This window comes from Staurois parvus, unplaced genomic scaffold (assembly GCF_062004578.1).
Source record: "Staurois parvus isolate SC_StPar_1 unplaced genomic scaffold, SC_StPar_1.0 ptg000267l, whole genome shotgun sequence".
Taxonomy (NCBI): domain Eukaryota; kingdom Metazoa; phylum Chordata; class Amphibia; order Anura; family Ranidae; genus Staurois; species Staurois parvus.
In genome coordinates this window covers 3,303,612-3,375,700 of record NW_028318063.1, presented here as the reverse complement: position 1 = coordinate 3,375,700, position 72,089 = coordinate 3,303,612, and the positions used below count along the sequence as shown (strand labels likewise).

The 72,089-nt window shown below is 42.0% G+C and overlaps 1 protein-coding gene and 1 pseudogene across 1 annotated transcript in view; one reads left to right on the top strand and one right to left on the bottom strand.

The window, feature by feature from the left end:
- THBS1 (thrombospondin 1) overlaps positions 1 to 9,909 on the top strand; it is a 15,694-nt gene extending 5,785 nt beyond the window's left edge. The window contains exons 9-22 of the mRNA XM_089681491.1: positions 790 to 966; positions 1,234 to 1,407; positions 1,497 to 1,624; positions 1,730 to 1,882; positions 2,462 to 2,680; positions 2,787 to 2,894; positions 3,702 to 3,861; positions 4,558 to 4,676; positions 5,466 to 5,700; positions 5,834 to 6,061; positions 6,452 to 6,723; positions 6,860 to 6,957; positions 7,059 to 7,198; positions 8,166 to 9,909. Coding sequence (XP_089537617.1) covers positions 790 to 966; positions 1,234 to 1,407; positions 1,497 to 1,624; positions 1,730 to 1,882; positions 2,462 to 2,680; positions 2,787 to 2,894; positions 3,702 to 3,861; positions 4,558 to 4,676; positions 5,466 to 5,700; positions 5,834 to 6,061; positions 6,452 to 6,723; positions 6,860 to 6,957; positions 7,059 to 7,198; positions 8,166 to 8,173 — 2,219 coding nt within the window. The 3' untranslated portion in view covers positions 8,174 to 9,909. The remainder of the gene's footprint in view (positions 1 to 789; positions 967 to 1,233; positions 1,408 to 1,496; positions 1,625 to 1,729; positions 1,883 to 2,461; positions 2,681 to 2,786; positions 2,895 to 3,701; positions 3,862 to 4,557; positions 4,677 to 5,465; positions 5,701 to 5,833; positions 6,062 to 6,451; positions 6,724 to 6,859; positions 6,958 to 7,058; positions 7,199 to 8,165) is intronic.
- A 21,865-nt stretch (positions 9,910 to 31,774) lies between these two features.
- Positions 31,775 to 32,673, bottom strand: LOC149459253 (tyrosine-protein phosphatase non-receptor type 11 pseudogene; annotated as a pseudogene).
- Positions 32,674 to 72,089: the final 39,416 nt, after the last annotated feature.

Below are 72,089 nucleotides of genomic sequence, written 5' to 3'. Positions count from 1 at the left end.
TGTAGCGGTAAAATGAGTATCCCGTGAAAATATGTATCCCCTGAAGCAACTGCGCATGTGCTGGTTTCAGGCCGAAGAAGCCGATCGCCAACTTTAGCACAGAGCTGCCACAGTTAACCCCTTACAGGCTGCAAACTGCTGAAGCTGATCCCGCGGCTCACTATGGGTTGCAAGATCAGTTAACCCCGTATAGGTTCAACTGCGCATGAACCCCGTATAGGTTCATGCGCAGTTGCTTCAGGGGATACATATCTTCACGGGATACTCATTTTACCGCTACACCAGGGGCAGCTGTCACTGCCGGGATCACCCCAATAACTGGCCAGGACCTTCACAAAGCCCAGAAGGTCCGCTGGCATCCTGCTCCTGTACCCCCGCACCCCCCTAGGGACACCACTGGGTAGAAGCGTGCCTATAGTTGCTCTGATGCCAGTTATAGCTTATTAGAAATATTTTACAATCTGGGGAACAGCATGTATTCTGATTTCTTCCCAAGATGTCCCCCATTAGGCAAATCTGAGTTTCTTTTTTCAAGTGTTTCAGTTATTGATTTAAACTTCTTATATTCTCTTAGGTCTACAAATATCAATAGTCACCTATAACACTTTTAATAATTAGGGTTCATATCTAAGTTTAAAATCCATCTTATAAATTTAGTACCACAGCTGATAGGATTTATTGGTAAACATATTCAGAGTTTAGATACTTTTACTCTTAGTGATATACAATGTAACATAATAATCATTGTTTTTAACTTAACTAGAAATACATAGTGTCTTTTCTTTTCAGTTAAACAAGATGGTGGATGGAGTCACTGGTCTCCATGGTCCTCATGTTCCGTCACTTGTGGAAGTGGAATGATGACTAGAATCCGACTTTGCAACTCACCTGTTCCACAGCTGAATGGCAAGCATTGTGTGGGTGAAGGAAGAGAAAATAAGCCATGCCAAAAAGATCCTTGTCCAAGTGCGTACCATTTTTTACACTGACTTTATTTACCCTGTGATCTTTTTAGGCAAATATGCACCATGATTCAAATGCCACACTGAGCATATTTGAGGGAAACAAAGAAATAAGTTGTATCAAGTTTCCAGAGTTTGAGAAATGAAATTCTTCCAAAGGTCACATCAGTGAAAAGTTTCTCTCGACAGATCTTTCTTTGTTTATACCATGAATAGTAATTGTGGACAGTATGGAGGAATAATTAATTCTGTAATCTGATATTTTTTCTAGTTAATGGCCAGTGGGGACCTTGGTCACCCTGGGACATATGCAGTTTGACATGTGGAGGTGGTTTTCAGAAACGAGAGCGTCTTTGCAACAATCCCAAGCCCCAGTTTGGTGGTAAAGACTGCCTTGGAGAGAATGCTGATAGCCGCCTTTGCAATAAGCAAGACTGTCCCATTGGTAAGTCATTAAAACACACAGATAATTAGACGTTTCCTGTTTGCCCTTATCCATCAGGCTGATTTTCATGTTGATTAATCCCAATTTAGATGGATGCTTATCAAATCCTTGTTTTGCTCGAGTTACTTGCACAAGCTTCGATGATGGCTCTTGGCAGTGTGGTGCTTGCCCTACAGGGTATAGAGGAAATGGCATTGAATGTACAGATGTAGATGAGGTGAGTTGCAAACGTTGAACATAATTTTATTAACCATCCAGTGTGATAAACCAATAAAGTATAAGAACCGAAACATTTTAATTGTGTCATTATTTTTCTTTATAGTGCAAGGAGGTTCCCAATGCTTGCTTTAGCCTTAATGGAGTGCACAGATGTGAGAATACAGAGCCTGGATACAATTGTCTTCCTTGTCCTCCACGATACACTGGCACACAACCATTTGGCAAGAGCATTGAGGAAGCCAAAGCAAACAAACAGGTAACTTTTTTATTTCCACCTCAGTGTTGTATTTCTAACATCACACACAATCTAGCTACGTGAATAGAATATTCTATAAAGAAGTATAGTTTATAGGTCCATTTTAGCATAGTTATTCTTTCATAAAATAAGCATTTCCCCAGATGTTTTATTTTTCATAATGATGTACAGTAATTTACCTGATTCTGGAAGAGTTTCTAAAAGAGATGGAGAAAGAGAAAAACAAAAAGGAGAGTGTAGTAGTTTAATGATTCTGTGCATATATATCAGGGTTCATTCATAAGGCAAATGTATAAGGTTATTATAGATTTATAAAAAGTAGAAATAAAAGTTTTAATAAATATGATCAATATAGATTGTTAAAAATATATTAGCTGTTTAAATATGCTCAGATAATAATAGCAGATTATTATAAGATCTAGTATATGATATAAAAAGTGATAATACACATAAAGGGAAAATACACAATATGATACAGCATAACACAAAATGATCATAATGTAGTGTATTATAATGCATCTGTTCTGATATAAAATATAAAACATCTTTTACTGACTCTTGATCTCTTCATTAAACCAGGTCTGCAACCCTCGGAACCCATGTCTTGATGGAACACATAACTGTAACAAGAATGCAAAATGCATCTATCTTGGCCTTTACACTGATCCCATGTTCCGTTGTGAATGCAAACCAGGATATGCTGGAAACGGCATAATCTGCGGTGAAGACACAGACTTGGATGGATGGCCTAATGATAACCTTACATGTGTTGCCAATGCTACCTATCATTGCAAAAAAGTAAGATGATTAGACTAGTTTTGTGCAGAAAACAGAAAGTATACAGAGAGCCTCACAATGCTTTCAGTTATGTACACATATTAAAATGCAGACATCTCTTTTGTAGGATAACTGCCCCAACCTTCCCAACTCAGGCCAAGAAGACTATGATAAAGATGGAATCGGAGATGCCTGTGATAGCGATGATGATAATGATGGAATCCCCGATGATAGGGTAAGAAAACAAAGGCTATATTCATGTTTTTCAGAACTGCTAAGCTTTGGATTTCTCTGCTTCTTGTTGAGTTAAACAAAACAGCAGGAATGTAAACACTGCTTCTCTTTTCAAGCAGAAAATATCATAAGGTTGTGAAATTTGCCCAGTAAATTGTGAAATCTTTTGGCTAGGTTAATACTATGAAGTGTTTTGCTAAGAGTGGACTTTGAAAGTGAAATTGACCCTGAGCTTCCTGCAAACAGCAGGATAACAAAGTTTGCAACAGACAGATGTTACCTTCCTAAAATCCCATGCACACATTCTGGCATTTAAGTGACATTTTTCAACAAGACCTACTAAACTTCAGAGGTGTTGCTAAAAATATCACATGTCATTAAACATGAAAACCTGTATGCCTATGAAAACTAATACATACCCAGACTGAGCTAGATAGGGAGACTTAGCTGACTTAGTTACTTGACAGTCAAAAAGGAACATTTTTTTTTCTAGCAAAACTATTTTGTAGTTTGAGTTCAGCTATGTTTCAGAAGTGCCTTCAAGCATTGTTTGTTCAAAGAGGGAGAAGCCATCTGAGATTATTTAGAAATCTTATGTGGATACCACCTAGGGGCTTCGAGGCAGACCTAAAAAACACTGACAGATTATGTTTCGTATTTGGCTGGAGGATACTTTTAATCCGCTGTGCAGATAAAAATCCTGTTGCTAGAGAAACATTGTACTTGCCTGTCATTCCTCTTACCCTGTTATAACAAAAATATTGAGATATGAGATGCAGTACTTGTAACACATTACTTTCTTTTTCAGGACAATTGTGCATTTGTATACAACCCTGCACAGTATGACTATGACCGTGATGATGTGGGTGATCGCTGTGACAACTGCCCATACAACCATAATCCAGACCAGGCTGATACTGATGCCAATGGGGAAGGAGATGCCTGTTCTGTGGATATTGATGGAGATGGTTAGTTTTTTTTTTTTTTTAACTGTTTCTTGATTAATCTGTAGCAATGTCAATTTGTAAGTTCATATGGTGTCACAGCAAAGCATAGCCTTTTACCACCTGATATTACAGGACCTAAGCCCAATTTTACACAAGACAAGTGCAGGTAAAACAGGGAGCATCTGCCCTGAAAGTATACACACCAAACATACATAGGCAAGCTACTGCAGTTTTGACATGCTTTCATTCTCTATCCAGAAATACATCACCTTCATCTTGCTCTTAATGCAGAACAACTGCCTTTCAGACTAACACTCTGCAATGAACATTAATTAACATTAATCTTCTGTCTCAGGAATAAAATATACAAATATATCATAAATTCAAAATGGAAGTATAGAAACAGTGGGGGTTATTTTCTAAAGCTGGACAGTTCAAAGTCTGGTGCACCTCTGCATTGAAATCAATCAGCTTCCAGGTTTTATTGCCAAAGCTTAACTGAACAAGCTGAAATTAGAAGCTGATTGGCTACCATGCACAGCTGCACCAGATTCTGAGTGCACCAGTTTTAGTAAATCTACCCCACCGTGTTCAATCTATATTTTGAGCTTATGTTCCCAATCTACTATATATTTCGAAACCAAGCCTCTAAATCTTGCGTTGAGTCCATTTAAAACATTGTGCCTAATTTCTTTTGTCTGTGTCATTTTACTACAGGCATTCTCAATGAAGTAGACAATTGCCCTTATGTATACAATGTAGACCAGAGGGATACAGATAAAGACGGCATTGGAGACCAGTGTGACAACTGTCCCTTGGAGCACAATCCAGATCAGGTAAGAACTATGTTTTGTATGAACTGTGGACTTGTCTACTGCAATTATCCAAGTTCTAGCTGTCTTTTTCAAGTGCAGATTAGAAAATGCCAGTTAAAATTTGATGTATTTCCATGTGGAGGCACTTTAACAAATAATCTTCAGAGTTTTACATTCTGAACTTCTGGTTTACTCTTGATAGCACACTTATGAACTCCCTGTACCATGCATCAATTTCTTAGCTGACCTTAGGCATCGCTAGTATAGATTTCCCAGTCTGTGCCACTGTGCTCATCATGGATTAGTTATGTTTGTAAAATCTCTCCACTTTAATCTTACTTTATTGCTTAGTTTTAATCTGAACACACATATACATTCCAGTGCTTCACACAGACTGGATTTTCTGTTTTCAGTAGATCATTTCCCACCAAAACATAACTACATAATCTCTGCAACAACTTTATTGTTTTTACACCACTAGCTTTAGTAATTGTGCTCCCAAGACCAAGAGGATTTCTTGTACTAAGACATTGCTTGGCAGTGTACCACTTTATGGACTTACTAGGTACCAGCAAGAAATCAGCACGAGTTTTCTTAATTCCCTTTTCCTTTCATTCACTTAAGTCTAAAAAGCTTGGGTACCCAATTCTGCTTTAATACATAATCATAAGTTTAGCTGTACACGTCAGTGACTGTGTGTTATTTTCTAAGCAGATATTTGTGGGAACATACAAAATTACTTATGCTCCATGTCACCACAAACACATCAAACAGTAGGTTAACATTTTTTTGTTGTTAATTCTATTCCAGACTGACTCTGACTCCGATCTCATTGGTGATAAATGTGACAGCAATGAAGACATAGATGAGGATGGTCATCAGAATAACCTGGACAACTGTCCTTACATCCCCAATGCCAATCAGGCTGACCATGATAAGGATGGCAAGGGTGATGCTTGTGATCATGATGACGACAATGATGGCATTCCAGATGAAAAAGATAATTGCAGACTGGTGCCTAATCCTGATCAGATTGATACTAATGGTAAGATGAAAATTGAAGGATTTTATGAATTTCATGAAGGTGCAGCCAACGCATCTGACAGATTTTATTTCATGTTTGATATCAGTCGTACTTTAAAAAAAATACATGAGACTAATCTTTCTCAACTTTGTAGGTGATGGACGTGGTGATGCCTGCCAGTTTGACTTTGATAATGACCAAATTCCAGACTCTGAGGATGTTTGCCCCGAGAATTATGCAATCAGCACAACTGACTTTCGCAAATTCCAAATGGTGCCTTTGGATCCAAAAGGAACATCACAGATTGATCCCAACTGGGTGGTCAGGCACCAGGGAAAAGAGCTGGTACAGACTGTCAACTGTGACCCTGGCATCGCTGTTGGTAAGATTCCATTAAAGAGAAAGTATAACATATTTTAAATGAGCACAGGTTTTGAGTTCTTACAGTAGTCTATAACAAAGTAATTTTTGATGTGACTAGTGGTCACTGAAGGCACTGCAAAGCAGGAAGCAGAGCCTGGGTATGCACCGAGCAACAATAACTGCCCCCATGCACATACATATTTACAAATTATATAAAAAAGCACGGTATTGAAAACTCTAGTATAAAATGACATTTAAAGCAAACATTTGACTATTTACATTTATATCCCCAAAAAAATTTTTAAACTTAAAACAGTAATACTGTAGATTTTTACATTTATGTGATTTAAAAACAGAGTAAAAGACCATTTATTTTTTTTATGCCATTTATTTTTTATTTTCTTTTAAGGTTTTGATGAGTTTAGTTCAGTGGATTTCAGTGGAACCTTCTTTGTCAACACTGAGAGGGATGATGACTATGCTGGCTTTGTGTTTGGCTACCAATCAAGCAGCAGATTTTATGTGGTTATGTGGAAACAAATTACCCAGACCTACTGGGACACAACGCCTACTAAAGCTCAGGGATACTCTGGTCTCTCTATAAAAGTTGTCAACTCAACAACTGGGCCTGGAGAACACTTACGGAATGCTTTGTGGCACACAGGCAATACTGCAGGACAGGTAGGTGGTTCTCTGTATCATTTACCAGAAACATCTGATTAGTTAGTAAGCACCATACAGATGACAATGTTTCTGTAAGATAAAATGTTACCTCACCCAATATTAAATGGCTTTCATGCTAATGTGCTTTTTGTAGGTTCGTACTTTGTGGCATGACCCTCGTCATACAGGATGGAAAGATTTTACTGCTTACAGGTGGCATTTAATCCACAGACCAAAGACTGGATTCATTCGGTAAGAAAGAAAACGTTATCCTGTTGTTGCCATGTTTGGATACCAAAATTAAAAGAAATATTAGACTATGTTGATAATTTAATGCCATCTCTCTTTTTTAGTGTTGTAATGTACGAAGGGAAAAAAATAATGGCTGATTCAGGACCTATTTATGATAAGACATATGCTGGAGGAAGATTAGGACTGTTTGTATTCTCACAAGAGATGGTCTTCTTTTCGGATCTTAAATATGAGTGCAGAGGTGAGTAGCTCAATAGTTTTGTATGTATTATCAGGGCATTGTGATGTGATTTAATAGATTGTATGCAGTTTTCTCAATGCAAGTATGACATAGTCCCCAATCACTTATAAATAGTTTACCTAAAGAGGATATGTTTAATCTAAGAGCAAACTGATAGAAAAAAAGGCATCATCCATTGACTTGTTTTCAAGATGGAAGACCCAGGACTATCTGTAGTAAATCACTTTGCCTGAGCAAACCTATGTCCAGTAAAGTGTTGGGTCACATAGGATGCCTATATGTCCATTCGCTCCATGCCAAAGACTCACTAACAGTGAAGCAAGGATGATTATAGCCCTGTGCTATAATTTTGAAAACAAGTCATTAATAGCAGCCCCTTGCTGAGGATAGAAACATGGAGGCTGTCAATGCTGACCTGTTTTTTGAAGTTGCATACATCAGAGCCATTATCCTGGTCTTGTCTTCACTACATACAGAGGCACTAACTGGGAAAAAAAGCGTGTACATATCAGGTGACTTGTTGGGTGAGATTCAGGCCAGTGACTTACCAACAATGTATAAGGGTAACAGCCCCATAGCATGAATTTTCAAAAAAAGATAGTGGGAGCTCTCTTACATTTATCCTGACAGGCCCCTTTCTTTTGTAAGAGAGTAGTAAAGCACAACTATAGATCTCAAATAAAGTTCATGTCTCCCTGGAATTCTGCAGATCAGTTTGGTTATAGGTAAAGGTATTTATAGGTAGCTGTTTAACAAAAGAACCATATCTCCTCTTTTATGATAAGCACCACTTGTTCACATTAAGATTATCATAGTGCTAGCCACAGCCATGTTTGCATAGCTAAAATGTACACAGGACAGGGGTACATTTAAAGGATAAAAGTCTTCTGATTGCAATGAAAGTAATGACTGTTTGGGAATGCTTTAGGACACAGTATAATAATATTATCTTTCCTCTTTCCTTTAGACTCATAAACCTGGATCATATGCATTCAGTGAATGTTAAGGAAACCTCATAGCACTTTTGGAAATGTTAGATGTGTACCATTTCTCGGATGCTTTCTTCCATCCATTTTCTTATTTTCCGTTGAAGCAAAAATAAATCCACTCCAAGGACTTGTAACTAAGGAAGCGACTGTAACTTATGAAAATGATTGACTAATTATGAAATCTTGGAATTGATTGCAATTTTATGGTAGCCACAAATCTGCCATAATGAAACAGACATTCATAAACAAGTGCCTCATTGGAGATGATTTACAGAAAGGAAATAAAAAATAGACATGATCGCATATGGTACTGCCCTTAAAAATACAACAGGAATAATGTTGGAACTCTGAGTGCTATGTATTGGAAATTGAAAAAAAAACTATTGCAAATAGTGCACATAAGTGTGTTTTACAGGAATGGTTGCTTCACTGCAAAAGTAGAGAGATATGTTAATTTAAAAAAAATAAATATCTCTTTTGGAGAGACAACTTTCTGCTATTCAGAATGGAGTCACCAGAGTATAAATAGGTAGACTACAGATGTAGATATGACTGCCATAAAACTTATCGGCGCGTGAGTGTATTTTTTAAGTGGATGGCTGTTAGTAACATTGCAGCGTGGATGTTAGTGTCGGACTGTAAGTGTGTATGTACATATAGTATGTGTGTGTGTGTGTGCATCATATGAACTGTGTATTCAAGTTATGCACTTCTTCTTCATTTGCAAAAAAAAATGCAATTACTCTAACTTGGTACAGCACAGTTCAGGCATACACCGTATGTTACATTGTGTGAATTGTGTAAGAAAGACAAGGAGACAAATAGGAAAGATAGTGGAAACAAAATCTATACAGGTAAACATTTTGAAAAAGACAAAAAAAAAGTCTTCTTACTGGAAAATGAAAAAGACAGGTAGGTCAGATCTAGTTATTGTTGTTTAGTTTTTAAATACAGTTCAAGCTGCACTATTGAAACGTTTCTTCAGGCAAGACTGCATAGCATGTTGATCTTGCTAAGGAACCGGAGGGAGAGCAAGGCAAGAGGGGTGGAGAGTTAGGTACAGCACACTCTCTGTACTAAATGTAAACCATATGTCTCCATATAGCCATATAACACCCTAATTACGCTATGGCAGGTAGACAGTCTTTCTCCGCTTAAGTACAAAATAATTAAGAGTAAACCAGCAGATTTAAAACTTCAAGTACAATATTACCTCATTGTGTGATTGAGATTCAGAAAATGTTTTTGATTTAAGAGCAGAAAATTGGAGAGATATTTAACAAGTATAGAAAAAAAAAATCTACTGTAGTGTTAATCAGTTCTGTATATAGTTACAGTGACTGAGTACCCCCAGGAAAGTATTTTAAACTTGTTTTTAATAAAGAGTTTTGTGATATTTTTTCTATATTTTAGTAATTACAGTGCTTTTTTGTATAAATGATTTTTATGTGTATTGCTGATTAGTGTTATGGGTATTTTGTAGATATGCTATTTAAATAATTTATCAGGAACTGCTTCCTGTAGTGTCTTTGCTCCTATTTGTATAAACGATTTTGCACTTGAAAAGAGCTTTGCAATATCTGTCTCAATTTTGTAATATCAATGTATACTTTTGTGATACAGAAAGAGAAAACTATGCCTTTTGTATACATTTTTAAATGTGTTTTTGTAAATTATACAGCAATTGTTGTCATTAAATATATAATAAAATATAAAATGTAATTTGTCTTTTCCTTTAGGTAACATTAGTTGGTATTTTGTGGTGTTATTCCTGGTCAGTTGTCAGGGAGCAGGATACACTATATAAATATATGAAATGAAATAGATTTTTCCCACACATTAATATTTTTAAAGAGGTATGCCATTTTTGGTTAATAAAAGGATATCTACTTAAAAGGAGAGTAATGCCTGGTGACAGTCCTCTTCTGCAGGATTTCATCTGAAATTAGTCATTTTTGTTCAGCTGATAATTAAGCCCCTTATTCAAAAATTTTCAGAAGTCAACTAAGGGGTTGTTCCCTTCAGATGTACTGTAAATCTTCCTACTTCCAACAGAGTTTTGAAGAATTACTTATCATTGTTTTATTCTAGCTCTGTGGATCGTTAATGGCTTGTTAATGTAAAGAAGTATTCACTTCTACAAAAAAATCAGTTTAGAATAACATAGCTGTTGATGTCTTTCACCCAAATACTGGTAACTAAAAAGGGCCATAAAATGGACATTTCACAAATATTTAACAACCCTCTATAGTGATGTTCAACCCTAAAGTGATTTTTTTCTCTTTTAAATTAAAATAAAAAAGATACACATTGTTCAAAATAAATTAAAGGAACACTTTGAAAACACATCAGACCTCCAATGGGGAAAAATATCATGCTGGATATCTATACTGATATGGACTGGGTAATGTGTTAGGAATGGAAGGATGCCCCATCGTTTGATGGAAATGAAAATGATCAACCTAAACTGGACTGAATTCAAAGTCACCCCGAAAATCAAAGGGAAAAAATGATGCAGTTCATTTTTCTGAAATTTCATTGCAGCAACTCAAAATGGTACTCAGTAGTTTGTGTGGCCCCCACATGCTTGTATACATGTCTGACAACATTGAGGCATTCTCCTAATAAGACGACGGATGGTGTCCTGGGGTATTTCCTCCCAAATATGGACCAGGACATCACTGAGCTCCTGGACAGTCTGAGGTGCAACCTGGCGGTGTCGGATGGACTGCAACATATCCCTGATGTGTTCTATTGGATTTCAGTCAGGTGAGTGTGGGGGCCATTCAATGGTATCAATTTCTTCATCTTCCAGGAACTGCCTGCATACTCTCAAAAACATGAGGCCGGGCATTGTAGTGCACCAAGAGGAACTCAGGATTCACTGCACCAGCGTATGGTCTGATAATGGGTCCAAGGATTTAATCCTGATACCTAATGGCAGTCAGGGTGCCATTGTCTAGCCTGTAGAGGTATATGTGTCCCTCCATGGATATGCCTCCCCAGACCATCACTGGCCCACCACCAAAACAGTAATGCTGAACGATGTTACAGGCAGCATAACGTTCTCCACGCCTTCTCCAGACCCTTTCACGTCTGTCACATGTGCTCAGGGTGGACCTGCTTTCATCTGTGAAAAGCACAGGGCACCAGTGGCAAACCTGCCAATTCTGGTGTTCAGTGGCAAATGCCAATCGAGCTGTATGGTGCTGGGCATAGAACACAGGGCCCACTAGAGGATGTCGGGCCCTCAGGCCACCCTCATGAAGTCTGTTTCTGATTGTTTGGTTAGAGATATTCACACCAGTGGCCTGCTGGAGGTCATTTTGTATGGCTCTGGTAGTGCTCACCCTGTTCCTCCTTGCACAAAGGACCAGATACGGGTCCTGCTGATGGGTTAAGGACCTTCTGCAGCCCTGTCCAGCTCTCCTAGCGTTATTGTCTGTCCCCTGGAATCTCCTCCATGCTTTTGAGACTGTGCTGGGAAACACAGCAAATCTTCTTGCAATGGCACGGCCTGTGCCATCCTGGAGGAGTTGGACTGCCTATACAACCTCTGTAGGGTCAAGGTATCGCCTCATGCTACCAATAGTGACACTGACCCTAGAAAAATGCAAAACTAGTGAAAAACAGAAAAGATGAGTTGGGAAAAAAATGTCAGTGGCCTCCACCTGTAAAACCATTCCTGTTTTGGGGGTTGTCTCATTGTTGCCCATCTAGTGCACCTGTTGTTAATCAGTTTCAGCTGCTTCTGGTGTTATTAAAATTAACAACCCCCTCTGCTACTTTTCTGACCAGATCAATATCCCAGGAGTTTAATTGACTTGATGCTATACTCCGATTAAAAAATGTTCCTTTAATTTTTTTGAGTAGTGTACTTAACTGCTCTGTGCAATTATATTGTACAGAGCAGTCTCTTACCCCCTCTTTGGCAGTTCCCCCACCAGTACTTTCTGCCCCTTTTTTCTTCCAGGTGCCTCCTTAGCAAGCCAGATGCTAAAGGGGGCAATAGTGCACATGTGCTCCCAAGCCAAGCTGTGTTTGTCCGTAGACACAACGCCTATAAGCCATACCCTGCTTCCTCTTCACAGGAGTTTGACTGACAGCAGCAATAGCCTATGGCTTCCATTTCTCTCAGTGTTTCCTGTGAGATCAGGAAGTGAGGGGAGCAATGCTGCAACCAGTACATTGCTGGAGATGTGAGAAGAGTCAGGTAAGTGTTTAGGGATGGAGGTGGGTAGGATTGATAGTTACAAGTTTTTTTACCCTAATGCAGAGAATACATTAAAAAAACATTTTGACTTTCAAACCACTTTAATTCTGTTTTTGGAGAAAATAAAAGATTGACATTTAGAGTAGAGCTTGCTAAAGTTACCTTCACTCTATGTGATGTTGGACCTGTTAATTTTTACTGACAGGAGATCCATCTATTCTGCTATACAGAGAACAGTAACATCATGCCACATGGGTTTGTTAAAATATACACGAGACTAAGTGAAGAGTAGAATTACATTTTATCCATAAATAATAAACTAATCCAAAACATATTTGTGCTCCTTAAACGTTACGTTCTTTTTAATTAAAGAATTTATCATTCTTTTCTTAAAAAGTATTTCTACTTTTTCTGTTAAATTTGAGAAAACCCCAATATTTTTTTTTATTGTTCATATTTACACGGCATACCCAATAAAAAAAAATTCTTACCTTTTAGATGTTTCTGAGGAGATGTTGTGATTGTTTACTTCCCAGAGTACAATAGCTCATCATGATTTGTCCTGATAGGTGGGATGGGGTTGGCTAGGTCCAGTTCCCATTCACATACAATGGAGAAACCCAGCTTCTAAACCTTTAGCCCCGGTTCACACTACAAACCGCATTTCTTTGCAGTCCACATGCGATTCAATGCAGTGTGATTTGAGCCCATTCATTTTGAACGGGCTCAATTTGCACCAAAGAGGTGCATGCACCACCCCACAACTGTGTTGCATGGTCATTTTGTGCCATGCAATCCAGTGCAGGCAAAAGCACTGTGTTTGCGACCTGCATTTGAGCTGTCATTAGGATTGCACTGACACCAGCTGTGGATCGTAAGGACAGTGCAATTGGCATGCGGTGCTGGAAATGCACACAGATCATGTCATTTCCTGCATCATATTAGTGTGAGCCTAGGTTTAACCGTTTGCTAAGACAGATTGCAGTTTATTTACTAAAGCTGGAGAGTACAAAATCAGGTCCACTTCTGCATAGAAACCAATCAGCTACTAGGTTTTATTGTCAAAGCTTTATTGAACAAGCTGAGGTTAAAAGTTGATTGGCTGCTATGCACAGCTGCACCAGATTGTGAGTGAACCAGTTTTAGTAAATCTCCCCCACAGTGTTCAAATCTAGTACAATTGACGAGATGATATCTGCACTGCAAAGTACGAATGGGGTTAATTATGGTAAACCCAGCTTCCCAGATCCCCTCATAATCAAAGAGAGCGAAATAGATTCTTTTCTTTGCTGGAAGTTCCAAAAGAGAACATCTAAAATAAGGAAAGCTTCTATTTGTATTTTTTTTAAGTTATGCTATGTGAATAAGGACATGAACCAAATATAAAGAAGCATTATCCTGATTTGGCTGCAAAAGTGAAAAAAACTCCTAGGTATACAGATTTACTTTCTATTTGTATGTGGTCACTTTGATGGCCTCTCTGCGGCAGAACGCCTAGACCAGATGACTAGAGATTCAGAAAACTGTTAACCTATTCTGTTTGAAGTTTGGTAATAATAATAATAAGTGTATGAACCCAGAATGGGTAAAATGTAAGTACACAGCATTCCGGTTTATCAGCAAAAATGCACAGATAGGAACCACAATGAGGACCCTTGACAGGCAGGGTAGCAAACTAGAACCCAGTATACACAGAAGTGTGTTGTAGAGAGCAGCTTGATGTAAAGGTGACTGTATGCCAACCCTAAAACCTAGACAGAAATGCTTTCACTCCGGTCCTGCTTCAATTCCATACTGGATTCCAGGCAGATACAGTATATGTGTAGTCCATATATGTATTTACTGAAAAATGAATGAAATGACTTGACCTCTGATGATATTAAACTCTGAACCAAAATCTAAGATTAAAGCAGGGTATACACAAATCGAAATTTGCACGGTTCAACAGGACTTGGCAAACTCTGGGGCATGTATACTCCTCTCTGTTCAACAGAAGGTGGTCATTAGACTGGCTTCTGTCAAACGGTCCTGCCGGAAAACCAGAGTTCAATTGGCGCGTGCAGCCAATGGCTGCAACACTGATCTGTGTATTCTGATAGGAGGGGAGAGTCAGAAGCTCAGGACCTGGCTCTGTTGTCTAATAGGAGTTCCCGGATCACAAAACATATATGTATATCAGCTGTATCTTAAGTTTTTTTTTTCTAGCTTTAAAGTAGAGGTAAACCTTAAAGTGTTTATAAAGCCCTAAGGTTTTTTATCATAATGCATTCCCCCCAGCCCCCCCCCCTTTTCTTACTTGAACCCAATATGATCGGGCGATGTGCACCAGAGCAGCAGCTCTAGCTGCTGTCTCCTTCCTCATTGGGCAGATTATCAATCAAATGCTGTGACACGAGAGCAGGGGGGGGCTGTGTCAATGGATGCAGATAGGGCGGCTTGGAAGTGAGCCCGCATGGGTGTCCCCCATAGAAAGCGGCTTTCCATGGGGGGACACCCATCAAAGAGGAAGGGCCAGGAGCGCCAGTGGGGGACCCTAGAAGAGTAGGATCGGGGCTGCTCTGTGCAAAAGAATTGCACAGAGAAGGTAAGTATAGACGTTTGTTATGTTAATAAAAAAAATTAACGTTTAATATCACTTTAACTATGTTCTGGTGATTGGTTGCTCCGATCTCCTACTACATCTCCATCAGTGACACATGGAGGAGCAGTTGAGCCCTGCACAGTAGGCCGAGTTTTGCTGTTTTAGTATCCACAAGACTGTGAAGGACAATTCCTTAATCAGAATCACTTGTGAAAACAGTATCAAAGGCCTTAAATAACAGGATTTGAGAGAAAACAGCATGGCTACATGTAAAACTATAGTATAATACTTTATATACTTTTTTTGCAATGTAATAAGGACCAAATGAAAAGTATTATAAATAATAATTTTCTTGATTTGTAAGATTGTATTCTGATCTGTTTTATTCAGAATATGATTATGGTTAAAGAGGTAACCAAGTCAACCCAGCAGTGCAAGAATGACCCTAGATCAAATTGATTTGTGTGCCAGGCATTTTATTTAATTTTTTTAGTTTAAAAATCTAGAAGGCCTGATATATATATTTAACTGATTTAAATATCTTTCTTGCCATAGGCAATACTTAAAAAATTTGAAAAATCTGAGAAAGTAATCCATCTGCTGGATTAATATTTTTTTTTTACTTAGCGAAAATGTAAATTGACAGCTGTTTCATTGTAGTTTTTGCCTTCCAGAACAATAGTTATAATTTAATACAACTGGTTAATCTGACGAACTATGTAGCAAACGTTCTAAAAAAGATACCAGTTGCTTGGCTGTCTGTGGTTTCACTAATTGTAGTTACTAATTCTGAATTAGCATGCACATCAAGAAAGTCAGAAATTAAATATATACAAAAAGCTAGCTTTTAGCTAGGATTCTAGTAGTTTAAGCAGTGGAGGTAGGCAATACACTACAGGCAGATAAAAAAGAAACTAGGATGTACATGCCAGTTCACTGAGGCTCCAACCATGCACCATCCATCCCAGAGTCTTTCACATGCCTGGGAAAAATTGCCGAGATGGAGGAGCTCATTCTTATAGTGAAAGATTCTCCTTACAAGTTCACGGCAACATGGGCCTGTTGGCTTCACTTTCTGAAGATGGATATCGTCCAACAAAGAAAGTCTCCCCAGTGACACAGACATCAACCAATGCTACTGCTACCTAAACAAACCTGTTCCCTTGCAATTTCTCACTGTGTGTTAGGTTTACACCCCTCTGTATTTATATGGAACTGCCCATATTGTCTAGCACAAGGTCGGTGAGGTTGCTCCATAGCAAAGAGGTCCTTTTTCGTTAGTTCCACTTCCACTCCCTACCTCACCACCCAACTTCTCCCTTAATGTGCTCTTATCCCCCCACCCCTTTTATCCCTCTTGGCCTGGAAGAGCCTGCCTCCCAGGAGAGTTTACAGTTAGGAGGATCCTGCAGACTAGTGGTTCTCAACCTGTGGAACCTCAGGACCCATTTGTCCTTGGTCATTAAGGTACGGACCAAAAACTATTTAATTTCCGAAACATAACTTATTCCACAAAAAATGTATGCAGTATTCTATCATGTATATGCACTTTTTAAACAGTAAACAAATGGCTTTCTTCCAAAATGGATAGTGCAGTAATCACAGCACTAGTGAAAATTAAAGTCCCGGTCGTCTCAACATTTATATCAGTGTGGCTGGTGGTTTTTATTTAACCATTAGCCACCTGGCCTATAGCCGTTTGGCGGCGGCAAAAATGCTTTACCTTTCTGGGTGCACGCCATTTGGCGTGCTCCCGCACATGCGCAGTTCGCGCGGTTGCAGAGCTGGGCAGCGGCGCGATCTGTCACCGACCGTGTACCTCGGACACGACAGATGACAGATCTGAGTACCGGCCCCCGTTGCCGGTACCATGTGACCTGCTGTGACCAATCACAGCAGGTCACATGACAGTTGTATACAATGGATGGCTTCATTCATGCCATCCATTGTATACTAGTGCCTAGCTGTGAATGGTCACAGCAGGTCACATGCACATGTCATGTGATTAGCTGTGGCTAAATCACAGCTAAGCACAAAAAAAAAAAACCTGAATGAATCGATTTCATTCAGGTAAATGATTGCTTATAGCAAAGTAATTCTTTGCTATAAGCAAATTGTGTAAAAAAAAAAAAAATAAAATACTGATGACTTCCCCAAAGTAGTACAATGTTACTATGGTAACATAGTACTACTTTGGTCATAGTTAAATATAAAAAAAAACCTTAAAAAAAATTTAAAAAAATGTAATACAAAATTAAAAATAATAAACAAATTAAAAAATATATATATATATTTTTTTTTTCATACTGTCATCAGTCAGTGTCCCTGATCACCGCCATGCCAGTTATATGATGACGCTGTACTGCACTGGTGATAGTATGTAAAAAAAAAATAGTGAAAATAATTTTTTTAATTGTTTAATTTTCCGAAAAATTATGACAAAAAAATACAACTTCAAAAAACTCGCCATGCCTCTTATAAAGTACGTCGGACTGTCTACTTTGCAAAAAAGGGTCATTTGGGGGATATCTGTACTGTTCTGACATTCTTGGACCTCTGGCTCTGGCTGTCAGTACTTCAGGATTGATCAATTTTCAGATCTATCCCATAGTTTGTGAACTCTATAACTTTCCTACAAACTAAAAAATACATCCTAATTTGGGTTATTTTCACCAAAGACATGTAGCAGAATACATCTCGGCCTAAATTTATGAAAAACATTTATTTACAAACTTTTATAACAGAAACAAAGAAAAACGTGTTTTCTTTCAAAATTTTCGGTCTTTTTTTGTTAATTTAGCAAAAAATAAAAACCCCAGCAGTGATTAAATACCACCAAAAGAAAGCTCTAGTTGTGTGAAGAAAATGATAAAATTTTAGTTTGGGTACAATGTTGTATGACCGCGCAATTGTCATTCAAAGTGTGAGAGCGCTGAAACGTGAAAAATGGCCTGGGCAGGAAGGTGTAAAATTGCCCGGTATTGAAATGGTTAACTATGTTGTCACTGCACCAGATGTTTTATTAAGGCATTAGAGTGGCCTGGGGAGGCACTTGCCCTTTGGCCCAGTTTGCCTCTGGTTGCGACCCATTACTTGAGAAACATGGTTATATATCGTAGTATATGTTTAATATACGGACTCCACACTTGAGCCCTTGAGTACTCGAGACAACACTCCCTTCTCCTTCCAGGAGCGAGATACCTTCAGCCTTTTCTATAACACTACACTGTTTCCCCATTATGTGTGTCTCTCTCTCTTCTTCGGTTTTCTGTGAATCCATGCTGTTGCTCAAAATATTATATAGTAAAAACTCTTTATGTGGTCTTTTATTAAACTCTCAAGTATCTTCCGGACGATAGAAGCTAAAGTAACCAGTCTGTAGTTACTGGTTAAAGACTTTTTTAAATATAGGCACCCTGTTGACCTTAAATCAATCCAGTGGTACCATGCCAGTCACTAAGCATCCAAAAAGTTGAAATAATGGCTTAGATAAAACAGCTCAACTCTTTAAGGACCTTTGCATATAAGCCATCTGATCCAGGTGTAAGCCTTGTCACACAGTATATATACAAAATATGTGATATATGTATTAGAAAGGGATATTTGATGTTATATAACACTCTTACAGAAAGACTTTGTGAATCTTTCATTTGTAAGTCAACTTAATCCTGTAGGAGTTAAACCAATGAATACCTGTAGGTGAGATTATGCTTGAAAGGTCATTGTATTCAACATGAATTTGTTTAAAGGGTGAATTTCAAGTGCTGTCTATTTATTCCTTTACAGTACAGTACCATGAACTGAGATCCTAGTGATAAGATCTTTGGGAAGGTCCACCTGAAATCTAGATCTGTGATATTCAGGTGGGTACTAGGCATTGCACAGCTATAAGAATCCAAACCATGTGATGCCGATAGGTTAATTGGCTCCTGTCTAAATTGGCCCTAGTATGTTTATGTATGAATGTGAGTTAGGTACCTTAGATTGTAAGTTCCTTGAGAGCAGGGACTGATGTGAATGTACAATATATATGTAAAGTGTTGTGTAAATTGATAGCGCTATATAAGTACCTGTAATAAATAAATAAATAAATATGTTAAGGGTTAAATTTGGGTTGTGCACTTGTTCATCAGGTAATATATTCTGTATTGTATACTGTATACTGTTCCTCCTTAAAATATTCAAGACAGAAAACATTTACAGGATAAATACAGTTCAGCTTATCTTTCCTCATAACTAAGCTCCTTCATGCCATTTGTCAGTTTGGTTGCTCTTCTCTGCACTTATTCCAGTTCCACAACATCCTGTTTTTTAACTGACTTCTGACCAAACTGTTCATTGTCTTAAAAGTTGCTCTTTTGGCCATACTTCTGTAAATCACAGGAATGTTGTCGGCTGACATAAAAGAGTCAGTCCCAGCTCTGCAAGAATCCTGACAATAATGTCAAGATCCACCCAGATGCCTGACCGGCAGCTGGCTCAGCCTCTCAGCATGCCACTGAGAGCCTTAGCCAGTCGCTCCCGCCTCCTCCATAGCCCGGCACTCCAGTGAGCACTGAAAGAGCAGAGAGCCAGTGGCTAACAGTCACAGTTCTGTGCTCAAAGTAGACCCAAGAATCTTTCATCACTCAGTTCTCAGTGTTAGAGCCAGTGGGGGACAGCTGCAGCTCGGATCAATGCTGTAGCCATCTAGCAGAAAATTGAAACCAGTGAGTAAAACCCCACTGGAAAAGAAGTCCTCAGGAGAACATACTGCGGTTTTAAAACATATTATTTATAGGCATAATAATAACATGGTACAGGAGGCTATATCACCCTCCACCTTTCACATTTCACAAATATGAAATGTGTAGGGTGATGTAGCCTCCTGTACCGTGTTATTATTATGCCAATAAATATTATGTTTTAAAGCCACAGCATGTTCTTCTGAGGACTTCTTTTCCAGTGGGGTCTTATTATTATTATTATACAAGATTTATATAGCGCCAACAGTTTGCTCAGCGCTTTACGATATAACGGAAGACAATATAGCAACAATACAGTTCAAAACAAGAGGGTTTCATTTTTCTGCCATATTGTTTTGGTCCTGAGGACACCATCCTTGGACTTGGGTGAGTCAGCATACTCATTGTATATATTTATTTGTAATTTAACTTGCAGGGGATACCATTTTAGTTTTTGATGTCGCCATCTAGACGAGTATGCATGTGTCTTTTTTATCCCCAGACTTCTCTCTGAAGTCCCTGGCTATTTTATTGAAGTTCTTCCTTAAGGTAGGCTCACACCAAATGTTAACTCTTTGTATATATTCAGTGTGCCCAAAAGCATATATAATTGAAGCATTTTTTTTCCAATTATTCTACTGTGAGACTCATCTGTAGCACAGCAATCATGACTGATTTTATGGGTAAATGGAGAATTAGGTTTTATATAACTATGTTCCTTTAAGCGCCTCCCACTTATAACATAAATACGTCACACCCTCTATTCACCACAGCCAATTATGGGCACTGCATTTCTATTCACCTTGAGAGTACCCAGAGGTTCCCCTAGGTCTTTTACAATCCTAGCAATGCTCATGGCCAGCCGTATCACTTCTAGAAGAAAATCTGAAGAGGAACCGTTACAGAAAACAGGTATGTTTTCACCCTGTAACTGCTCCTCCATAACACTGTTACACTAATGGCAGTGAAATGGTTAATTGTGATCTTCTTCTCATGCTGTGGAAACTATTTCTTTAATTAGTAATTGTGACGGTCGCGCGTCAGACCCCTGACCTTCTCACCAAACTCGTGACCGAAGGACTAGCCAATCTGAAACCGCGATGTCACGTACGTAACAATGCCACACCCAGCTGCACCTTGCACAATGATTTTCCAGCTAACGGACCACAAATCAATCTACTGGAAGCCTGAATGCGATTGTTACTGGGTCAGGTTAATTACGCAATTAACCCCTCACAGTGCCACCACCTCCTTTTTGTACAGAGAAAAAGGAAACTCGGCAATATCAGCAATAACACTATGATGGTTGAGATAATCGTCTGTATAGCACTGTCACCGCAGACAGGTTATACAGAGGGTTAAACAAACACAGTAGCGCTCTTTTAGAGGCAGGAATTCGTAAGTTGCATTAACGAGCTGTAGAAACAGTTCAACACTTTCAGAAAGAAAGATTTATTACTAAAAGTTCAAAAGGGTGCAATAAAAATATTTACAGAAAAAAGATGTAACCAATATACAGAGTACAGAGAACAACAGCACAGCAAAGAGGTAACAGAAAGAAGGTTAAAGTACTTGGCAATCAGCCTTGGGTTAATGTCAGGATCCATCGCGGCGCGCGATTCGCACTAGCGTGCGGGCACTAGGTCCTGGGCGACGCTGTCCCCACGGTTACCGACCCGGCCTTTCTGACCACGCTTCTGCTCAGCCATCCATCCGTCCTGCACGGACCCATCCGCCTCTTCACGTCAGGCTCTTCTCCAGAATATACCTCTGGCGGATCCCTCTACTACGGGTTGGTGTACTCAGGGGCCGCGACCTGGTCTCTGTCTGCTCCAAGTCCATCCCCACCATCAGGGGCCCTGGTGAACAAGCAGACCGGGACTTAGACTCCGCGCTCTGGAGAATCCTATTCCGTGGGTTGCTAGAGGTACCGCCAGGCGGTGCATTACAGAACCATACAGCCATGACTGAGCCTGGAAGAGGACCATCCCTACTGGAGGATATTTGTCAACACCTGGCGGCGCTTACCCAAGCCGTCAAAACATTACAGGATGGGTACACACATCTTGAGAACTGCCTCCAAACATTAGCCTCACCAGCCGCCACATCCCAGAACCCGGTTACTCCTTCTGCGCCAGAGCAGTGGTCTCATTACCCCCTCCGGAACGCCGCATACCATTACCAGATCATTTCAACGGGGTTTGAGGGAAGTTCCGGGCCTTTCGTAACGTGTGCCAGCTCTACTTCAGTCTGCAACCGCAAACTTTCTCCTCCGAGGCTGTGAAGGTGGGGTTCATCATCTCGTTACTACAAGATGAGCCCCAGGGCTGGGCCCACCGATTATTGGAGACCCACGACCCTCATCTGGAGACCGTAACGGATTTCTTTGATGCAATGGCCATTGTATATGATGATCCGCAGCGGGCAGCTTCAGCTGAAACGGCCTTGTATTCGCTCAGACAGGGTCGCCGGGCAGCGGAGGAGTATGCGTCAGAGTTCAGACCTTGGATGGGAGACACACAATGGTACGATGCTGCTCTACGCCACCAATTCCGCATGGGCTTGTCCGAGCCCCTTAAGGACGAGTTAGCCAGAATGGGACTACCTGACTCTTTAGAGAATCTCATCGCTCTGGCCATACAGATTGACCGCAGACTGCGGGAACGCAGATTGGAGAGGTCCAGCCAGGGTCAGAAACCGACATGGGTACTCCCTTGTGCTCCGTTCCAGTCTGTACCAGAGGGAAGCCGGAATTAGGAGTCTGACGATGTACCAGAACCCATGCAATTCGGATTGGCACGTCCATCACTGTCAGCCGAGGAACGCCAGAGATGACGGGTGAACAACCTTTGTCTCTATTGCGGGGAAGCAGGTCATGTGGTGCATTCGTGTCCAGCGAAAATAAGTAAGTGTACTGCTCTTTTTTCCACTGTGTCCTCTAACCAGTTTAACCATTCAAACTACTTAGCCATACCCGTTTCTTTCCCGCTCCCAGGAAGAACCGTGTCAGCGACAGCAATTGTTGATTCTGGGGCATGTAGTTGTTTCGTGGACATAGACTTTGCAACCAAACAGAAGATTCCCCTCCAGACCAGGGAACGTGGGTTAAACATCTTTCTAGCTGATGGTTCACACATTAAATCAGGGTTAGTGGACCGGGAGACCCCACCTATCTGCACTACGGTGGCTGGCCACCATCGGGAGTTCCTGCGTCTGGATGCCAATGCATCCCCTTTGTTTCCAATCATTCTGGGGCTCCCCTGTCTGCGGGCACACAATCCCCGGATTGATTGGAAAACCGGGTCTATCCAGTTTCAATTACCGTACTGCCAGGAACATTGTTTCGCCCAAACCTCCTCGGCTCCCCAGTCCCTCCTATGTCTGGACGGGGACGCCGAGCTGGTTCAGGTCATTCCCTCGGCCTACCATGGCTTCCTTGAAGTATTTAGTAAATGGGGGGCAGACATCCTTCCCCCACATCAGACATACGACTGCCCCATTGACCTGTTACCAGGATCTGAAATCTCTTTTAGACGGATATTCCCTCTATCTGAGCGGGAACTGGGGGTACTCAAGGAGTACATTGACGAAAACCTCCAAAAAGGGTTCATTCGCCCCTCCACATCTCCAGCTGGAGCTGGAATCTTTTTCGTTGAAAAAAAAGACAAGTCCCTAAGACCCTGCATAGACTACCGTGAGTTGAATAAGATCACGGTAAAAAATCGCTACCCACTCCCTTTGGTCCCAGAGCTGTTCCAAAGGTTAAAATCCACAGTAGTGTTCACTAAATTGGACTTGAGGGGTGCGTATAATCTGGTATGCATAAGGGAGGGGGATGAGTGGAAAACCGCATTTCGCACTAGGTTTGGGCATTTTGAATACCTGTTAATGCCTTTCGGACTTTGCAATGCCCCAGCCACTTTTCAACATTTCATAAATCATGTGTTCAGGGACTATATTGACATTTTCGTGGTCATCTTCTCCCCTTCCTTGGAGGCCCATAGGGGTCATGTCAAGTGCGTGCTTGATGCGTTACATCAACACAGACTGTATGCTAAAGCGGACAAATGCTGCTTTGAGCAGCATAGCATCGCTTTTTTGGGGCTGATCATCTCCACCACGGGGGTTGCGATGGATCCCCAGAAAATATCCGCCATTCTGGAGTGGCCAGTACCTACGGACAAAAAGGACGTGCAATGCTTCATTGGGTTCACTAACTTCTACAGGAAGTTCATTAAAAACTACTCGGGTCTTATGTCTCCCATTACCCAGCTTACCAAGCAGGGGGTCCGTTTCCGCTGGACACCTGAGGCTTAAGCAGCATGTAAGGCCCTGAAGGAACTATTTACTACAGCCCCTATTCTCAGCCACCCAGATTCCTTTCTGCCACACATTTTGGAAGTCGATGCCCCTGAGAACGCAGTAGGGGCAATCCTGTCCCAGAGGAAGGGTACCAAGGAGCTGATGCACCCAGTGGCGTTCTTTTCAAGGAAGCTTACATCGGCAAAAAAGAATTACGACATAGGGGACCGGGAGCTCTTGGCTATCAAGACGGCGCTGGAAGAATGGAGGTATCTGCTAGAGGGGGCTACGCACCCCATCTTGATATTCACAGATCACAAGAACCTAGAGTACTTGAGGACAGCCAAGCGCCTGAGACCATGCCAAGCCAGATGGGCACTCTTTTTCTCCTGATTCGTGTTTCATATCACGTATAGACCTGGAGCCAAGAACACAAAGCCCGACACCCTTTTGCGCATGTTCGAGGACCTGGAAGAAGCCCCGAAACCAGATACTATTCTGTCATCAGGGAATTTCCTCGCCCTCCAAACTGAGCTACGCTCTATGTTACAGACCGCATCTTTTGGAATGCCAAACCCACCCGGGGTCTCCCTACAGAGCAAGGAGGGTCTTCTTTGGAAAGAAGGACAGATCGCTGTACCCGAGGAGGCCCGTACCTTAGTCCTGGGATACTGCCATGACCATCCACTGGCAGGTCATTTTGGAGTTGCTAAAACTCGAGAATTGCTCAAGCGCACATTCTGTTGGCCAAGCATGATCAAGGATTGTGAACGGTACGTAAAGACTTGTGCCATTTGTCAGAGGAACAAACCCACCAGAAGCAAGGCCTGGGGTTTACTACGACCATTGCCCATACCGGACCGACCGTGGCAGATGATCTCTATGGATTTTATAGTGGAACTCGGCAATCTTTGTAATTGTAGATCGCCTGTCAAAGATGGCCCATTTTCTATCATTGAGAGGCATGCCCTCGGCTCTGGAAACAGCACAACTTTTTGTAAAGGAAGTAGTAAGGCTTCATGGGATCCTAGAAGACATTGTCTCAGACCGGGGGGTCCAGTTTACATCGAAGTTCTGGAAGGCGTTATGCAAGGTGTTAGGAATCAGACTGTCGTTCTCGTCTGCATACCACCCTCAGACAAATGGGCAAATGGAAAGGACGAACCAGACACTGGAGCAGTACCTAAGATACTATACGTCTTATCTCCGGGACGATTGGCTAGTGCTCCAGCCACTAGCCTAATTTGCGTACAATAACGCAAATCATTCTGCTACGGGGCAATCCCCATTTTTTTCAAATTACGGGTTTCACCCCACATTTTTGCCAGGCCTGGTTTCAGAAAGCTCAGTTCCTGCTAGACAAGATATGCTGGATTTTTTTTCTACTAACAACAAGATGCTACAAGAAGCAATTGCGAAGGCCCAGGAGGACAGTAAAAGGGCGTTCGACAAAAGAAGAAGAGGCAAACTGATCCTGCAACTGGGGGATCAGATCTGGTTAGCGACGACAAATTTAAAGATGTCATGCCCTTCCAAGAAACTGGGACCGAAGTTTGTGGGGCCATTCCGGGTGAAACGGAAAGTCAATGAAGTGGCATATGAACTCACACTTTCGGAAACTTTTAAGATTCACCCAGTCTTCCACGTGTCGCTACTAAAGCCAGCAACGCCAGATCCTTTCCCGGATTGGAGGTCCAGACCCCCGGAGGCGGTAACCATTAACGAACAAGAGTAATTTGAGGTGGAAGCAATCTTGGATTGCAGGAAGAGAGGTGGCCAGACACAGTTCCTGATTAAATGGAAGGGTTATGGTCCTGAGGAGAACTCATGGGAACCAGCCCAAAACGTTCATGCCCCCAGACTTGTCTGGGAGTTTTATCGCAACCACCTACGGAGGAGAGGTCAGTTGGGCACCCAGAGGTTGCCCGTAGGGGACAATGTCAGGATCCATCGCGGCGCGCGACTCTGCGCAGGCGCAGTGTGCCAATTCGCACTAGCGTGCGGGCACTAGGTCCTGGGCGGCCACGACGGCGGCGGAACTCGCTCATGCGCACTTGGGATTGCGGGTGCATGCCTGGCACCAATGATAGTGCAGGGCGCGCTATTTAAATCCGCTCTGCACTGACACTGGTTGCCGTATGGTCTTATCTGCCTGTTCCTGCTTCTGTTACCAGTTATTTGATTGTTGCCGACCCTGCTTGATCCTGACCGTGCTGCCTTCTCCTGCCCTGACCCCTGGCCTGTTTGACCTCTCTTTGGATACCCCCATTGGATCTGACCTCCTGTTACCGACCCAGCAAGTGACCCGACTATTCGGTGCCTGCTGCCTTGTACCGCGCTGTCCCCACGGTTACCGACCTGGCCTGTCTGAACATGCTTCTGCTCAGCCATCCATCCATCTGTCCTGCACGGACCCATCCGCCTCTTCACGTCAGGCTCTTCTCCAGAATATACCTCTGGCGGATCCCTCTACCACGGGTGGGTGTACTCAGGGGCCGCGACCTGGTCTCTGTCTGCTCCAAGTCCATCCCCACCATCAGGGGCCCTGGTGAACAAACAGACTGGGACTTAGACTCCGTGCTCTAGGGAATCCTATTCCGTGGGTTGCTAGAGGTACCGCCAGGTGGTGCATTACAGTTAAACAGGTCAAGTTTCAGTGCAAAAGGGCTCCCAAGTTGGTTCTGATGTTAAATGGAAGAATTCTTCAACTTCCACTCTTAGGCCTGACAGCGTATGTTGTAGTCCCCCAGCAGGGGGTGTCTCTGAAGCCAAGGACCAATGCCTCATTTGGGGAGGGACTGTCTGGGCAGAGACCCAAACTAGAACCAAAATCTCTCGTAGCTCATATTTTGGCTCATAACTTTTCCTAGGCACAAGTAACATTCCACCCGCGGGTAGATTAATATGCAGACGCATCTGAAGAACGTTAGATATGAAATATGAAATACATACTTGAAGGGTTCAAGAGATGTGATTTTCTGCTTTCCTGGGTATTCCAGTCAAGGAGTGTGACCTATCAAACGATTTGTCTGGTCGTGAGCAGTCTGAAGATAGGCCTGGTTTTTATGTAAGTCTCTCATATTCCAAGATATGAGACATAGGGGAAAAATGGATTTTAAAAGTGTTATCTAGTTTCTTACTGCTCTGGAATGTCTTTGAACTCAGGGGAAGGCTTGGGTTATCTTTTTACGAGGTGCCAGATTGCTCAGCTTCCCAGCCAGTCCGGCACCCAGCTCAGAGATGGTTCATAGCTCGGAGCTTGCTGCTGTGCCCTGGCCTGCCTATGACACTTCCAACACACACACCGACCAAATGTCACTGTGGCTCTCAGAGAGGGAGAATGAGGGGAGATATGTTTGTACAAGATGGATGATCCTTTGCCAAGATGGAGGTTGGAGCCAAAATGGTTGAACCGCGTCCATCTCTGTGGGCATGATTGCTACAGTAATAACACTGGGCATAAAAAATGAACACCTCCTATATCCAAAGTTCTATATAGTTATTGAAACCCCAGCAGTGAGTGTATGACTATTGCACCATTCTGTAATACACAATAATGCACATGCATGTGAAATCTTGTGTAGCGATACCCCCGTAGGTGCTGCTTAAGTTTGTTTACTCTGCCACTCTGCCTCTCAACCCCAAGAACTGTCTCAGCCCCAACTGACACACCTGGCAATAGTGTAAGTGCAAGGACCAATGAAAAGCACACACTTTATAATAAAACACAGAGATCAGCTTTACTGTAAGACCTCTATGGGAAGTAATAAACATTAACAACAGGTATTCATTAGGTGAATCAAGAGAACAGCAAATACTGTGACCGCAAGCAATATAGCTCACTTTTACACTCAGGCTGCTTTCAGGGGATTCCAACCATGAATAACCCCAAGAGCAGAGGCGAACACTTAAATGGCAACCTCAAAGTAAATTTAACTCCTCTACATAAATTTGGCTCTATGATGTCCAAGCAGGAGGAGAGCAGAAGAATGACTCTCTGTTGTGTCAGACTTCTCCCTTCTAACCCCCCGACACCACAAGCCCAGTAGGCAAACACTGTACCCAAACTGATGCTTAATAGCTACTTTCCAAGAAAAAAGCTATTCCCTCACACACCATGCAATATAGAGGCCTGAATACGCATGCGCGTGCATGTATGACATCAGTAACTTCAGTCTCTTGGTAACAGGATGAATCTTGGGATCTTCAGCTAGCCACTTTCATTGATGCACGTAAACTCCTTAAACACTTAAAGTATAATTGTAATCCCGTGGCAGTATTTGTAGAGCAAAGCGAATACTGTGTCTGTTCAGCAGGGCCATCTACACAACCCAGTGCCTGGTGAATATGGGCAAAGTATGATGTCTCTGTATGTGTGCAGTGTTCCTGTCATCCGACAGTGGGAAAAATCCCTCTCAATAGATCCTGTGACTAAGGCTCAAACGATCGTCCTGGAAATGACAGGCTCCTCTGGTCAGTTCACGATGAGCAGTTCACACTATCAGTGTGGGCACTGTACTGTAGGCCTCTAGTCTCCGTTTGTATGTTCCCTTGACTGATGCAGATAACTAAGCATGCAGTGCACTGACCATAAGCACTTCTTTGCCAGGTCCAGTCTCTCTCCTGCCACATGCAGTCTGCCTCCCCTCAGGAAAACACAAGATGGAGACCTTCACTCTGCTCTCACTAAGCAGGATGGCTTTTGTAGTTCTATTTCTTTATCAGCCTATCAGGCTGTTTCTGTTCAAGACTGCATATTCCACAATGCTTTGCAGCTGCACCTCCTGCTTGAGAAAGTCCCTGTCATTGGCTCCTTTAATGGCTCCTCTGATTGGCTCTCTCTCTATTACAGTCTGAGAGGAGAAGGGGGGCTAAAATCCCTCACTGCCTTGTCTGTGTCCAGTCCAACTATTAGGTTACACTGGAGATGCCAGTCAGCAGATTACAGCAGTCACAGACAGGATTAATTTCCCCTGCTACACTTGTAACAAGGTATGCAATCTCAAACTGAAGTGCAACATAATGCAGTTGCAATGTATACTGTATGCACAACCTCCACAATAGGCAAGACCAATGTCTGTCTTTGTGTCAAAAAGAGAGATGATATCGTCACATTAGCTGGAAGTCTCTATTGAATCAAGGAATAAAAAAAGCGATCTCCTGGCTAGAGGAATAAATTCATAGTAAGATTGGATGGTAATGCTGCAGCTTTGTAATTCCAAAATTGGAAAGGCTGAACTTATGATAAGCTTCCTGTGACCGCTGATGAGTGTCCGCTGATGATAAAAATGTACTATATCTTCTTAAGCCATTATATCCCAGTAAAAAGTAATCCGCAGTACTGTATATGTCAGTGGTCTCCAAACTGCAGCCTGGGCACCAAATTTGGCCCTTGGCTTGCCTTTACCAGGTCCTTAAGGTGCTATTCCATCTTAGAAAGTTTGGAGACCCCAGGTATAAAGAAACATGATGTGGCAGAAAACTAAGTGGTCCATCTAGTCTGCTCCCCCTTTTTTTATTTTTTTTGTTTTACTTTTTAGTCTTTCTTATATGGTTTCCAGACATATCAATAATGTAAGTGAGCAGTCACCAGAGTGATAGCCAACTCACAGCAAAGGACTGCACAGGACTATTACAATGCACTAAAAGGAGTGTCAAACAGTGTACAAGCATTTCCATGTATGGGTCACAGTGTAATAGCGCTGCTGTTTCTTGTAGCAACCAGATGGCAGCCACATGTAGTATGTCAGTACAGTACAGTACACAGACTGAAAAATGTGCAGTTTGTGACATTAGATCCCTGCCAGCTGCCTGCTGGAGCTGCCTTTGATCTGTGTCTTTGAAATAGCCTTTGATCTGTGTGTTTTAGAATGCTGCAAAGAAGAGAGGGCTACAGATAAAAAGGTACAATTTATGTAGGAGTCTTGTCATGTCACTGGGTGACTATAAGGGTTTGCAGCCACTTTACATGAATTATTTATGAATGAATTAAATGCAAAATGCGAACAACTTCTTACAAAGCCATCCACAGCTTCAAAATACCAACCAAGTCGTTCTCTCTGTTCCTTCCAAGACCTCCTGCTCCCTAGCTCCCTCATTACCTCCTCCCATGCTCTACTCCAGGACTTTTCCTGAGTCTCTCCCACCATATGAAACTTGCTACCTCAATCTGTCTGAGTGCCCCCTTGTCCTCTGTGATGACCTCAGGGTGAATAGCTGTACACCGAGTTCACTATATGAGCCATCAATGTATTTATACATGTTAATCATACCCTCCAGCCCTTAATCTCCTCTTCTCAAGAGAGAATAAATTCAGTTCCTCTAATCTTTCCTCATAGCTGAGCTCCCCCATGCCTCTTATCAGTTTGGTTGCCCTTTGCTGCACTTTCTCCAGTTCCCCAAAGTCCTTTTTGTGAATTGGTGCCCAAAACTGAACTGCATATTCCAGATGAGATCTTACTATAAAGTGTTGGATCTATGCAAGCATTGTTAGGTGGAAAATCACAGATCTAATGATGATTATAATACAGACTAATGCACCAATGCAAGATAGATTCTGATTGGTTGCTGTGAATTCTGTAGTTTACATATACAGTATGTCCTTCTGTAACTGAACATAAAGACCTTTGTTTGATCGGTAACAACTCAAATTGGTTACTGATCAAATCTTCAAGGCCTCCCCACAGCAGTTTACAGCTCCCTACTGAAGATCTGAATGATCTCTAGAATGTGCTACAAATGCAGGATAAAGCTCTTCTGGTTTGGGGAACTTGCAAGGAGCAAAGAGGTTGACACTTTGGCACTTCTTCTGGTGCAATAATATAGTCCTCTGCAGTGTGCATTCCTGTGCTCCCAGTAGGCGCTTAATCTAGTGACTGCTAGCACACATTATTTATGCATCTACTTTTATACAGTTTATGCTGTGGACTGCTTGTTACTGCTATATAATAGCTGAATAAAATATTATTCACTTACATCCTTAATGCACAGGTTTATCATCAGTGGACACTAATTTAGTCACATGAAGCTGGTCGCTTGTTGAGCTTTTCCAGAGTTGGAAATGCAAAGCTGTAGCATTAAGAGCCATTCTTACGATTTATTTACTACTTCAGCCAGAGATTATATCTTTTATTCCTTGATTCAATTTAGGATCCCAACTCATGGGAGAATATTGTATTTAATCATCCATTTCCCTATTTGACAATGAAATGGACAATTGCCTCCTTGCACTGGTTGTGCATATACAGTAAATGTAATTAATATTATACTGCACTTCAGTTTGCAGCTGAGTACCTTGTTACACAGAAGTTGTGCATTCACACACAAGTATATTTACATTTTATTATTTTATTTAAAATAGGGTGGTTAATATGGAAGAAATATTTTAAAATATGAATGATAATCATGGGGTAGATTTGGGCAATAAGAATAATGAATGCAAACAGATTTAATTTTTTTATATTTTTTAATTACACATTTTTACAAAAGCAAGTAAAACAAAAAAAAGTAACAAATAAAAATGTAAAACTCAGTTGCTTTTTCTGAGGCACTTAAATAAATACTATGCCAAACCAACTGAGGCAAATAAAGATTGTTCTTTTGTAATAAGTTACGGTAGGTGTGTTCTCCATTACAAGTGCAGCAAGCTCACGTCTCTCTCACACTTGTCGACCCCCTTCTGGAGCTGGCTCGGGAAGCAAGGCAGAGTAAGCTGCAGCGCTGAAGGCAACTACAAACAGCCTTGGCCAGGGATTTGGAGACAAAAGGTGCCATCTTTTTCAGGAACAGTGCACCTGTACAAGTGGAAAGGATTATCTGCCAGCATTGATAGTGCTTGACACATGTGTGCTTCTAATATACAGATTCTGATAGACGCAAGAGGAATCCTTGCTAACCCGTGCATGGCTAGGAGCTGTAGCTGTTGGCGTTTTCGGTTTCAGCTTATCCCCAAGTGGATACTAAATGTTGGTGTAGTCTTGCTCATTTGTCCTTCCCTTCTGTTCACCTTCCAGATATTTCTTCCTGGACTCAATATACTTCTGTACAGCCATATAAATGAATTTGTATATTTGTATTGGGCCTCTGTCTGCACCATACCGGAGTGCTGCTGTCTCATCATCTGGATGGTCTTTCCGACGTCAATGTCACAGTCCAGGCCTTGCCTGTTAATGGTATCCACTAGAATATCTTTCACTATGACTGTACCAGTGCGTCCAATGCCTTCACTGCAGTGCACCACTATAGCCCAGACTGTGGACTAGACTGTTGAACTGCATTGATCTCTTCCAGAAAGCTTAGTACTCCTCCTGGTTCATTTGGGACTCCATGGTCTGGCCAGCTCAAGTACTGATAATGCCAAATGTGTCTTGGAGGCTCATCCCTGTCTGTGTGGGAAATCTGTAGTTCCCATAAGATGTAATCTTTTTCTAGATGGCAGCAAGGCTCGACACTCTGATACAGTCATAGTCTTTAGTGCAATTCTTATCTGGTCAATAGCAAAAACATTTTTTCCTGGACCTCTCCATCTCTTTATTTGTCATGACAATGACATGAGTGTTCTCTTGATACACCATGGACCAGAAATCACAAACAGTGTTCTGTAAACAACCCTGTGTGGCTATGTAGACTTTACAGGGCTGGTACCCCCCCCCCTCTCGGAATCATCCAGAGCACTCTTGATGTAGTTAGTTTGCATTGATGTAATCTGACCCTGGAATGCTCTCATCCATGTCTCTTAAAGCCACCCTCGTAGTGTCAAATGGATAATAATTTTAAGCAATTAAACAACACTTTGGACAAATAAGTGTGCACTTGATGGGTAAAATGATATGAACCTAAGAGAATGGAGATACAGGAGGGGTCACAATTATTATGGAGGACAAAGGAATATCAGGCTAAGAGAAGAGGCAGAAAGAGTGGATGTAGAGGAGGTTAACAGAATAAAAGGAAAAGAGAGTCTTAGGGGAGGAAGTTTTTAACTTAAGTGAGGCCATATTTACGGATGAAGAAATGAATGATTTGGACCTAACTTTAAATATGATCTCAATAAAAGTTTAAATAAGTTTAATACTTATATACAGTAGATAATTCCAAATTTACTATTAATAAATATTCCACATCAAATTCAGGACTTACCACCAGAGCAAATAATAATACTTGAGTGACAGAATATGCACAAAGTAGTCTAGGGAACACCTCAATATTTAACCCAAAATAATCGGTAATCATTTTCTGGAAGTGTTTAAGACTATGGTTGAAAGTGATAGAAAAAATGTGGCTATAACTCATGGGAGGAATCCTATGAACATAAAGGCAGGCAATAGGGAACTGGAAAAAACAGGAATAGAGTGATTTATCCAGCAGACAAAGGCAGGGGGGAATTGTGATTTTAAATGAATTATTATGATAAAGAAATGCAAAGGTTATTCTTAGATTTGAAGATGACACATACAGGATTTTACAAGGGAATCCTATTTTAGAGTTACAGTTGCAAGAAAAAGTATGTGAACCCCTTGGGATTACGTGGAGTTTTGCATGAATTGGGCATAAAATGTGCTCTGAACGGCATCTAAGTCACAACAATAGAAGAACACAGTCTGCTGAACATAATACTACACAAATATTAGATGTTGCCATGGTTTAATTGCACATAACATGTAAACATTCACAGTGCAGGGAGGAAAAAGTATGTGAAGCCCTAGCTTAATGACTTCTCCCAGAGATAATTGGAGCCAGGAGTGAGCCAACTTTGACTCCAATCAGTGTGATGATATTGGATGTGTTGCTGACAGCTGTCCTGCCCTTAAAAAACACACACCTGTTTTGGGTTTACTGGTTTCAAGAAGCACTGTCTGATGTGAACCATGCCTCGCAGAAAAGAGCTATCAGAAGACCTACGATCAAGAATTGTTGACTTGCATGAAGCTGGAAAGGGTTACAAAAGTATCTCCAAAAGCCTTGATGTTCATGTGTCCACGGTAAGACAGACTGTCTACAAATGGAGAAAGTTTAGCACTGTTGCTACTCTTCCTAGGCGTGGTCGTCCTGTAAAAATGACTGCAAGAGCACAGCGCAGAATGCTGCATGAGGTAAAGAAGAATCCCAGAGTGTCAGCTAAAGACCTACAGAAATCTCTGGCACATACTAACATTTTTGTTGACACATCTACAATAAGGAAAACATTAAACAAGAATGGAGTACATGGGAGGACACCACGGAGGAAGCCATTGCTGTCCAAAAAGAATATTGCAGTACGTTTGAAGTATGCAAAAGAGCACCTGGATGTTCCACAGCACTACTGGCAAAATATACTGTGGACAGATGAAACCAAGATTGAGTTGTTCGGGAAGAACACACAACACTATGTGTGGAGAAAAAAAGGCACAGCACACCAACATCAAAACCTCATCCCCACTGTAAAACATGGCGGAGGGAGCATCATGGTTTGGGGCTGCTTTGCTGCCTCAGGGCCTGGATGGATTGTTGTCATTGATGGGAAAATGAATTCCAGAGTTTATCAAGACATTTTGCAGGAAAACGTACGACCATCTGTCTGCCAACTGAAGCTCTGCAGAGGATGGGTGAGGCAACAGGACAATGACCCAAAGCATACAAGTAATTCAACAAACCAATGGCTGCAACAGCACAGAATACGCCTTCTGGAGTGGCCCAGTCAGAGTCCTGACCTCAACCCGATTGAAATGCTGTGGCATGACCTTAAGAGAGCGATTCACACCAGACATCCCAAGAATATTGCTACACTGAAACAGTTTTGTGAAGAGGAGTGGTCCAAAATTACTCCAGATCGTTGTGCAGGTCTGATCTGCAACTACAGGAAACGTTTGGTTGAGGTTATTGCTGCCAAAGGAGGGTCAACCAGTTATTAAGTCCAAAGGTTCACATACTTTTTCCTCCCTGCACCGTGAATGTTTACATGTTATGTGCAATTAAACCATGGCAACATCTAATCTTTGTGTAGTATTATGTTCAGCAGACTATGTTCTTCTATTGTTGTGACTTAGATGACGTTCAGAGCACATTTTATGCCCAATTCATGCAAAACTCCACGTAATCCCAAGGGGTTCACATACTTTTTCTTGCAACTGTAACTAAAAAAAATTGAAAGATTTGATGAAAAAGGTAAGAGATGAAATAGTGGAAAAAAAAGAAAGCTAGATATTTCATTCCTAATGCCCATAAAATACCAAGAATATACTATGTACCCAAAATCCACAAAGATCAAAAGTGCTCACCAGGGAGACCAGTCATGAATGGTATAGATGCCTTTTTTCAAGGTTAGGGGAATATATGTTTTTTATTTACAGAAATTAGTAATAACAAATCTCTTCTTTTTGAAAGACAGCAAAAAATTAATTATGTTTCTAAACAAAATACCATACAAAGAGAGTACCTTTTTGCAACAATAGTGAATGTGAATTCTTTTCATATTAAAGCCTATCTCCGGGAAAAAAAAAAAAAATCTTTCCTTATGCAGTGGAGCTGTGCCAGCACTGCATGGGTTAACTGCTCTTTTTTCTAGGGGAGAGGAACTATACTTACCTGATCCTCCAATCCCCCAGCACAAGACTGCACCCAGCACCCCTGTGCATCAGTGGTCTTGTATAGTGGACTGTTCCTGATGTCATCACTCTCCGAGTAGGCTCCATAGAGCAGGAAAAGTCCACCGCTGGATCATGGGGGAGCACTATCTTCCAGAGAATCGAAGGATCAGGTGAGTATAAGCTTTCTGCTCACCCCTAGACAAAACAAGCACCTGACGGGTACAGTGCTGACACCACTGCCCCACTGCATGGAGAAATATTTAATTTTTTGCCCAGAGATGGGTTTTAATATAAAACAAAATGATGGCTTGGATGCAGTAAGATAAGCACTAGAATATATATCAGGTTTAAAAATGGAATAAAGTACATTTATAATGGAAACTGGATTTTGAAAACTATATATTGATGATATCATCATAATCAGGAATGGAACTACTGAATAAAAGGAAGCATTTCTAAGATACATTAATATTAATAGATATGAAATTATGTTCTCAGGAGGGTGGCATTATAACAAGGTATTTGTTTTAGATTTTGTTATTTTTAAGAAGGGAAAATATGCAGAAAACATTTTTTAAAGAAACTGCTTTAAACATACTTCTAGTAGCCATCATCTAAAATGGATCTCAAACATATCAAAAGGACTTTAAGGAGCAAACAGTAGTTCTTATGGAGAAGTTTTAATAAAAAGAATAAAAAATAAGTTTGGAGGCTACTAAGAAAAAAGAGAGAAAGACACGAATAGGGGGTTATTGTTAAAGAAGGGACAAGAGAGATTAAAGAATACACAAGAGATTGCATTTATTAGAGATTTCAGTAACAGCATAAACTAGAGGAAAAAAAATATTAAAATGCATTGACTTATTCTTTTAGACATCAATTAAGACTTCTTAAAACACCAAAACACTGAAGGAGGGTCCCCACCCCAAAGGATGAAATCAATCCACAATGTAGTGGGTATGCCAATGAAAAAATAACCTGCAATTAAAAGACTTTTTACATGTGTAGGAAATGTGTTCCATGCACAGTCCATTGTCAGGGCTGGAGAAAACCCATATTCACATCAATGAGCACAAAGAAAACATATGATATTAGACAACTTATATCATGAGATCATACACACGTAACCTATGGGCTGGCGTGATCTTGCAGACTCCAGTATGTGAGTTGAACTAATAGAAAGCTGGCTGTCTGAATTTGGGAGTACAATAATAATATAAACAAAAGCAGGAAGCGCTGGTGGTGAGTGGCTCCTATACCTGAATGAACAAATTATCTTGAGTGCTGGCCACCAATTATTGTGAGTATAAGTGTTTGTTTTATGCCATTTTATTAATAAATTGTTTTATGCAATGGGAGATCCTCTATATTCTGCCTTTTTTTTTACGATTCAGTGAGAACCTCAGGAGGAGCAAGATGAATGGGAACAGCATTTCTGGTATGAACAAAGTGAAATAGACCAACCTGCCATTCAGCTGGATCCTGGCCGGATGGCTGCTTCTTGAGGGCAGTGGGATGTACATATAGGGACTCCTGCTCTCGCTGCTCATGCTCGCCCTCTAGCATATCACAGATAAAGGTAAAGGGCCAATGAAATTGGTCCTGTATCATGTGATTGCTGAGACCAATCACAGCAATCACATTTGTAGAAAAAAGTATTTATGCTGCAGCCAGTTTCCCATTTTCTCTAACGGAGATCATCTGGAAACAGTGTTTCCCCTTGTGTGATTGTTTTTTAATTAATGTTCTAACTATGACAGCCAAATAGTGTCCTTGAACACTAGCCACCCCAGCACATTGTTGCATTTGTGACATTTTACTGGGATGATTAGTGATCAGAAACACTGGATGACTGCTGTGACAAACCGTACCTTTGTGATAACATTTTGCCCTTTCTGTTCCGGTTTTATCACTTTGTTAAGTGTATATGTTTAGCAGCTGTTATGTAGACAGGCATTTTACACTGTTTGTTTAGGGTAATGTGAACTTGTAGTCTTCCACTTCCCTAGATTTCATGCTGTGCCGATTGCTGAAGTATTGTAGAGTTTTGTTTTGGGTGGGGAAAACCAGGTGCCAGACTGTCTGGTGGGGGTGGGGCTGAAGGGGGCAGGGATTACTGCCAGCATGTGCTGTATATACTGAGCTGTGTTCGTGGTTTGGAATATTGGGGAAGGATTGTCTTTGAGCTCTAATACCGCCTTGGTATTAGAAGACTTGCTGGAAAAGGGGACCATTGGCTGAGACGCATTGCTCAGCACGAGGAAGCCCAGGCAGAACGGTTCCGCCACAGCTGTGCTGGTGACACTGTATGAAAGTGCAGCCAGCCAGTGTCCTTGATCACTATCCACACAGTACAGTGTCACTATAGCAGTGCAGCCAGACACAATGTCCCTGATCACTGTCACACCAGTACAGTCAGTAACAGTGTCCCTGATCACCTCCACATCAATCACAGTATAACCAGACCAGTGTAGCCAGCAAGTGTGTTCCTGATCACACCGCATCAGACCATTGCAACCAACAACAGTGTTCCTGGTTACCACCACATGAGTCCCTGCATTACGAGGCCAGTGTAAGCAAGTAACAGTGTTTCTGATTGCTGTCACTTTAGCCCCAGTGTCACCAGATCAGTGAGGCCAGCAACAGTGTTCCTGATTGCCACCACACAATTCCAAGCCAGCAACAGTGTTCCTGATCGCTGCCATACCAGCAGCCAGCAACAGTATTCCCAATCACTGTCACACCAGTTCCAGTGGCCCAAACCAGCAATAGTGTTCCTGATTATTCCCAAAGACCAGTGCAGCCAGCAACAGTTTTCCTGATCACTATTACACCATTCCCAGTGTCACCAAGCCAGTATAAACTAGCAACATCATTCCTGATCACTGCCATATGAATGCAGTGTCACCAGACCAGTGTAAGCTAGCAACAGTGTTACGGATTACAGCAACACTAGTCCCAGTGTTACCAGACCAGAGTAATCGGGCTATAGTGTTCCTGGTTGCCACAACAACAGTCCTATTATCAGACCAGTGTAAGTCAGTAACAGTGTTCCAGATCACAAGACAAACCAGCCCTAATGTCATCAGACTAGTGTAAGTCACCAACAGTGTTAATGATTGACCAGTTTCAGTGTTGCCAGACCAATGCAGCCAGCGACAGTTTTCCTGAACACTGCCACACCACTCCCAGTTTCATCAGGCCAGTGTAAGGCAGCAACAGTGCTCCTGATCATCACCACATCAGTCCCAGTGTCCCCAGAATAGTGTAACATCAGCAGTGTTCCTAAGTGCTAGCCCCACTAGTTTCAGTGTCACCAGACTATTGTGTGCCAGCAACAGGGTTCCTGATTGCTGCCACAACAGTACAGTGTCACCAGAGCCAGTGCAGTCAGCAACAGTGTTCACTGCCACACCAATGCACTGTTGCCGCTGCATGTATTGACCCTGTCCACTTTATGGACAATGTTTATGCCTGTCACCTGAACTGACCAATCTGCATGTCACACTGAGTACATTCCTGTGAGACACCTGAAACCACATGAATTAGTTTGTCCACCCTTTGTTCAGCCTCCTGTTCCATTGAATATGGCATTCCTGGTGGCAATCATGTACCAGTCGGCTAGACTTTCTTGGCCTATAGGTACAGAGACTTCTACAGGTGCCATTAAGCTATATTCCCTGACCACTCATCCAGAGACAATCATTACAGTACACTGTTTTTGATGCAGAGTTGGTTGATTTTTGTGACAATCAGTCCAAACATTAAAAAAGTCTCACACATGTGGTATCACCATAGTTGGGAGGAGTAGCAGTGTGGACATTTTGTGGGTATTTCTACTGTCCTGGTGCTCCGGAGCCTCCAAAATGAAATAGATAGTCAGGAAATTAGATGCATAATTTATGCCCCTTGCAATCCTGAAGGTGCTCATTGGGTTTAGGGCCCCTTTCTGGTTAATTTAAAAAAAGATTTGCACGTGTGTAAGAAGGTTTATGATTGGCTGTATGTTGGCACCAAACTAGTAGAACTCCCCGCCCCACTTAGAAACAACAATGACCAACTGCTGGGAGATGAAAGACTTCACCATATTGTCCCCAACTCCTGGCGATAGGCCCATTCAATACATCCCTGGCCTTAGGCCTTAAGATTAAAGAACAAAGAAATGTCCACACAACAATGTGTTTTTCCGCACTTTATGGTGCACTTTACTTTTGAAGGGCCCTTGCAGCAGCAGACTATAGCGAAATTATTCCAGGATGTTTAGCTCCCATGCCCTGACTCTCTAGGCTCCACCCCATCCCATGCCAAAACTTAAAAAAAAAATGGCATGGCGTCCCCCCCCCCAAATTTCATACTAGACCCTTAGGTCTGGTATGGATTTTAGTGGAACCCCATACAAATTTTAAATAGCATGGGGTCCCCCCCAAAATCATACCAGACCCTAATCAGAGCATGCAGGCTAGAAAAGGAGGGGCGAGCAAGTGCACCCCCCCAAACCTTACCAGGCTACATGCCCTGGTATGCATGTTCATTCTCCAAAAAGTGTCAAATGTAGCAAAAAAGACATACAGTTTTTGTAAAGAAAAACGCAAAACAAAAATCCAATATCAATCACAACAGCCACAATGAACTACACCCGGCGCAAAAATAAATTTAAAAAAACTCGCTGAACAAGATGCGTCCCTTAGAGAGACACTCGCTGAAGGACAGGTAAACATAGGGGTGATGTCACCCATGACGTCGCCAGGTGACCCCGCCACCATGCTTATCTGTCATTCGACAAGCGACAGGACACACGCCGAATGATAGGGAAAAATGGGGATGGGGTCAACCCGTGACATCACGGGGTGACCCTGCACCCATGTTTACCTGTCATTCGGCAAGTGTCTTTCTGTGTGCCTTAGGTCAGCATTCATCGTGATTGACATTGAATCCACTTCATGGGAAATTTATTTTTGGGGGGTTTAATAAAGAACTTGTCAAAAACTACCACTGTGTTTTCTTTTACTTTTGACAATTTTTTTGGAGAATGATTTTGGTCTAGTATGGATTTTGGGGGGGAGCTCCATGCTGTTTTTTTTCTAACTTTTATAACCCGCACTTCTGTTGACAGCAGAAGACAGTAGATGAGTCATGGTTGTTAAAGATGAGGAGGCTGCCCATTTCTTAAAAACCAGCTTCTCAATGAACCCGAATGAAATGAATGAATCCAAATTAATGCCAAATTTCGCAATAACGTTTTCTGGATTCGTTCAGATTCATTACTGTCCATTCGGAAATTCAGATACATCCAAATATCCAAAAATTGAATTTTCGCCTGAAAAACTAATCTTAACGAACCAAATCACACGTGCCTACGACAAACATGTTTATTACATTCTCACCAGAAATGGCAGGCAAAAATGCATCAGCCAGAAGGCATGTTTCAACTATGTCACCACCTGAGTAACAGCACCGTTTTTGAAAAAGATGCCTAGACTTAAAAAGGAAAATGTTATAATAACCTTACCTACTGTCAATGTACAGTAAGACAGACATTTACAGAGGTGGATAGCGCAATAAGTAAATAACACCCCACATGTGCAATGTAAAAACAGGAACCAGTCACAAATTCAGAGAAACCCCGTCTTACCTTATTCACACTGCAGGTTCCTGGAGGAGACTAATCTTTACGATAGTGGGCATGTCCCCAAAGGGGTCTTCAGTGTCTGGGTGCCATATAAATTGACCACAGCCTTCAACCTTGATAGCACCCTGTGGCTAATTCATTTCATCATGTGCCAAGGTGAGTGCTGAATGCAGGATCCAGTGCAAAATCAGTCATTCAGACTTTTGTCTAGCCCTAAAAATATTTATCCTGGTATGATCATAAATCATTTATGATTATAGATAACACAAATATTTCCATACTTTAATTTTGACCTGTAAATTAACATTTATCATACTATCAAGTGTACAGTATATATTTTATGTATTTAGGCATTGCTTAATTTTGTTTTAGTCCTGATAAAGGAGGCAGTTTGGAGCCCCCAAAAAACGTTGGCTATCTTTGTAAACTTTTGTGGAATATTCTTTGGAGTATGGCACCCTGATTTTTCATTCAAAGTGGTTAGGAAAATGTCAAGGGTATATCCTGTGCAGAGTGGCCAGTGGTGTGTGCACCTTACATTGATGGTCAGTGGTGAGTATCCCTTTCTGTTGGTGATTAGTGGTGAGTTCTCCCTTTAAGTTGCTATGTTTACAGATTCTGAGGTGGTTTTCCTTTGGACATGCATGCTTCCTGTGCTAGCTTATGATTGACAAATGGGGATGCACAAAGACATATAAATCATCTGGATTATTGAGATATCTACTTTTTTTTATAAAGCCAGAAAACAATGTAGCCTGTCTACTTCTCTCAGCATATTTTTATATTTGTAATTTTCCAGACACTTCACAAGTGGTTGCTGACCATATGTTGCTGTGAGATAACAGCTTAAGAAGACAACATTAGGTTACATCATTTGAGCGCATTTTTTATCATCAGTGCACACTCATTTAGTCACAGGAAGCTGGTTGACGGTTGAGTCTTTCTAATTTTGGATTTGAGAAGATGTAGCATTAACATCCAGTCTTACCATCAATTTATTCATCCAGCCAGGAGATAATTTATTTTAGCCCCTGATTCAATTGAGCACTCTATGTGATATTTTTGCACTGAAAGCAGTTGTAAAAGCTCTTTTATTTTTCCTAAAATAACGTTTTATATTTACCTGCTCTGTGCAATGGCTGATATTGACTGAAGTAATAGCATTGCTGGAACGGTTAAAGGGTAATATTTATAAATCTATTACAAGACAATTTTACAGTACAGTTCATAGAAACCCTGACTAGAAATGATGCTCTGCTGGACCTTGCAATCTCAAAACACGCAGAGCTTATTACTAAGGTTCATATAAAAGAACATCTGAGTAGCCGTGACAACCCAGCAGTGATAACATGATCTCTTTTAATGTTAGCTGTAAACAACAAGCACATACTGGAAAGATAAAAACACTTAGGTTTAGGAGAGCAAATTTTTCAAGGCTAAGGGCTGATCTCCAAGACTTAGAGAATATTGGCAATGAAGAACACAGAACATAAATGGGAATTCTTCAACACAACTGTATATGAACACATTGCAAAACATATCCCCATGGGCAATAAGATTAAAGGCTAAAAATAAAACCTATGTGGCTCACAGCCAACATTAATAATAGCTGTAAATAATAGAAAAAGAGCTTTTAAAAAGTATACAAATAAAGGAACACTAGCATAGTTTAAACGTTGCAAAGTATATAACAGAATATGTAAAAAGGAGATCAAGGCCACAAAAGCTTGAAAGGGAACGACAGGTTGCAAAAGAAAGTAAGACAAACCCCTCTAAATTCTTAAAATATATTATGAGTAAAAAGGTCAGCTCTGCACATGTAGGCTCTTTACAAAATAATCTAGGATTGGTGACTGGGGACAAAGAGATGGCACATTTAATAAATACCTTCTTCAGCTCTGTCTATACAAAGGAGCATGGGGGAGCCCATGTCCATAATGGGGATGATATTGACACAGCCTCAAAGGAACCACTATGGCTCACTATTAATATAGTCCAGAAATATTTAGACAGAATAAAGGTGAATAAAGCACCTGGAACAGATGACACACACCCGCAGGTCCTAAAAGAATTGAGCTCTGTCATTTCAGAGTCATTGTTTCTATTTTTTAAGGACTCTTTAATGACTGGCATAGTACCACTGGATTGGTGTGAGGCCAATGTAGTGCCATATATTTAAAAAGGGATAAAAGTCTTTACCAAGTAACTACAGACCTGCTAGTTTAACTTCCGTTGTTGGGAAGATACTTGAGAGCTTAATAAAAGACCAAATTGATAAGTTCTTGCTAGAATTAAATATTGTAAGTAACAGGCAGCATAGATTCATGAAAGACAGAAGTTGTCAAACAGATCTTCTTTTTATGAGGAGGTAAGCAAAAACCTATACAAAGGAGTGGCTGTAAATATAGTATACTTGGATTTTGCAAAAGCATTTGGTATAGTTCCCTACACAATGTGAATGGTAAAGTCTACAAGCTTTCAAAAAAACAGTTTGTAAATGGACAGAAACTGGCTAAAAGACCGTATTCATAGAGTAGTGGTTAATGATTCATACTCTGAATAGCCTAAGGTTATTAGTGGTGTACCCCAAAGTTTTGTGCTGGGTTCCTTTTAATATATTTATAACCAATATAGGGTCTGGGATTAAAAGTACCATTTCAATCTTTGCAGATGACACCAAGCTGTGCAGTGGAATAACGTCTTTACAGGATGTCCCCAACTAGCAAGCTGACCTCATAGGACTGTTTAATTGGGCAACTATGTGACAAATGAAGTTTAACTTGTTGCCGACCGCAGATAGCCGAATGACGGCTGTACTGCGGCCGGCCAGTTCTGGGTGGACGTCATATGACGTCCCCCCAGAACGCGCTCTCCTGCGCGCCCCAGGGGGCGCGCACCCGGCGATCTCCGTGATCGCTGTGTCCTACGGACACAGCTGATCACGTGATGTGGTAAAAGGCCAATCACAGCGGCCTTTTACCACCTGATCAGCGGTGTCCAATGACACGCTGATCAGAGGGAAATGCAAGTGCTGGTTCTCGGCTGCACTTTCCTCACGATGTCAGATCGTGAGGAAAGTACTGCCGAGAAGCGGTAGTTGTCAGAGCGGGGATCGGCACCGATCATCAGGGCACTGATGATCAGTGCCCTGATGATCGGTGCCCAGCAGTGCCACCCGCAAGTTCCGCCCACCTGTGCCCTGCAGTGCGCCCACTAGCTCCGCCCACCTGTGCCCAGCAGATCACCCACCTGTGCCCAGCAGTGCACCCACCTGTGCCACTCTGCAATTTCACACACCTGTGCCCAGAAGTGCCACCTACCTGTGCCCAGAAGTGCCACCCACCTGTGCCCACCCACCTGTGCCCACCAGTGCCACCCACCTGTGCCCACCCACCAGTGCTGCCCACCAGTGCCACCCACCAGTGCAGCCCAGCAGTGCTGCCAGTCAGTGCCACCAGTCAGTGCCCAGCGGTTGTGCCAGTCAGTGCCGCCAGTCAGTGCCCAGCAGTGATGCCAGTCAGTGCCATCTATCAGTACCCATCATCAGTGCCGCCTATCAGTGCTGCATATTAGTGCCGCCTATCCGTGACACCTCATTAGTGCTGCCTATCAGTGCCGCCTATCCGTGCCACCTCATTAGTACTGCTTATCAGTGCCCTTTAGTGCTGCCTATCAGTGCCCATCAGTGCCGCCTATCAGTACCCATCAGTGCTGCCTCATCAACGCACATCAATGAAGGAGAAAAATTACCTGTTTGAAAAATTTTATAATAGAAACAAAGAAACTTTTTTTTTTTTTTTCAAATTTTTGGCAATTTTTTATTTATAGCACAAAAAGTAAAGCGCCCAGTGGCGATTAAATACCACCAAAAGAAAGCTCTATTTGTGAGAAAAAAATGATCAAAATTTCATATGGGTACAATGTTGCATGACCGCGCAATTGTCAATCAAAGTGCAGCAGCGCTGAAAGCTGAAAATTGGCCTGGTAAATAAGGGGGTATAAGTGCCTGGTAGGCAAGTGGTTAATGTTGATAAATGTAAAGTTATGCACTTAGAGGCTAAAAGGATCTGGAAGTCCCGGTAGATCATAAGCTTAAAGTGGAGTTTTTGAGTTTAATAAAAGTCAGCAGCTATAAAAACTGTAGCTGCTGACGTTTAATAAACACACACTTACCTGTCCCGTGCTCCAGAGACGTACTCACCCATGCAGTCCCTTCTCTCCTTCTGTCCTCCATGGCACCAGCATCTCTACTGTGGGAACCAGGCTGTGAGAGCTTGCAGCTTCACAGCCTGGTACCCACTGCGCATGCGCGAGTCGTGCCATGCCTCCTGATTGTCCATGTTACCATGGCAACAAGCCCCAGCCCCGCATAGGGAGCACGGCCTTTGTCTCTCATGGGCACGGAGCACGGGAGAGTGGGATCGTGCCATGCCCATGGAGACAGGGAGGGGGGTCATGCATGCAGGCCCAGCAGGGGAGCAGACTTTCTGGTGCTCGGCCAGAGGAGCAGGATGCCGCCTCGGTAGGGGGGCAGATTGCTGGTGGCAGCAGAGTGAGGGGATGCTGGGGGGTGGGGGGTGGCAAGCAGTAACCAGGGAATGAGGGAAGACTAGCTCTGCGACAGGGTTGTTTAAATTTAATGGTAGCAATGGCAATAGTGGAGATACATATGTAGTTCTTTGGTGTACACTACTTTTTACAACACAAGTATGTGGTCATGTGCTGAAAAGAAAGGGCAGCTTTGCATGGGTCAGCAATAAGTGTGCAGGACCCTGAAATAAATAGGAGCTAGCAAAAAAACCACCCTCCCCCCTGCCACAAAAAAAACCCCTGAAACTTTAAATCCCAACACTATTTTAACAGAGAAGAACAGAAGAAAAAAAATGGATGAACATGAAATAAATATAGCACAGTTTGCAATGTATAATAATTAACTCTTCATACTGTCAGCATTCCCAAAATTCTGTCAATAAACAAACAAATCACTAATGGGAACCCACTTTTTTATGAAGAGGAGGTGGCATATGACACACTCCTATTATTTGGCCACCAGATCAAAGTTAAAATGCCAAGGAATGCATATATACAAAGTAAAATATAAATGTAAGACAGGGGCACTCACTATTGTTTGAATAACAATATCATAAGTTGACAATAAATAAATAAGAAATTCCACCTACAGTGTCATACAAAACCTGAATGCCCCTGGAAGACATCTTTTGAGAAGAAATGTACGTCAGTCGGCAGGCCGAGTGCAGCAGTGACATCAACACTCACACCATAAGTGTTTTTCATGCAATGCTCGTTTGTACATGCTTGCTGAGTACTGGCCTTTTTTTTAAAAGAAATGCTTCAACCTAAATACTGCACTTTGGAGCCTTTTTCTGTGTATTTTCCTACAACTTGGCTGAGTTGTTAACTATATAGCTGGTGTTTGGATCCTTGCTGCTCTTTGGATTACACATTGCAGCACTGTGAGACCTCTTGGTCTGTAGTCTTGGTAAGCAGTTTGATGTGATGGTGGAAGAGCACCTGAAGTGAAAGGTTATTCTTTAAACACAAGTTGCAGGTTTTGGTGTGTCAACACTTAAGGACTTTGATTTCTTTACTGTAAATTTCTGATTGTTGTTCACACATACAGTTGTGGCCAAAATTATTCAACCCCCACTGAAATTGAGTGTTTTGGCCAGTTTGACATTGCTTTTGATCATTCAGTCATCTTGCTTACATTTACATTAAAGAGGCACTTGTAGGTCAGACAAATATAACATAACAGTTATAATGAAATAACCACAAATGTCTTTTCTGTGCTCACAGCATTATCAGTTTTATTCAACCCCCAAGTGACATTCAATCTTAGTACTTAGTACAGCATCCTTTTACAGTTATAACAGCTTTTAAACGTGAAGCATAGCTTGACACAAGTGTCTTGCAGCGATCTACGGGTATCTTCGCCCATTCTTCATGGGCAAAGGCCTCCAGTTCAGTCACATTCTTAGGCTTGCGCACTGCAACTGCTTTCTTTAAGTCCCACCAGAGGTTCTCAATCGGATTTAAGTCTGGTGACTGCGATGGCCACTCCAAAATGTTCCAGCCTTTCCTCTGCAACCATGCTCTAGTGGACTTGGAGGTATGCTTGGGATCATTGTCCTGTTGAAAGGTCCAACGTCTCCCAAGCCTCAGGTGTGTGACGGACTGCATCACGTTTCCATCCAATATCTCCTGGTACTGAAGAGAATTCATGGTACCTTGCACACGCTGAAGCTTCCCTGTACCTGCAGAAGCAAAACAGCCCCAAAGCATGATTGACCCTCCACCATGCTTCACAGTAGGCAAGGTGTTCTTTTCATCATAGGCCTTGTTCTTCCTCCTCCAAACATAGCGTTGATCCATGGGCCCAAACAGTTCTAATTTTGTTTCATCAGTCCACAGAACACTATCCCACAACTTTTGTGGTTTGTCCACATGGCTTTTGGCATACTGCAGTCGACTCTTCTTATTCTTTGGAGACAGCAAGGGGGTACGCCTGGGAGTTCTGGCACGGAGGCCTTCATTACGCAGTGTGCGTCTTATTGTCTGGGCTGAAACTTCTGTACCCACATCTGACAAATCTTTTCTCAGTTCCTCAGCAGTCACACGGGGACTTCTCTCCACTCTACGCTTCAGGTAGCGCACAGCAGTCGAAGTCAGCATCTTCTTTCTGCCACGACCAGGTAGCGTTTCAACAGTGCCCTTTGCCTTGAATTTGCGAATGATGCTTCCTAAGGTGTCTCTTGGTATGTTTAACATCTTTGCAATCTTCTTATAGCCATTGCCCTTCCTGTGAAGAGAAATCACCTCTTCTCTTGTCTTCCTGGACCATTCTCTTGCCTTCACCATGTTTGTAACCACACCAGTAAATGTCTAGAAGGAGCTGAGTATCACAGTCATTTTAAAGCTGCCTAATTGGTGCTTATTATGCTTGATTGCTGCTCGGTGACATCCACAGGTGTTTTCAATACCTGATGGAAAGCACCTGTATGAACCTCTGTTCTTCAGAGTGGTAGTCTTTAAGGGGTTGAATAATTGTGGCAATGAAGAAACCACATAAGAACCATTTACTACTGTATTACATAAACAATTGATGTCATTTTAGTTGCATTTGGGTAGTTACAACGTCCTTGTAGGATTTGATTCTGAATACAATTCCAAATGTACACTATAGTCCCTAAACCCCTTTACAGCATTGGGGGTTGAATAATTTTGGCCACAACTGTATGTTTTCATAATTAAGAGTTTAAAGAGCTAGAACACCTCTTATTTGATTCAGGAAGTGCATAGGGTTACAAAGAATTCAGCCTGCCGAATTTCTGCATTAACACACCAGGAGTGCGAACCTCAAACACACAGGATGCACCTCAAACCCATAGTAGTGGTAAATCAGAACCTCATCTCCACATAAGACAAAAAGTAATAAAGTCACAAAGAAGGAGTTTAACACACTAAAACAAGAAAGTTCTACTCAAGAAAGAAATCAATGGACAAACCTCAATAAATGGCAACAGGAAAAGTGTAAATACCACACAGATGGGAATCTGTGGAAGAGAGGGACACCAAGTGATGAGCAGACGACATACAGTACAATATATAGCTCTTGGAAAGCCCAGAGAAGAGCATGCAAGAAGGATAGTGCACAGGCACAGATATAGAAAGGGCAACACATACAAACAATCTACATTTTTAAATCTAATCTGCAGCCATATCCTCACATCCATCCTGGATTGACAGTGGACTATATGTCTAAATGACAATATGACCCAAATTAATTAAATATTATACACTGCAAGGCTACAATTTTCTTTATGAAATCTATATTTTCCATGGTCAGTCCACATGGCCTAGATTCACTGCACATTATAAACTAGAGGACTACAGCTCTAATTTCTAAAATATATTCTTCATGGAAAAATCCACATTACTAAGCTGTATTTGTCCTCACCCTTCTGACACACCAAATTTAATGAATTCCTGAAATGGGCACCCATTTTCTGGTGATATAATAACGCATCAATGTTTGTGCAGTTTATAGGATAAGAAAGAAAGTTCTCAGTAGGATTAAAGAAGGTCCCTTTCACACTGACTTCTAAAGCAAGCCAACTAAACACAATCATTTGCTACTGTTTCTGTGTTTTGATAGCTTACACGCTATCAGCAGGATTCCCAAGCACAATTCTTTAGATGCACATTATTGCCTTACATAACCTTCAGTATGACAGAAAAAGCAGTAGACTAGTTGAAGAAACCTGCATCTGGCATACTTTTTTCACAGCAACATCTCAGCAAGATGGATACATTTTCATAGAGGAGATAGTAAAATAAAAAATATATATATTTCTAACTAGGTCTGCTTTTTTAGGTAGAGATACCCTCTTGCCTGCCAGCTCACTTGTCTGCCAGAAATTAACAATAATGCGTTATTTGTTTCAGCCTGTGGCTGTTAGTTTAAAAGGCACCAAGTTCTTTTACACCACTCATGGAAGTGTAGGCATCAGTAATCTTTAAAGTGGTTGTAAAGGTATAATGTGCTTTACTTTCATGCATTCTATGCATGAAGGTAAAAAAACCTTTTGTGTATAGCAGCACCCCCAGCCCCCTAATACTTACCTGAGCCTCCTCTCGATCAGCAAGTGTCTCTCCCACCTCGTTGGTTGAGACAGCAGTAGGAGCCATTGGCTCTGGCTTCTTTTGAGCACAGCCAGTGAGCTAATGAGGAGAGAGCAGGGGGCAGGATCTAGCCGCACTCTGTGGCTGAATGGACAGACAGAGCAGCGGCTTGGGAGCAAGCCTGCTCAGGTGCCCCCATAGCAAACTGCTTGCTCTTGTGGCACTTGGCAGGTGGGAGGGTCAAGACTCAAGAACAGGAGGATCAGGGCCTTTACTATCATTTTAACTGCATCAAACAGGAGTTTTAAGTTAAAAAAAACTGATCAGGGTTAAAAGAAGTTATTAATTATTATTATACAGTATTTATAAAGCGCCAATAGTTCGCTCAGCGCTGTACATTACAAAGGGGGACAGAACAATACCAATACAATGTGATACACGAGGGGTTCGAGGGCCCTGCTCTTTCGAGCTTACAATCTAGGAGGGAGGGGGTGGTGGCACAGGAGGAGATAGCTGTGGGGGATGGAGTGGTAGGAAGAGTGGAGGAGGTTGGCAAGTTAGTAGGGGGTGGGGTAGGCTTCCCTGAAGAGATGGGTTTTCAGGGTGCGCCTAAAGGAGAGGAGAGTAGGTGATAATCTGATGGGTTGGGGCAGGGAGTTCCAGAGGATGGGTGACACCCTGGAGAAGTCCTGGAGGCGGGCATGGGAGGAGGAGACCAGGGAACTAGAGAGAAGGAGGTCTTGTGAGGAGCGGAGTGTGCGTGCTGGGCGGTACTTGGATATTAGGTCAGTGATGTAGTTCGGGGCAGTATGGTGGACAGCTTTGTACGTCAGCGTTAGGATTTTGAATTTGATCCGTTGCGCAATCGGAAGCCAGTGGAGGGATTGGCAGAGGGGGGTGGCGGAGACAGAGCGGTTGGAAAGGTGAATGAGTCTGGCAGCCGTATTCAGGATCGACTGAAGCGGGGATAGCCAGCGGCGAGGCAGGCCAGTGAGGAGGGAGTTGCAGTAGTCGAATCGTGATATGATGAGAGAGTGGATGAGCTGTTTAGTGGTTTCTGGGGTTAGGAACGTGCGGATTTTGGCGATGTTGCGGAGGTGGAGTCTGCACGAGTTTGTTAAAGATTGGACTTGGGGCTGGAAGGATAGGTTGGAGTCCAGAATGACACCCAGTACTCTGGCCTGCAGGGTGGGTTTGATGGTAGCGTTGTTGGATGTGACGGAGAAATCAATGGGGGGTGGTGTCCGGGCTGGGGGGAAGACAAGAAACTCGATTTTGGAGAGGTTCAATTTAAGGAAGTGGAGCGACATCCAGTCTGATATGTCGCTCAGTAGGTGTGTGATTCGGGCTGAGACCAAGGGGGTGAGGTGGGGGGTTGAGAGATAGATTTGTGTGTCGTCGGCATAGAGGTGGTAGTTGAAGCCGTGAGAGTGTATGAGTTGGCCAAGGGAAGAGGTATAGATGGAGAAGAGAAGGGGCCCAAGGACAGAGCCTTGAGGGATTAATGGTTGGGTCCAATTTTTATGGTAGATTTTTTTTTATATTATTTTAGTTTATTTATAATTAAAGTTTATACATTTTGAATACTTTGCTAGCAGCAGTTATCAGCATGTTTCTATTTTGTTCAGCAGGCTCCTGGCTGTCATCAGGACAGGGCTGCATGACATCACCTTTACAGTGTTTGCAGGATGCCACCCATTCCCTGATGACCTCTGCAGAGTGTGAACCCAGAATACTTCCAGGTTCAAAGCTGTTAAAATCCCAGCTGCAAAGCCATTTAAACAGTAGATTGAGCACAGTCTGAGCACATCAGTTTCAGCAAACGGCAGAAGAGACATTACAATACAATCCCTATGTCTACAAAAAGGTTATGGCAACCTGCCTAATAATATCACATAGGGAGCAATAAAGCAAACATTTTAAGAACATGGAAAATGTAGAACTATAGGCAAAACTTAATTTTTTTTTTTTATGTATTTCTCTTTCAAGGATTTTATTCAGTTTAAATGAACAATGGTTCACAGAAGTACAGAGATATAATAGGACAAACATACATTAACATTAAGAAGGGAGGCAACAGACCTCCCCTAGAGTAACAGAGGGGTGAGCAGAGAGGCAAGGTAGTACAAATGACCATTTAAGCGATCAATCAGAAGGTGTCTTATTCCGCCCTTTCAGGTGACCAGAGGAGGCCATTCAAGAAAGTAAAACATGTCAAGAAACAAACAAACTATAATGAGGGTGTGAATCCCACAATGAGGGAAACAGTTAAGTTATGAACACAAGTCAACTTTGCTGGAGTACAGCTAAAACAGAATTCTGTGTTATTACCAATAGTCGGCATATATGGTGGCCATTGTTTCTATGGTAGCTATAAAGGAAACGAGGTAAGAAGAAGGATGTATTAAGAAAAAGAAAAAAAAAGGGGGGGTTGGGAAGGTAGATGTGAGGGGGGAGGACCTTCCATCCCCGGTGGGTGTAGGCAGAGCAGCACTTTGTGTGTTTGTTTGCATCATCGTCTAGGTATGTGTAAACTGGTCTTGCACTAAATCAGCTGAATCCAGGAAATGTAACCAACAAGCCCATGTGCAAATAAATCTGGTTGGTAAGTCGTGTTATTTTGATAAGCTTCTCCATTTCGTCTGTTTGCCGGATGCATTGGAACCATTCCGCAATGGTCAGGGGGTTTTCAGAATTCCATTTTAGGGGGATGCAGTGTCTGGCCACTTTGACTAAATGCATAGCCAGAGACCTATGGTAAATGGATCAGGGAAGAGCTGAATGATGCAGGAGGTATTGTGCAGGAGTATAGTCCAGGATGTATGTGGTAACTTTGGCAATAATGTTGTGTACTCTTTTCCAAAATGGTTGTAATTTGGGGCACTCCCACCAAATGTGCAACAATGAACAATGTAGAGCCGCATCTCCAACAGAGGGGGGAAAATGAGTGGGAGATTTTGTGAAGGAGTTCAGGGGTTTTGTACCAGGCAGAGAATAATTTGTATCCCATTTCTTGTGTGTTTACATTTATAGATCCTTTGTGTAGATGGAACAGGATGTGTTCCCACTCATCATCAGAAAGATCGAGAGACAATAGTCGTTCCCAAAGCTGACATTGTTTACTGGTCTTAGGTGCATTTTTGGAGAAAAGTAGGGAATAAATCATGAAGATCATGTGTCTGAGGTGTTGATCTGGAGCAGATGGCTTCGAATGGGGTGTGAGGTCTGGACCAGTCACTTAGGGTGTCGGGGTAGTGAAAGAAGTGTCTCAATTGGACAGATGTCCAAAAAGGAAATGATTGGTTGAACATTTGGAGCTTCAGACGTTCATATGGCAGAAAGGTATCTTTGTGAAAGAAGTGTTCCACAGTAATGCACTTGTATGGCCAGTTATCGGACAGAAAATTGGAGAACAAGCCAGGGAAGAAGTCAGGGTTATGTTAAAGTGAGGAGAGAGGTCCAGGGGAGGAGGAAAGTGCAAAGGTTTTGCAAGGCATACTGTATGAAAGCAGTGTAGTGATGGGCCATTAAAAGGGTGGTCTCTGAATTCCCAAGGGGTGTGATGCCTGGGTAACCAAGGGGGTAAATGTAGGGGCATCTGTACCCTGTTGTTCTCTAGTCTGTCCCAGGCTTTCATTGTTTCATGTAGGTTCCAGTCTACCACGTGTGTCAAATGGCATGCTAGGTAATATTTGTGAATATCAGGGATGCCAATGCTTCCGCTGAGTTTGGGTAAAGTTAGGAGCTTGTAGCTTAGTCTAGGGTGTTTCTGACCCCATATCAAGTTAGTAGAAGCACTTCTGTATGCAATAAACAAGGATTTTGGCATTTTAAGTGGGATTGCTAGCATTGTATATAAAATGCAGTGGAGGATGTTCATTTTAATAATGGCTGCTCATCCAAACCATGAAAAGAGACCTCCATGCCAGGACTGCAGATTGTGTTGAATATCTCGTAGGATAGGCAAGTAATTCAATGCATAGACGTCTGCTATATATCAGAAGTTTTAAAGTTGGCTAATCTTGGAGATAGAGACAGGAAGGCTGGTAGGCATCCTTCTGGGGACTTATTGATGTTTGACTGCAATTTGGAGGAGAGTAAGCACAGGGCTATCAAAAAAAAAAGAAGGGGGGGAGGGGGAGTAATGCAGGGCATAATGGAGGAAATGTCTACTGATGTGTAAGACCTAAGTTAAATTGTTTTTGTCTACTGATAATATAATGGATAAGCATGAGAGCATATCATGGAATAGAGCCCCCAGTCCTCCGTGTCAGTGGTCCAAGACCAGTGTACCATAGTTTGTATACCGGTACATTGTTAGTAAAGTGGTATCTGAAGTTGATAGAGCTCAGAGGTGGTGCATTCTAAGACAATTTCTAAAATGGTCAACAGAGTATGCTCAGTGGGTGTAGCTACCAACGGGGAGTCACATGATGAAAGTAGGGTTTAAGTAGTTGAGGGCCCTGTAATGCTCCATGGTCAGAGCCCAATTCAGGAACCTGAATGTGACTCCCTTAGGACACCACAGTTTGAGATGTCTGGGAATATTTGAATACTTCCAGTTGCGGTCCGGGCTGGTAGCAAACTCCCCATTATTGAAAGGTCCATATAATGCATTATAACATAGCGGGTATATAATAATACGGTAGAATACCAACTAAGTGGTCTGGAAGTTTACAACCTTGAAGGATCAAAAATGATAATAATAATTGAGGGTCTTCATGAAGTAAACCGTGTTAAAAGCCTTAGTCCAATTCCGGATAAAGTCAGGCACTTGTATGATAAGGAATCTGTTCAGGATTGGAAGCTACTCAATTAGGGAAGAAGAGAGGAGGCAATAGAGGTAAGTGCATAGGCATAAATGGGCAACTTGGGGAAAATGATAGAGAAATGGGGTCAAGCAGTGGGGTAATTGACAGTGTCAAAGAAAGTTATCCATGAAACTAAGCTGATTCTTGGGGTGCTGTCAGCTATGGAGTCTAAGGCCTCTTCTCGGAGTCTACGGTTAGCTGGAGATTTGGAAGGACTCTGGATAGGATGTCCTCTGCTGTCATCTGGAGAAGGTGAATCGGGTTTGAGATAATCGTTGACGTGGCTGTCTGTGAAGCTGGAAGTCCATCCTGTCTTTGTGGGATGGTGTTCGCGGGGCAGAGGGAGGATAGAATTCGCCGTATCATTCCGGCACATGAATCAATGGAATGTCCAGAATTTAACAGAATTGTGGGAGATCTTCTGGAACATGCAACATAGCAGTGCAACCGAGTATAGTAGGCCTAATGGGAACTTCCATCTGTAGTGCATGCATGTGTTCTTGGAACTTCCAGCAGGGGGCGGAGTTCCCTTCGGTGCTGCAGGTTTATGTTGGACAAATCCTGAAATATCATAATGTCAGCCCCTTTGTGTGTAATTTGAATCCTATTGTAAGCTTTTTGCAGAATTTCCTCTTTCAAACAAGAGCAATTTAAGTAGCAAATCATATCTCTGGGTGGATCTACATCCCTGCCCTTTGGTTGCAATGCGCGGTGGATACACTCCATCTCTATCGCAGTGTCAGGCGGTCTGTCTAGGATCCCATTAAAGATATGGGTATTTGCAATTAATAGCTGTTCTTGCTCAATAGACTTAGGAAAGCCACATACCCAGAGATTATACCTGCATCTGCGGTTGTCCAAGTCTTCCAGGTGTCTGTGTAGTTCATGCATCTGGAATGTATGGGCATCTGTGGTCTGGTACAGCTTTTGTATGTGAGTTTCCTGATGACGTGATCTGTTGCACCTCCTGTACTCTGTCTGCTATTGCTTTTATATCATAACGCAGATCTGAGATTGCAGCTGAGAGAGTTTCCTTAATATCAGCAGCAATGTTATGCAGGACACTGAGGCTGGGTGGGCACTGTGATGTCAGGCCAGGTGGAGAATGGGAGCCCTGTGTTGAGGGTGTGGGGGTCTGGCTCTGTGTGTGAGCAGTGTGTGCCGGGGCAGGACTGTAGGATGCCACCATATTTCTCTGTTGTGTGCGGAATATCTCTGGTATCTGCCTGCTCAGCTGTGTCCTTGAGTCCCGTGGGACCCATGGGGATTGTGAACGAGATGTTGAGCTGCTGCGGGAGGATTTCCCCATGGCAGATTAATCAGGATCTCGGCTATGACAGGTGCTGATCCCCTCAGTTGGCTGGAGCGCTCGATTAAGTGGCCACCTTGGTCCAAGGTTGGGACACACCCCCCGGAAAAACTTATTTTTTAATTTTGGATAGAGTATATTAAGTATATAATCCCTGTCAGATTTATTTTTCGAGGAGATTTCCTTTTACTTCCTGTCCCATAGCCAAACATTAAGTGAGACAAAATCCCTGAAAATTAAGGGATTTTTTTGGGGACTCCAAGATCTCCAAAACTAGTGTCCCCATTAAAAGATTTCCCCTCTTTTACTTTTCTAGGGACAACCCAAAATGTGGGAATTTCCTTTTACTTTCACTTCCAATAACAGTAAACAGGACAAATAGAGAGGGTACATCTCCTTAACAGGGGTACAGACAGTAATAAAAACTAACAAGGGTTCTAATTGTCAAGGTCCTACCTTTTCCTGAGGTTATGTTACTCCATTTGCTGGCGTCCATCTTGGATTCTGCTGTGCATGATGGGAATCCTTTTATGCCTTCAGGTTTCTGTGGTCCATCCCCCAGAGGGGTGTGGCTGATGACATATAAGCCTGTGGCCCGCACATGCTCTTTGCACTTGTGTCTTGTGTCTTTGTGTTGCTATTACTCTGTTCTGACTCTCGTGACTCTCCTGGTATCTGATTCGGCTTGTGACTTGACTATTCTTTGTATTCTCCTTTGATCTGACCCTCTGTTGCTGAACCCGGCTAGTGACCTGTGATTCTCGTCTGCTGTCCTGTACTGTTTTGTCCTGTTGTTGTTGACCCCGGCTTGTCTGACTACTCTTTTGTCTCTTCCACCAGCTACACGCCATTGGCGGCGGCCATTACCGCAGCTGAGGTGTCTCGGGGGCCGCGACCTGGTTCCTGGCTGCGTCAAGTCCATCCCCACCATCAGGGGCCCTGGTGAAGGGCAGCCTGGGACTTAGACTCCGCGCCCTGAGGGACTTCGGTCTGTGGGTGGTGGTTGTCGTCAGCCAGTGCGTTACATTGTTAGGCCTGCCTGTCCGTTCCTCAGCTCCTGCCCTGACACTAATCCATACCCACTCTATCCAAAATTATTAAAAAAAAAAAAGTTTTGCCTTTAGTTATACATTAAGTAGAAAATTAAAAAAAAAAGTAAAACAAATTAAAATATAATAAAACAAATTACAATAAAAAAAAAATTCAAAGCACCCTCTTTACCCCATCACCCCATGCACACGCATCCAAACACAGTCCTAGGGTGTTCATGTGCATGTAAATGCCAACTGTACAACACAAGGTCTCTGATTTATGGTTAATATTAAGATGACATTAAAATAGGCATTTAAAGTATCATGTATTCAAAATTTTGGGTGCTGTGATAGCCATTTCACAATTGCATACTGTATATTTGAGGCCTGATATATTTGGTAGTTGTTTTCTCTAAATAATTTTTCCCCAAAATTGCAGATTTTAATCTGTGTGAAAAAATAAAATCACCCTTGGTAAAAAAGGTTAATTTGTTCATAAATGATATAGAGATTGAAATAAATAGATTAATCTTAGTGTATGCTCAGTATAACTGAGGGCAAAAGTTTTTCTAATCGTTTTAGATAGAGTGGAGCTGGATTTGAGCCTGTGGCCCTGTTAGGGGAATTTACCCTCTCTTTTTATCCAGGTAACCATTATCACCAACAGTGAAAGAAATTCTCAAGTTTTTAGTGGTCACAAGAATGGTAATAGAGAGGAAATATTTCAGTGAAGATATTAATTCTGGTTATCCAGGTGACTATCAGAGATTTCCCACACTTTTGAGGGATTTGCTATTGAGGCTATAGGACAGGAAGTAAAGATAAATTTCCTCAAAGGGACGCAGATGGCAAAAAACCTAACAGGGTCTGTACTGTAACCTTATCTTACTTTATCCAAAAAGTAAAAAAAAATGCTTTCAATCTTACAATAAAATTATTGTTTTATACACAGTTTTAATAAATTACACATAAATAAAAGAAATATAATTTTGCTAATAAGGTAGAAGTAGCCTGCTAATTGTGCAACAAAATTTAGCTGCTTCCTCTCCCTCCAAAGCCTATAGACGGTGGGCAGGAAGCAGTGACGATGAGGGCTAACGTACCTGTATGTCAGCCCACATCGGAAGTTCCTGTGTGGCTCACAGAGCATGCATCTGGGAGCCAGGTGATCCATGTGTAATCTGGACACAACAGATCACATTACTGCTGTGTCTGGGTTGTCACATAGTATCATACCATGTGATTACTGTGTCTAATCAAAGCAAATACATAGTAAAAAATAGAGACTGACAGCAAGCATCCATTTCCACCGCCCATACCAGCACCCTCATCACTGCTATACGCCATACCAGCATCCTGATCACCGCCATAGCCCATACCAGCGTTTTGATCACCCCATATGCCATGCCAGCATCCTGATCACTGTCATAGCCCATACCAGCGTGGTGATCACCCATATGTCAAACCAGCACCCTGATCACCACCATACCAGCGTTCTGATCACCCTGATCATACCAGTGTCTGGATCACCACCATAAAACGTACCAACAGCCTAATCCTCAGCATCCCCCATACCAGTCCTGATCAACGCTATACCAGCATCCTGATCACTGCCATACTGCATGCCAATGTCCTGATCACCACCATACCTCATAACAACATCCTGATCACTGCCATACTTCATACCAGGGTCCTGATCACAGCCATACCGCATGCCAATGTCCTGATCACCACCATACCAGCATCCTGATCAGAGCCATACCAGCATCCGGTATTAGGGTCTCAAATGATCAATTTCAGATATATATCCCATAGTTTGTAATTGCTATAACTTTCACACAGACTAAACAATATACACTGTTTGGGGCTATTTCTACCAAAAAAATTAGCAGAATACATTTTGGCCTAAATTTGTGAAGAAAGATTATTTATTTTAAAAATTTTATAACAAAAATTAAGCAAAAAATGTTTGTTTGTTTTTTCAAAATTTTCAAAATTTACTTACATATAAAAAATAAAAAAACGCAGTGGTAAAATTTTTTTTATAAAAATGTAATTTGGGTACAATGTTGCATGACTGTGCAATTGTCATTCAAATTGTGACAGCGCTGAAAGCTGAAAATTGCCCTGGACTGGAAGAGGGTGAAAGTGTTCGAACTTGAAGTGGTTAACTTCACTGAAATTTCAGGCTCATCCCTAAATTAGATGTAGTGGTGCTCCCTTTGATCTTTATCATGTAGACTGGTTTTGGGTATTTGGCATTCATAAAATATGTACACCTACACATGTGCATGAAAGTTACACAACAGACACATTATAAAATGTGATGAGATTCAATTGTTAAGTGCTTATAAAGGTTTACATCAAAGGGCAAAATTATATGGATAGCTTAAACAAAGCAATGATACCATAACAGCCAAATATACGCTCAGCTATGAAACATGAGCTAGCAAGTCTGTGGAATTGCATTTCAGATCAAACTTGTCTGTAGACAAAAATGTAACATCCTGATTTATGTAACACTAAGAATGTTATCAGTGTTCTGTGGTTTACATTTTTGTGGAAAGAACATACACAAAAAACTTGAACGTTATATACAAGGTGTAGGATAAGTTAGTAAAAGTAACTCTTTAGGTGCTGAATATTGACATGGTGAAAGCTTACATATCCTGGCAATAAAAGTGTTGTAACAAAAAAAAACTGTTAAAAATTACAATTTGGGTTTTTTATGAAAAAAAAAGATTTTTAAGAAGTTATATGAAAACAAATAAGGTTTATACTTTATGGATTATACTTTATACTATAATTATACTATATATAACCACTATACTCTGGGAGTTTTTACTAAAATTGGAGAGTGCAAAATCTGGTGCAACTCTGAATAAAAAAGCTTCTAGGTTTTATTGCCAAAGATTAACTGAACAAGCTGAAGTTAGACACTGATTGGCCACCATGCACTGCTGCACTAGATTCTAAGGGCAACAGTTTTAATAAATCTCCCCTTTATGTCTAAAGTTAAAAATTTTAAATAAAATTCCTCCATTTATATATATATTTATAATAGTTAGAATTTTCTTATCCACTGAGATTTTTACTGAAAAACTCAAAATCACTGTTTTAAAGTCACCTTTATACAGACATGAAAAACCAAGATCTTAACACCTGCTTTCCTGATTACCAAGGGAAACTGTCAGTGGCTGTTTGCAGACTTCCATTTATCTCTAAGATTCAACAAAACACAACATTCTTGGTCTCAGATTTTCATGGCCATGTAATGTATCCCTACATATTACATCAAGGTTATCATCTAATTTATATTCATATGTCCCCCAAAAGTTGTATTCTTTTCCCCTTCTATGCCGCATGCTCTTCCTGAGCCTAAATGGCGCTGCAACCCCACAAAACATTTTTTTTCTTTATTGTCAACAGTCTTCCCTATAGTGTTAACTACTATTGCTTCAGTGAAGTTTTTTATACCATCATCTCTGTTCATACCTAAAGGCAACATTAAAAAAGAAGGCCCAAAACAACATCATTTATTTATACTCCATTACCAAAACACACTTTTTGCTCTGTATTTTTCTCTTACTATGCCTTTATAATGTTTGTTCAGGTAACAAATAACCAAAGTCAGCCCTAATTCACTTACTGCCCCCTTCTGTTTCTACTTTTATAGTCTGATATTTTAACTTTTTTAATACAAAAAAATTAAAGAACAAAACGGAAAAAAAAACAAGTAAAATTTAAAAAACCCTCAATTTTATTTGTAATTATCTTTGAAATGCTTTGTACTAAAACATAAGAAGGGTATTATCATGAAATAAAATGTACAATTTTTTCTACAGTATCGTTTTTTAAAATATAAGTGGTTAAAAAGTGTTTGATTTTTTTTTTACATTTTCTGTGTATAGATTGTTTAGAAAAATATATATTTTTTCAGGTCAACATCACCAAAAGAAAGTCTTGTTTGTCCTGAAAAAGCAGTACATAAATTACTTCATCTTAAGTAAATCGATATTACTTGCAGAAATGTAAAAATTGTTCTGGTCCATATATAGCTAAAAAACTGTTTGAAGAGTCCAACTATTTGAATTTTCACAATGAAGGATTATGGATATTAAACAGTAAGTTATTCTTGGGTTTGGTCATAGCATTTCGTCAGCCAATGGTTGTCAACTTATGAGCTAAAGGGGACCTCAGATGTGGCACATCACATAATGTTCAATATATATAATGCTTGATAGGACTGTCAGAAACTACAGATCCATTGGAGGAAATGTGCATCAGAAATTGTGAGCATGCTATTTGTTTTGCTCAGGATATGCTACAGAACACAATATGAAGCTGGGAACATGTTACATGAGGATAGCAGAGATCAATACTATTGCCTTAATCAATGTTTCCACTGCAGACTGCCTATATCCGAGAGCTGCATATCATATACCAAATGGCTGCAGGTTGGGCAGGGTGTAATCTAAATCAAGATTAAATGTATGTTAACCTTGGGCCTGGTTCACACCTATGCAGCTCTGCATGCTGTGTTTGCATGGGCACAGCAGCCAATTCACAGCCAGTTCAAATCTGAACACAGTGAGGGAAACTCGCATTCTGTGTGTATTTACATAGTTGATCTGGCTGAAAAAAAAAAGTTCATCCAGTTCAACCATTAAAAAAAAAAAAAAAAGTTATAATCCTACACCCACAGTTGATCCAGAGGAAGGCAAACAAACCCAGCAATTCTTCCTAATCCCCCAAGAGGCAATCGGATAATTCCTGGATCAACCTTACCTGTAAATGTATATCCAGTTAAATTCTGTGTATCCAAGAAAGAATCCAAGCCTTTTTTAAAGCAATCCACTGAGCTGGCCAAAACCAACTCTTGAGGAAGTCTATTCCACATTTTCACAGCTCTTACTGTGAAGAAACCTTTCCATGTTTGGAGATTAAATTTATTTTCCTCCAGATGGAAAGAGTGCCTCCTTATCCTCCGTGATGACCTCAGGGTGAATAACTCTACACTGAGTTCACTATATGAACCACTGATGTATTTATACATGTTGATTGTATCCCCCCTTAATCTCCTCTTCTCAAGAGAGAATAAATTCAGTTTCTCTAATCTTTCCTCATAGCTGAGCTCCTGCATGCCTCTTATCAGTTTGGTTGGCCTTTTCTGTACTTTCTCCAGTTCCCCAATGTTCTTTTTGTGAATTGGTGCCCAAAATCGAACTGTATATTCCAGATGAGTTATTACTTATGATTTGTACCGGGATAAAATTATATATCTCTCCCTGGAGTCTATACCTCTTTTAATACAAGAGAGGGTTTTGCTCGCTTTAGAAAATGCAGCTTGGCATTGCATGCCATTATTAAGCTTGTAATATACCAGAACTCCCAGATCCTTCTCCACCATTGATTCCCCCATTAACTTGTTGCCGACCGCAGATAGCCGAATGACGGCTGCACTGCGGCCGGCCAGTTCTGAGTGGACGTCATATGACGTCCCCCCAGAACGCGCTCTCCTGCGCGCCCCAGGGGGCGCGCACCCGGCGATCTCCGTGATCGCTGTGTCCTATGGACACAGCTGATCACGTGATGTGGTAAAAGGCCAATCACAGCGGCCTTTTACCACCTGATCAGCGGTGTCCAATGACACGCTGATCAGAGGGAAATGCAAGTGCCGGTTCTCGGCTGCAGTTTCCTCACGCTGTCAGATCGTGAGGAAAGTACTGCCGAGAACAGGCAGTTGTCAGAGCGGGGATCGGCACCGATCATCAGGGCACTGATGATCAGTGCCCTGATGATCGGTGCCCAGCAGTGCCACCCGCAAGTTCCGCCCACCTGTGCCCTGCAGTGCGCCCACTAGCTCCGCCCACCTGTGCCCAGCAGATCACCCACCTGTGCCCAGCAGTGCACCCACCTGTGCCACTCTGCAATTTCACACACCTGTGCCCAGAAGTGCCACCCACCTGTGCCCACCAGTGCCACCCACCTGTGCCCACCCACCTGTGCCCACCAGTGCCACCCACCTGTGCCCACCCACCAGTGCTGCCCACCAGTGCCACCCACCAGTGCAGCCCAGCAGTGCTGCCAGTCAGTGCCACCAGTCAGTGCCCAGCGGTTGTGCCAGTTAGTGCCGCCAGTCAGTGCCCAGCAGTGATGCCAGTCAGTGCCGTCTATCAGTACCCATCATTAGTGTCACCTATCAGTGCTGCATATTAGTGCCGCCTATCCGTGACACCTCATTAGTGCTGTCTATCAGTGCCGGCTATCCGTGCCACCTCATTAGTACTGCCTATCAGTGCCCTTTAGTGCTGCCTATCAGTGCCCATCAGTGCCGCCTATCAGTGCCCATCAGTGCTGCCTCATCAACGCACATCAGTGAAGGAGAAAAATTACCTGTTTGAAAAATTTTATAATAGAAACAAAGAAACTTTTTTTTTTTTTCAAATTTTTGGCAATTTTTTATTTATAGCGCAAAAAGTAAAGTGCCCAGTGGCGATTAAATACCACCAAAAGAAAGCTCTATTTGTGAGAAAAAAATGATCAAAATTTCATATGGGTACAATGTTGCATGACCGCGCAATTGTCAATCAAAGTGCGGCAGCGCTGAAAGCTGAAAATTGGCCTGGTAAATAAGGGGGTATAAGTGCCTGGTAGGCAAGTGGTTAAACCTCATTTACCACATAGTCGCCCAATTACACAGTGCATTGATGTTGGCTTGTAAGCTGGAGACATCCTGTAAGGACGTTATTCCACTGCTCAGCTTGGTGTCATCTGCAAAGACTGAAATGGTATTTATAATTTCAGACCCTATATTGTTTATAAATATATTAAAAAGTAAGGGTCCCAACACTGAACCCTGGGGTACACCACTGATGACCCCAGACCATTCAGAGTATGAATCATTAACCACTACTCTCTGAATACGATCTTTTAGCCAGTTTTCTATCCATTTACATAGAGATTTTTTCCAAACTTGTAGACTTTACCTTACACATTAACCGTGTGTGGAGAACTGTGTCAAATGCTTTTGCAAAATCCAAATATACCACGTCCAGCGCCACCCCTCTGTCCAATATACCATGTCCATTGCCACCCCTCTGTCCAATATACCATGTCCACTGCCACCCCTCTGTCTAAGGTTGTGCTCACCTCCTCCTAAAAAGAAATCAGATTTGTTTGACAACGTTTGTTTTTCATGAATCCATGCTGTCTGTTGCTTAAAACATTTTTTTCCAACAAGAACTCATCTATGTGGTCTTTCATTAAACTCTCCAGTATCTTCCCATATATAGAAGTTAAACTAACAGGTTTATAATTACTTGGTAAAGATTGTGACCCTTTTTTAAATATTGGCACCTGTGACGGGAGTGACTTTTGGGGGTGGGGGGACCGCTTGGTCAGCTCATGTCCCCCTCATTATGTTTAACCCACCCTGTGCCTGTTAAGGGGTACAGGGTGTGAATGTGAATGTCCCAGTATTGTGTATAGTGTGTGTCCCTTTGTCCCTGCCATGTGCTCCCCCCCATGGTGCTGTGTCTTCCTGTCCTGCCAACTATTATGGGATGTACTGTTTGTGTATTGGTGTGGGGGTTGGTCAATGTCCTTTGCCACATGGTTGCATCCCATTGTTCTGTGTCTGGTTGGATGGGGAGGGGTGATGAGGTGTTTCCTGCCTATACTGTAGCCCTTCCCACTGAGAGGGTGGGCTGATGATGTATTTCCTGTTCCTGGTTGTGTTTCCCCGCCCTCTGTATAAAACATGTTTTGTGTAAAATAAAGAGTTGTTGGCTTCCTGTTTTAGTAAGAGCTGGGTGTTGTCTATTTTCCTGAGGGATTCCAAGGGTGTGGTCCGTGGATGGTGTTCGGACAGGGGAAGTTGTGCTATAACGGAAAAACTCAGTGCGGTCTGGGTTCCGGTTCCGTTACAGCACCACATTGGCCTTACGCCAATCTAGTGGTACTATGTCAGTTATGCCAGTACTATTCAAAATGCACTGCCTTTGTGATCTGCTGAGGGTGCCAATACATTGTTAACAGCACCCCAAACGCAGATCGCACACACAATGCAATTTATTGCAACACGTTTTTCAAAAGTAGTGCATGCACTCCTTTTTTGTGGTACGGAGTGATTTGCAACCATTTGCATGAATGGGCTGTCAAATCACACTGCTGGGGAATGCACAAAAAGAGCACAGGAATGTGGTCCTAGATCTATTTCTCAGTAAATTTGGCATTATGGTTTAGTGTATACAGTTTACTTAAAATAATATTTTTTTGTAAATCTGCTGCAGGAGGAAATTTTTAGATTTACAAAAATGTATTTGCTTTAGAAAATGATATACAGTGACACATGATTCCAAGCATTCAAAAAGTAGATTTTGTATTTAGATACACTTTCATTCACATAGAAAGCAAATGTTTTCTATGTGCCTTTGCATTGAGCCTGCATTGAATAATGCTGATCAGCACAACTCAACACACCTGCTGTGAACAAAGTCCAAAGAGATATTTTGTAACACTGTCTAAAAAGAATGTTTTATGTTGCTCATAGCAGCTAGATTTAAATCAGTCATACAAATTACAATGTAGAAAAAAAGTGAATGCTATTCAAATGCTGTACACATTTTTTTCTTCTTTTACATGCTCCCCTGCAGGGTAATTGCACAAAAAATTGCACCCATCCCAACCTATAACCAGCCTTAGCAGTAGGGAGCACATGGAAGGGAAATGCACATCACAAACAAAGGATTTCCCAGCAACATGTACCAGTCAGTCTGCAAAACAACCAATTTGGCCCTGTCTAACAGTTTGCAAATACATGTGTAAGCCACAGTCCCACGTCAAGGGTCCTCTGTATACTGTGGACCTACAATATCTCACAGAAGTGAGTACACCCCTCACATTTTTGTAAATATTTTATTATATCTTTTCATGTTACAACACTGAAGATATGACACTTTGCTATAATGTAAAGTAGTGAGTGTACAGCTTGTATAACAGTGTAAATTTGATGTCCCTTCAAAATAACTCAACACACAGCCATTAATGTCTAAACCACTGGCAACAAAAGTGAGTACACCCCTAAGTGAAAATGTCCAAATTGGGCCCAGTTAGCCATATTCCCTCCCCGGTGTCATGTGACTTGTTAGTGTTACAAGGTCTCAGGTGTGAATGGGGAGCAGGTGTGTTAAATTTGGTGCTATCGCTCTCACTCTCTCATACCGGTCACTGGAAGTTCAACGTGGCACCTCATGGCAAAGAACTCTCTGAGGATCTGAAAAAAAGAATTGTTGCTCTACATAAAGATGGCCTAGGCGTTAAGAAGACTGCCAAGACCCTGAAACTGAGCTGCAGCACGGTGTCCAAGACCATACAGCAGTTTAACAGGACAGGTTCCACTCAGAACAGGCCTCGTCATGGTCAACCAAAGAGGTTGAGTACACGTGCTCAGCGTTATATCCAGAGGATGTCTTTGGGAAATAGACGTATGAGTGCTGCTAGCATTGCTGCAGAGGTTGTGAGGGGTAGGGGGTCAGCCTGTCAGTGCTCAGACCATATGCCACACAGTGCATCAAATTGGTCTGCATGGCTGTCTTCCCAGAAGGAAGCCTCTTCTAAAGAAAAGCCACAAGAAAGCTCGCAAAGAGTTTGCTGAAGACAAGCAGGCTAAGGACATGATTACTGGAACCATGTCCTGTGGTCTGATGAGACCAAGATAAACTTATTTGGTTCAGATGGTGTCAAGCGTGTGGCGGCAACCAGTTGAGGAGTACAAAGACAAGTGTGTCTTGCCTACAGTCAAGCATTGAGGTGGGAGTGTCATGGTCTGGGGCTGCATGAGTGCTGCCAGCACTGGGGAGCTACAGTTCATTGAGGGAACCATGAATGCCAACATGTACTGTGACATACTGAAGCAGAGGATGATCCCCTCCCATCGGAGGCCCCAAACACACCTCCAAGATGACCACTGCCTTGCTAAAGAAGCTGAGGGTAAAGGTGATGGACTGGCCAAAGATGTCTCCAGACCTAAACCCTATTGAGCATCTGTGGGGCATCCTCAAATGGAAGGTGGAGGTGATCAAGGTCTCTAACATCCACCAGCTCCGTGATGTCATCATGGAGGAGTGGAAGAGGACTTCAGTGGAAACCTGTGAAGCTCTGGTGAGCTCCATGCCCAAGAGGGTTAAGGCAGTCCTGGAAAAAAATGGTGGCCACACAAAATATTGACACTTTGGGCTCAATTTGGACATTTTCACTTGGGGGTGTACTCACTTTTGTTGCCAGCTGTTTAGACATTAATGGCTGTATGTTGAGTTATTTTGAGGGGACAACAAATTTACACTTTTATACAAGCTGTACACTCACTACTTTACACTGTAGCAAAGTGTCATATCTTCGGTGTTGTCACATGAAAAGATATAATAAAATATTTACAAAAATGTGAGGGGTGTACTCACTTCTGTGAGATACTGTAACTCTAAAATTTCCAGAGCCTCCATAGTAGGAGCATATATATTATTTGATAGGTTAAGGGCAGGTGTGCCTGGAGGAGCCCATCCCTCTTTAAAGGTACAGGGATGCACGTGACACCCAGTGTCAGGGCTCCCGGGTATGACCAGAGGTATGTGACTGACGCAGGGAAACGCGGGCTTCAGATATGTTATAAATATAATTTATTAACACTAACAATACATAAACGCAGTGCAATACTAAACATAACACAGTGCAAACGAACCAAACCAAACCACCCACAGATAACAGTACATACAATGCAAGCGTCGTCAGGCAGGCCGGAATTATCAACAGGAGGTCAGAACGTATGGGGTTAAGCTGGAGAATGGTCAGACAAAGCCAGGGATCAGGAGCAGGAGAATGGTCAGACAAAGCCAGGGATCAGGAGCAGGAGAATGGTCAGACAAAGCCAGGGATCAGGAGCAGGAGAATGGTCAGACAAAGCCAGGGATCAGGAGCAGGAGAATGGTCAGACAAAGCCAGGGATCAGGAGCAGGAGAATGGTCAGACAAAGCCAGGGATCCAGATCAGGCAGGGTCAGCAACAAGACAGGAACAGGAACAGGAACAGGATGCAGGAACAAGATACAGGGCCCAGGAAAAACACACACCAAGGCCGAGTCTGCAGGTCTGGCCATCCCTTAAATACACCAGTATAAGCAGTTTCAGGTGTTTATCTGGCTGCAAGGTTGAGTCTCTGATTGCTGGGAGCACCCGCTGGCCAGCCCTGGTACTACAGCCCATAAGGCAGGTGAGTCCCACCATTGCTGGCCAGTCCATTCCTGACACCCAGCGATAGCAAAATGACTGCAAATGCATCCAGTGCATCCAAGTTAGCCAACTGCACAAAGAATGGCAACCGTCCCAACCTATAACCAGCCTTAGCAGTAAGGTGCACATGGAAGGGCAATACACATCACAAAGGGGGTTAATGCAGGTTAATGCCTCAATAGGTTAGTATGCACCACATACTAGCACATTATGACAGACTTACCTTTCAAACAGAGCCCTCTAGTGCTGAGCTGTCTCTTCTCCCAGCACCTCTATCTTGGTCCGGTCTTCCTTCCTTGTTTACCCACTTCAATACTTTGGACTTTTATCCCTTTCCTGCCCAGCCCATTTTTCAGCTTTCAGAGCTGTCGCACTTTGAATGACAATTGCTTTATTTATCACTTATATAATTTTTTTAGACAGATAGAGCTTTCTTTTGATGGTATTTAATCACCACTGGGTTTTTTATTTTTCCTAAACAAACGACAAAAAGCCTGAAAGTGTAGCCCAATGACATGTTATTACTTGCAGTACATTAAAATGCAGTGGTCTGTCCTTCAGTGTCACTCACATGGACAGAACAGCCCTGTGGAACATGTAAGCTGTATAGCAGGATTCAGTTGGTAAGAAGGGCAGCCAGGGTCTACATTTCCCAAGAGAGGTAGTGTTTGTGCGGGAGCATATGAATATCAAAGTCCACTAGATTGGCCAGGAGAGTGTGAGGAGAGACTGAAAGAGGAGTTGTGCTATTGGCTGAATTGCTGAACTAGGCAGTGGAGCCAGAGTTGGAGAGAGAGGAAGAGCAGAAAGAGCCTACTGACCACCCGGTCTGCCATACTGCCTAGCAGGCCAAGCTGACAGCAGGAGACCAGACGGGATGCCGAGTCTGAGCCAGACAGTCCGTGGACTGACTCCATCTGCAGAGAAAGAGAGACAGACAGCTATGATCTGCAGGACGACTTAATAGGGTGAGAGAGTCCCATGCATTCACCAGCCAAGGGAATACTGACAGTTTGCCAACTCAGCTAACTACCTACACATAGTTGTGAACATTACATATAACTGCTTCAGTTTGTGGCCTACTTCTTAAAGCTGCCATCGTTGAGATACTTTTACATTGCAGTTTCTTGTACAAGCTGATCACAGGACATACAGTTGCAGGCCAGGATACAGCAGTATCCACTGAAACAACAACTTTCCCTTCCTTAACAAAGCAGGCTTCCCATTACTGTTAACTTTTGCCTTTGATGCTCAAAGGGAGCTGTTTTTCCCTAAAGACATTTATGCCAATTGTTGTTATTCATTACTTCAAGCCTGCCCCATGTTTAGTGCCTTAAAGGGGACCCTGCCTTAATTCACTATCATCAAGAGGACAAGTGTTAATTCTCCCCTTGTTCCTTCACTATGTGTCACCATCCCGAGGAACTATATCCCATACCTCAGTTCAAATTTCATACCAAGTGGGCCCCAACAAGTGCTCAGAAGACACTGTAGTGTTCTTAAAGGGACAGTGCTCAATTTCAAATGCAAATTCTCTTTCCTTCACATTTAATGCTTGCCATCTAGCTCTGAGGACCCACAGTGAGCTTACCTGTTCTTTACAGTTGTTTTCTGCTCACTGGGGATTCAGCAGTCCCCTCAGATTGGAGGCAGTGGATTATTTCTGAAAGCAGGCCTGCTAACAATTATTGTTGGGTCATGGCGAATTTTGTTACTTTGGCTCACAATTACCAATTGCATTACTAATCTGCTCTGATGGGCACTGATAGGCACTGCTGCATGAAGTGGCATTGACAGGCAGCACTGATAAGCTCCACTGATCGGGCTTCACTGATAATCAGGGTACTGATGATCAGAGCCCTGATTATCAGTGTAAATGTGTCCTGTCAGGATTGCTGGTTATTGCCTCAACTTTCCTCACAGCTCGTGAGGAAAGGAAATGCCAAAAACCATATTCATCAACATGGGGTTAGTTGTTATTGGGCACAGCTGATCACATGGTAAAGGACTGCTGTGACTGGTCATTTACCTTAATATGTGATCAGCCAAAGGACACAGCGGCTCACAGAGTGCGCCCAATGCGCCCCCAGGGGCGCACATGAGAGGCCCCTTCTGGGAGGACATCTATAGATGCCCTCCCAGAACAAGAGAACCACAATGTAGCTGTCTTTAGGCTATAGTGCGGTAATGAGGTGGTTAATGCTGTCTTGCCGTTTGAATAGCCAGGCCACAATGTCACTCTCACCCACGTGGGTACATGGGAGTCACTATTGTTGCACAGCACTGCACATGTGCCAGTGACGTAATTGGCTAGAGCCAATGTTGATGTGTACTAAACGCCGCAAGTCCATTTCAAAGACACCTATAGGTAAGATTTTATATAATATAAATAGTGAATACTTGTGAGCTATTATGAATGAGGCATTCAGTGGGTAATATAAAATTGTCTACTGATAAAATGTGCTTGGTGCGCTGGCACTTGCACAGACTCACTTGCTAGTGTATATACAATATTATAAATAAATTTATAGTGCCGCGCTCCTATTTAATTGTATATATAACTTAATCCTTGGGGTACATGAATTGATATCTGAAACAATACATAAATCACTGTGACTAGTGAATAAAATTAATCAATAATAAATAATAGTAAATCAATTGTGAATCACTATGACTGGTGAATCAATAAAAATAGATACATTTAAATATGAATAGATCAACAACCTTCATAAATGTGACTGATATCAATCAATAAAAAATCCTTAATTCAATGTGACTGTAAAAGGATGAAACTAAGATAAATACAATCCTAAATCTGTGCCAGTCTGATCTGATGTGATCACTCCATCTATATTGTGCAAAAGCATACATAAATGTGCAAGTGCAAATAATACAATTCATAAAAAAAATTAAATAAAAAGTCTTTCAAATAAGTGCAATGTGCAGGTGAATTCCTTATTCCCTCTCGCCGAGTGCTTAGTGGTCTCCCTATGCGCTCACCTTAATATTTGCCTAAATAAATTCAGGCAAATAAGCTTTTAATCCTTCCAGGATTGATGGGATGATACTTTTATGTAAGATGTTCCAGAAGATAGGTGTGGAGCTATAGGGATTCTCCTGTACTCTCCTCTTTCCCCTTGTGCAGCTGCTCATAAATGGATGTTTTGACCAGCTCTCTAGGAATCTCCTAATTCCCCTCCTGGGGTCATCACCTTCTCAAGTCCTCCTTTCACCAGCATGGGGAATGTGGGTCTGTCTCTCTCGCTTTTCTCGCCGCTCTTCTCACTCAGCCGCCATGTTCCGCACGCCTCGCCCTTTTTGACGTGAGAGGGCGAGGCGTGCGGAACATGGCGGCTGAGTGAGAAGAGCGGCGAGAAAAGCGAGAGAGAAAGACCCACATTCCCCATGCTGGTGAAAGGAGGGCTTGAGAATGTGATGACCCCAGGAGGGGAATTAGGAGATTCCTAGAGAGCTGGTCAAAACATCCATTTATGAGCAGCTGCACAAGGGGAAAGAGGAGAGTACAGGAGAATCCCTATAGATCCACACCTATCTTCTGGAACATCTTACATAAGAGTATCATCCCATCAATCCTGGAAGGATTAAAAGCTTATTTGCCTGAATTTATTTAGGCAAATATTAAGGTGAGCGCATAGGGAGACCACTAAGCACTCGGCGAGAGGGAATAAGGAATTCACCTGCACATTGCACTTATTTGAAAGACTTTTTATTTTATTTTTTTATGAATTGTATTATTTGCACTTGCACATTTATGTATGCTTTTGCACAATATAGATGGAGTGATCACATCAG